The sequence below is a fragment of the Rosa rugosa genome, chromosome 3 (assembly GCF_958449725.1).
Source record: "Rosa rugosa chromosome 3, drRosRugo1.1, whole genome shotgun sequence".
Lineage (NCBI taxonomy): Eukaryota > Viridiplantae > Streptophyta > Magnoliopsida > Rosales > Rosaceae > Rosa > Rosa rugosa.
Window position 1 is genome coordinate 39793216 of NC_084822.1, and position 71108 is coordinate 39864323.

Genomic DNA, 71108 nt, shown 5'->3' on the forward strand with positions numbered 1-71108 from the left:
CCGGATTTTGAATGATAAATTCAAATCCGAAACCTGAATAATTACAATTACAAAAAAACCAAATCTCGAAACTTCGAGTTCATTATTACAATTCACTCTCACAATATATTATAAAGCTCAAATGAGCATAACACACCTCACAACTTACAATTGTTGTAAAACTCTAACAATTGCTCTAACCGCACGATCACCGTCCTGGTTCTCCTGTCCTGTAGGATTACCCGCTACACAATTTGAATAGTGTACCGGGAGTTGCAACAACACAAAACCCGGTAAGCTTTTTACAGCCAGTATGAGTAAACAAGAAAGAACTGTTGATTTATTAGATTTCAAGACTACCACAAACCCACGTTACTTTCTCACTCTCATATATATATATAGACACTTATGAGTTACTCTCAATTTAGCTCATAAGATCACTCACTCTCATATATATATGTAGACACTTATGAGTTACTCTCAATTTAGCTCATAAGATCACTCACTCTCATATATACATATAGACACTTATGAGTTACTCTCAAATTCGCTCATAAGATTTCCCAACATTTGGTAGACAGACTCATATATATATATAGACCCTTATGAGTTACTCTCAATTTCCCTCATAAGGTTACCATATATATATTGACACTTATGAGTTACTCTCAATTTCACTCATAAGGTCACTCCACATTTGGCAGACAGACTAGAGCTCTAACTGAACGTAACCACTCGTCCGGCCACAGACGTGATTACGATTTAATACTATTAATAACCACCAGCCCGGTACGAGAGCGTGATTCACTAATAGATGCCATGGTCACCTCGTGACCTAGTGATCTCCACAGATCACAACAATTTATTGTTCCTCAACAATAAAACTCAACACCTCTCACAATATATTGTTTCTCAACAATAAACTCAATACCTCTCACAATATATTGTTTCTCAACAATAAACTCAACACAACTCCAACAATACATATTATTTCACGTAATAATATATATACAGACATTCACACAGGAATGTCTAATACACCAACAATAGTTCATATGATTGCAAAATAAAGCAATTAAATATATTGGGTTCGTAATATGAACCACGTGAGGTTTACTCACCTCTAATCCAGCTGCGTCTTCTTAACAGCTCCATTAACAATCTCACGAATCGTCCGCCAAATAAATCCATCGATCACCTAATCCAATAATGATCTTAACTTAGCCAACAACTCAAAAGCACACATATACGGAAATCCAACGGTCGGATTCTAATTTAATGATGATCCAACGGTCAGATCGAATTTATACGATGATCCAACGGTCGGATCCTCACGGATCGCCCTTAGGATCATCCTCCAAAATTATCATTAAAGACTCAGATCTTCTTGAATCACTCTAACAAACATCTCCATAAAATTATATGAAAATCCGACGGTCAGATTCTCACGAATCGCCTTCCGAATCACTATTTCTCAATTATACGAAGATCCAACGGTCGGATCTTCGCCCGTGACCTCACAAAGTCACCGGGACAGTCATACGATCAACATATCCAAAATTGAAGCAAAACCGATGGTCAGATCTTCACAGATCGTAAACCGAAGATAAACGTAAAAACGTTAAATAGTAACGTCAAAACGAAAATCCACTATTTATCAACTTTTTTTAACATGACCATGTTATATATCAAAACGCTCGTATGGATGCATAGATCATCGCCTAGATAATGAAAACTCGAAATATGGTCTGATGCGCCGCCACAAGCGGTGGTCAGTGGGCGGTCAACGCGGCGGTCAACGCCGGTCAACCACCTCAGATGGCAAAGTGACCAACTACAAACTGGTTCAAAATGAAAGGGTGGTCGACTTTCATACCTGGAGCTAAGCCTGGTTCGGCCTAGATCGTCCTAAATCAAGCGTTGAAGTTGGATTAATCTCGTGCGTCTGATCAGATTCCAGATTGAATCAGGGACGTCGAAATCTTCAACTCGTGATCTTTCACTCCACACTCCAAATCGTCAAGCAAGGCCTATATGGGGATGATCAGGGGGAGGAGGAGATCACGAAAATGGGGAGGATCGGCCCGTGCAACGCCGGCACGGCCAAGATCCGGTCGGGTCGAATGCTAGGCTCTGGGGGGCTTCGATCCACGTCTGGGGGCAGCGGCGGTGCAAGGGGAGGCCACCAGGCGGCTGGGCGTGGCACGGCGAGTCCGGAGAGGGCCGGGTCGTGGCCGGAGGACGCCGGAGGAGGGAGATGGGTCCGGGTCGGGTCAGTCGGGTCGGCTGCGTAGGGAGGAGAGAGAACGGAGGAAACCGGGGGCCAAAATGCAAAATTTGCATTTTTTCGTCCTTAATGAATAAATCTGATATTTTTCCTATTTATAGAAAATTCCCAATTTTCAAATATTCATAACTTAATCATACGAACTCCGAATATTGCGTTCCACATGTCCACGAACTCGTATCGACGAGCTCTACAACTTTCATGAAGGGAGTTTTCCCAAATTTTGAACGTATAAAAAGTCAACTTTGTTGACCCCCTAAAAACGTTCGTTTTCGAAAATAAAATCGTTCGAACTAATTCCACAACTTCTCCAAGCTTCGTACTCGCTCCTACTATCGTGAAATCATTTCTAAAAATCCACGGAATTTAATTTGGATTTTCCGGGGTATTACAGTCTACCCTCCTTAAAGAAATTTCGTCCCGAAATTTGAGCGTAAGTCAATTCCTCTCGATTAAGGTTGACCTAACCATCGAATATCCATCTTTCCCAAAGCTGTAGTAATCTACAAAGCCTCAACCCTTGTATAAAAATACATTCCTATGGCCACTAAATCCTTTCATCACAAACGTAAACGCACAACACAATTGTTCAACATCAATCCACATCAATTACACAAAATCATCACATGGATCATCTCATAGATCCTCACATAGATCTTCACATAGATCATCACATAGATCTTCACATAGATCATCACTCTGTACTGGCATACAAGCACAGTAAACACTCTCACAAAGTGTTTCGCTACTCAATTAGCATCACGGTAAATCTCCATAGTAAAACTTAAGATGCATCACTCAAAACAAATCATCCCCAAAAGCACGCCAATAAATTATGTCATCCAATGATGATGACTTGGGCTTGCTCAATCCTTGGGTTAAGCACTAGGGCTGGCCAATTGGGCCGAAGAAACCGAACCATCCAAATTTCGAACCGGCCCAAACCACTTTGGGTTTAACATTTGGGCCTACTATTCGGGCCGAACAATTGGGCTTACTATTTGGGCCTACCAATCGGCCCACCAACTTCCAGCTCGGCTATGGTATGAAATTGTACATACCGTATATACGTATACATACCGTACAGATCGTGTATACGTATGCATACCGTACAACTGTATATACGTATGCATACTGTACAGACCGTATATACGTATGTATACCGTACATACCGTATATACGTCCGTATATCAAGCATATACGAGACCCAAAAATATTTGTAAGAGGTAGGGTTCGAACTCCCGACCTCAAACACGAAGGTTTTGCTCCCAACCACTGAAGCAAGAGCTGCCTTCATTAATATATGCTCACGTGTTATATTTATTATGTCATAAGCGACATAAATAAAATAACGGGGGAGGCAAGGTTCGAAACCTCAACCTGCCGCACGAAACCTTTGTCCCCCAACCACTGGAGCACAAGCTGTGCTTAATATAATGTGTACAAATTTTATACTTATTATGTCATAAACGAACATAATAAAAATAAACAAGAGGCGAGGTTCGAACCTCAGACCTCTTGTACACGAACTGTACACTCAACCACTCGAGCACGGCTGCTCACGTTATTATCCATACCAATCCTTTTATTTAAACCAACTGTTTCAACTGTTTCAACAATTCGGCCCAAAACATCCAAGACTGTTGCAGAAACCCAGCCCAACGTATCCAAAACTGTTACAGAAATCCGGCCCAACTCATCCAAAACTGTTTCAGAAACTCGGCCCATCATGTCCAAAACTGTTTCTGAAACTCGGCCCATCAGGCCTCCACCCACAGCTACAGTGATGCCTTGATCCGAGACAGGCCCAAGTACGGCCCACTTGTGTCACGGCTTATCCCTTCCGTGATTTACGGCAGTCAAATCTGCTTTCGGCTAAAGCTGTCTGCCACAGCATCTCGAGGTTCGGCCTGTCCCCTTACACGCTCTCCACGCGCCAACAACTTTTCCGGGTTTTCGGATGACTTTAATCCAACGCGTGGATTCAAATTCTGAGATCGTTCATCCAACGGTGGAGATCTGCTCACCTTGTTCTATAAATAGGTGCATTCTGGGGAAAAACTGTTCACTCCAAAAGAAAAGAAATTTTCTTCCGAGCTCAAGCCTTTCTCTCTCAACTCTTCAGCCTTTCTCTTCTCAAATCCTTTCTTCATCAATTTCAATCCTTCTCTTCTGATCTTCTCTCCCATCTAGTTGATTCAATCCCATCTTTCCTCTGAACTTTCAGATCTTCAATCTTTTCCTCCAAATCTTCAATCCTTCTTTCTCAGATCTTTTCTTCCATTTGAAGATTCGATCTCATCTTTCCTCTGAGAATCTCAGATCTCCAATCACCAGTTCAACAACTCCAATCCTTCTAACAAAATCTCCCTCAAACACTAAACCATGTATTCCTCGATTTCCACATCCTCTCACCCCATGACCCAAGAGCCACGAACTCTGCAACTAATGGAGCTCCAAACCCCGCAACAAATGGAACCACAACAACAGCAACCAACAGAGGAGGGAGGAAACACCCAAGCAGCTGGAAGTAGTGCCAACATGGATTTCTGGCGAAGCCGTACCAGGTGGATTCCTACTCCAGAACAAATAAGAATCCTCAAGGATCTTTACTACGTCAAGGGATTTAAGTGCCCAACTACAGAGCAGATTCACGAGATCTGTCTCCAGCTGAACCAGTATGGGTATGTTGAGGGTAAGAACATTTACTTTTGGTTCCAGAACGTCAGGGCTCGAGAGAAGCAGATGAATAGGTGTAATCAGGCTGCTCCAGTGCCCATGAGAACTAGTTCTCTTGGTACTGGTAGATCCATTGATCTCAATTTTGGGTCCACTGGTTCTACTGGTGCTGGTGGATCCATCGACATCAATTTTGGGCCAGCTGGTGGATCCATTGACATCAATTTTGGGTCCACTAGTTCTACTGATGATGGTAGATCCATTGATCTCAACTTTGGTTCCACCTATTCTACTGGTAATGAAGGATTTCTTGATTTAAATTCTGTTTCATATTCTTCCTCACACTTCAACACTAATACTAGTACAACTCTTTTGGCACAACAGGAGGACAAACATCCCTGCAACAACGAGGAGGAGATCACCAGGAGGTTCAAACTCTTCCTCTGTTCCCCGTGCACGGCGAGGACGTCTTTGGTAACCTGAAGGCTACTTCCGAGGAAGGTAGCGCTTTTGGTTACTATTCTGGTGGCTCAGGCGGTTACCACAGTGGCTCAAACGTTTCTCTTGAGCTCAGCCTCAACCCATCCGGAGCTGCTGACTAGGCTTAGTATAGCATAGTCCTCGTTTCCCTTTTTGTAATATAAAATCAATAAGATTGTGTGCATGTTTTCTTTTTCTTTTTTTGTTTAACCACAACAACACCAAGGATCGAACCTTGGTCACTTAATACTCTTTTCAAAACCATCGAGACTCTGCTGCACACATCTTTCAAAATGATTTATCACAAACAATCATTCAAAACCTAGCAATCAATTAAGTCACACAGAGGTCAAGCTAGTATCCTCTGAGTCAAACCAAACACAATAATTTCGTCGCTAGAATTAGGGATTAATAAAGCTAAACACTTCCTGAGTTAGCTAGGAAAAACCCACATCTTTAGAGTCACACTTACAACTCTAAAAAAAATCTCGATCACTCCATCTATCAATTGCTTCAACAAGCAATATGTACCATCTTAGCATCCACTAATCGATACTGGTACCACACTCAGTATCTCACCCACGAATCACCTCACTGCTCATTTGGTGGTAAGTCAACATCTAGTGGGTCAAAATTCTGTGATTATAGCACTTCACACTAACCACGTCATAATCCATAATCTGTCCTCACAACAGTATCTGGCCTCATAAATTAGTTATACAACCCTAGCACTCCTAGAGTTGAAAACAACGTTATTACCTAAGCTCATACATCAACACAATGTCTCTTCACAGTCAATCCTATCACGAGGTCATATCAATCTTTCCATAAGTCAACCATACACAAAATCCATCATAGTAACAACGAATTATGCATTACTACTCAACAATAGTCAGTGAACCAGCACTCCACAATAATTTCCAATACCATCCGCAGATCTCAAACCACACCCCGACATTTAGCTAATATATAGTAGCTATCCTAAACACCAAACAACTGTGCATGAATGAATGCTCCATTATAACACAATTCCATCACTAAGCAACCAATAACTGCTAAGTATTCTTCAACTCAAAACATCTGCATATCCAACTAATGGAAAGTATCACAACTACTAGTCAAATACTCGTAACGACTTTAGATACAAGCATTGGTCAAACACCATGACCCCAACAACCAACGACTACAATGCACATAAGGATACTGTTTTTCGTGAAAACCATCCTCAATAACTCCACCAGAGTTTAATCCAAAGGTTCCCATTCCTCAAAGGTGATAACTCAAAGAAGCTACACAAGCTCCACCACTTCACTTACAAAGTCAACCTATGCCATGATCACTTGACATACTACCCTTATTAAAGGTAACATAAGTATCTCCCAAATTACATCACTACACTCGAACACCAATATAGTCTTGAGAATTCTGTCTCATAATCTCTCACACTCCTATCATCTTGAGTTGGTGAGATCAATTCTCTTTTCAACTATTCCTAGGGTCTCAATCTCTTTCACCATTTCAACCCAAGAATAACATCCATCACATCAACTACAGGTAGACTAGGCAACTCAACCTCTAATGCCTCCACCTCATCCTCAACTGTCTCCATAGAAAGGTCCTGTCCCTACATCAGACTCGACCTCTACCTCACCGACTCATCAGAGTTAAATCCAGAGGTTCCTATTCCTCGAAGATCACAACTCGCGGAAACTAAACTTATTCTAATACGAACTTAGTAGACAACTCTACCGTCCTACGGACTTACACGTTGTCTAGACCCCATACTAAGACATACCCAATGATTTTACCAGTACCGAAGAGTATATGATGGGGATCCGCTGCAGACGGGCCATCACTCGGGAGGTACTGATTATCACCAAATATGTACCTTACGCTCTGATACCAAACTGTCACGCCCCGGATTTTGAATGATAAATTCAAATCCGAAACCTGAATAATTACAATTACAAAAAAACCAAATCTCGAAACTTCGAGTTCATTATTACAATTCACTCTCACAATATATTATAAAGCTCAAATGAGCATAACACACCTCACAACTTACAATTGTTGTAAAACTCTAACAATTGCTCTAACCGCACGATCACCGTCCTGGTTCTCCTGTCCTGTAGGATTACCCGCTACACAATTTGAATAGTGTACCGGGAGTTGCAACAACACAAAACCCGGTAAGCTTTTTACAGCCAGTATGAGTAAACAAGAAAGAACTGTTGATTTATTAGATTTCAAGACTACCACAAACCCACGTTACTTTCTCACTCTCATATATATATATAGACACTTATGAGTTACTCTCAATTTAGCTCATAAGATCACTCACTCTCATATATATATGTAGACACTTATGAGTTACTCTCAATTTAGCTCATAAGATCACTCACTCTCATATATACATATAGACACTTATGAGTTACTCTCAAATTCGCTCATAAGATTTCCCAACATTTGGTAGACAGACTCATATATATATATAGACCCTTATGAGTTACTCTCAATTTCCCTCATAAGGTTACCATATATATATTGACACTTATGAGTTACTCTCAATTTCACTCATAAGGTCACTCCACATTTGGCAGACAGACTAGAGCTCTAACTGAACGTAACCACTCGTCCGGCCACAGACGTGATTACGATTTAATACTATTAATAACCACCAGCCCGGTACGAGAGCGTGATTCACTAATAGATGCCATGGTCACCTCGTGACCTAGTGATCTCCACAGATCACAACAATTTATTGTTCCTCAACAATAAAACTCAACACCTCTCACAATATATTGTTTCTCAACAATAAACTCAATACCTCTCACAATATATTGTTTCTCAACAATAAACTCAACACAACTCCAACAATACATATTATTTCACGTAATAATATATATACAGACATTCACACAGGAATGTCTAATACACCAACAATAGTTCATATGATTGCAAAATAAAGCAATTAAATATATTGGGTTCGTAATATGAACCACGTGAGGTTTACTCACCTCTAATCCAGCTGCGTCTTCTTAACAGCTCCATTAACAATCTCACGAATCGTCCGCCAAATAAATCCATCGATCACCTAATCCAATAATGATCTTAACTTAGCCAACAACTCAAAAGCACACATATACGGAAATCCAACGGTCGGATTCTAATTTAATGATGATCCAACGGTCAGATCGAATTTATACGATGATCCAACGGTCGGATCCTCACGGATCGCCCTTAGGATCATCCTCCAAAATTATCATTAAAGACTCAGATCTTCTTGAATCACTCTAACAAACATCTCCATAAAATTATATGAAAATCCGACGGTCAGATTCTCACGAATCGCCTTCCGAATCACTATTTCTCAATTATACGAAGATCCAACGGTCGGATCTTCGCCCGTGACCTCACAAAGTCACCGGGACAGTCATACGATCAACATATCCAAAATTGAAGCAAAACCGATGGTCAGATCTTCACAGATCGTAAACCGAAGATAAACGTAAAAACGTTAAATAGTAACGTCAAAACGAAAATCCACTATTTATCAACTTTTTTTAACATGACCATGTTATATATCAAAACGCTCGTATGGATGCATAGATCATCGCCTAGATAATGAAAACTCGAAATATGGTCTGATGCGCCGCCACAAGCGGTGGTCAGTGGGCGGTCAACGCGGCGGTCAACGCCGGTCAACCACCTCAGATGGCAAAGTGACCAACTACAAACTGGTTCAAAATGAAAGGGTGGTCGACTTTCATACCTGGAGCTAAGCCTGGTTCGGCCTAGATCGTCCTAAATCAAGCGTTGAAGTTGGATTAATCTCGTGCGTCTGATCAGATTCCAGATTGAATCAGGGACGTCGAAATCTTCAACTCGTGATCTTTCACTCCACACTCCAAATCGTCAAGCAAGGCCTATATGGGGATGATCAGGGGGAGGAGGAGATCACGAAAATGGGGAGGATCGGCCCGTGCAACGCCGGCACGGCCAAGATCCGGTCGGGTCGAATGCTAGGCTCTGGGGGGCTTCGATCCACGTCTGGGGGCAGCGGCGGTGCAAGGGGAGGCCACCAGGCGGCTGGGCGTGGCACGGCGAGTCCGGAGAGGGCCGGGTCGTGGCCGGAGGACGCCGGAGGAGGGAGATGGGTCCGGGTCGGGTCAGTCGGGTCGGCTGCGTAGGGAGGAGAGAGAACGGAGGAAACCGGGGGCCAAAATGCAAAATTTGCATTTTTTCGTCCTTAATGAATAAATCTGATATTTTTCCTATTTATAGAAAATTCCCAATTTTCAAATATTCATAACTTAATCATACGAACTCCGAATATTGCGTTCCACATGTCCACGAACTCGTATCGACGAGCTCTACAACTTTCATGAAGGGAGTTTTCCCAAATTTTGAACGTATAAAAAGTCAACTTTGTTGACCCCCTAAAAACGTTCGTTTTCGAAAATAAAATCGTTCGAACTAATTCCACAACTTCTCCAAGCTTCGTACTCGCTCCTACTATCGTGAAATCATTTCTAAAAATCCACGGAATTTAATTTGGATTTTCCGGGGTATTACAACATTTCTCAAACCTCATTAGATTGAAGTCAACCACAAATATCCTTGACGCCCCAGAAACTTTTGCACCTTCAGCAGCCTAGAAAAACACACATAATAATACAAACAGAAAAGGAAACAAAAATAATTGTCCAAAAAACAGCAACTGAATTGGTTTTGCTACTTCCAGACTATAAGAAATGATGTAGACAGATGCTTTGTACGTGGCTGAATTAGTAAATAAACTGAAAGGTTAAAAGTATCTAAGTCAGCCCAGTGTCTGAAGAAGGCAAAACATAAGGAAAGAAAAATAACCACAATTAATATAAAAGTGAGAGCTTTATTTGACAACCATTTCATTTGCTAAAGAGTAGATTTGCTCCTATGTAAGGAACCATAGTATGTATTCACCAACCACAGCCCACAGGCATGTAATATTGCAATAATAAAACTACACATGAAATTATATTAAAATCTAGCAGACCTTGAAACCAATTAATATATTGTCAGTTAAAGATAGAAAAAGTGATCGAATGCATTGCTGCACTCCTAATTGTCCTAAACCTTAGCTAGGTTTCAGGCAGCCGCCTCTGCCTCCCTGATTTGTTTCTGTGGAGGTATTAGGCTTTTTTGGAGGAAGAGCAAGTGCAGCTTGAAGTGGTGTTTCTTCATGAGCAAGCTGTAACTCATGTGAAGAAAATCTTTTCCTCGAGCTAATGTGAAGCACTTTTGTCTAAATCTGATTTTGATCATTGCCCTCTCCTTTCCTGAAGCCTATTCCATACCTTTTAGGTTGGAGCAAGGTGGATGCAACATAATGGCTTTGAGGGTGTAAAGGGTGAGTCAGAGCCTTTCTCTCCTGCTAGAACATGTCTTGCTATTTTCTAGTGTAAATTTGTAACGTCGATATTTATAGCCTTTAATTCAGGTGACCACAACAATCTTACAAAAAGATCAGAAAACATAACAGACAAAAGATGGAGAACTAAAGTTAAGCAGAGAACCTCAGCTAACTATATAGGTCAAGTATGATAAGCATATCAAACTATCAAAACCATAAATCCTTTTAGGATGAATAACAATTCCTACAGGAAACGCTTAGAACCAGTGCCTTGAAAATCCCATGAAAGACCCTTCATTAAAAAACAATTTGAGATATGGGAAATCCAAAGGATAAGCCTGTTTATTTCTAAGATTGAAGCACCACATTAAAGTTAGAAAAAAGAACAAAGATTTTAGACGTCTAGCATATTCATTATATATGCGCGCGCGGGGTCGTGTATATTAATTAATCATCATTGTCTGATTATTTGCAACTTTATGTAACAAGAATGTTGTGAAAGTTTTCAGTTTTCACAATGAATATACATCCATATAATATACATATGTAGATATACTGATTTTCAGAATGTAGGACTTCAACATCAGCAATACCCGGGCACAGAGATGATCTCTATACACTTGAACAGATTTTATACATTACGTAAGCATTCATGGCATACCAATCAGTGAGGAATGCCCATCGATCACCATGCCCGCGAGGTTTGGTCTAAAACTAGGGAAGGAGAGTAGAAGTTTCCTGAAATCTTCATTACATAACACTTATGTGAGTAATTGTACCTGAATCTGGTACTTGTTGCATCAGTGTACTGCAAGGCTGGCATCATTATAAGTGATCAAGCATGCAACTTTTTCCTGTAAGAAACAAAAGCCTTTTCACGTTCTAAAGAATCCATATACATCCAAAGAAAAGTCACTTAACCAGGCAATAATGACCATTATGAACCTGCTTTTGAAGCATTGCTCGAGTAAGTTCCATTTCCAAAATAAGAATTCAACAGTAAAAGCTCTACTGTACAAGAATGGAGGAAGTTATTTGGTTGTCTCGCTAGGAAGAAAGTCACCTAATGTAAAACAGAAAAATAATAGGTTAAACATATCTGCCCCATTAAATGTTGAAGTTTTTCACAAAAGGTCACTAGCATCTATCCAACGAAGAAAATGATTGCAAACTAACTTGGATTAAAACCATGGAAAGTTAGTATGAGGTTGACGATATGGCAATATTTGGTTAAGAATATTGATTGGTGTTGAGGGAATATTTGATTAAGAAATATGTTCATATGAGAAGATAAAACACCTCAAAATTACAAAAGAGATATAGATGAGGCATTCATCAATTTGATACATTAAATGACAGAATAAGATGCAAATGCATTACTTGGAATTTAAAGTACATGGCACCAACAAGCAAATGATTTAGCAGGCTAATCTGACCATCTTCAATGAAAACCAGAGGCCTTTGGGATCCTTGAGTTACAAGAGATTTGGTTCAGAAGGAAGATGCTACATGGAAAATAATCAAAACATGAAAGTATATAAGAAAATATTTTAAGTCCACAGAGAGGGAAAAGAATGAAATGAGCCAATTAGGAGGACGAATTAAGGACAAAAAGTTATTGAAAACTTAGAAGAATATGATGTTACTTTCAGAGTCCTTCCATTAATCGGCTTGGTCAGGAAGATTGCTTTCTTGTTCAACCCTCCTACAAGGCACAGCACCCCATCCCTGTGATAGAAGTAGGTTCAGCAGTGTAGATAGAACACTAATGTCAAACAATATAGTCAGAGACAAATACTGATTTCGCTTAACAAGATTAGGTTCATAACAATGCAACATAATCAAATATCGGTGTGTAATGAATTCTTAATTTCAAGTCTTGAACAACAGAAGTCTTTATCCTAACCTAAAACAAACCTTGTCAAACAGACCTAATTGTAGCTCCAGTATTAAAATTGAAAAATCGCATGTTGTAATTTGTAAACCAGAAAAATACATCAGGGACACAACCAAAAGCATAGATCATCACACTAACACTCTGTATATGCTTCTGGCTACTGCACCTATTGTCTTCTCAGCAATAACCTGTTGAGTTCAACCACTGATTTAGGAGGTTCAATATAAAAGTGAGCTGTATATGAAGATTTAGGTAGGAAACTTGAAAGAGGAAAATAGAACATCTTTTGACCTCCTACACTGGACTGTCATGGTCTCTTGGACTCACAAATTCCTTCAGTCCCACCTTCTTCTCCAAAACCAGGACAAAAAGGTCGCTTCCTCAAACCTCAGTATTTTCGAGTTAACCCCAAAAATCCTTGATGCCAAAGCAACACTTGCACCTTCGGCAGCCTAGAAAAACCCATTTAATAACAAACAGGAAAGGAAATAAAAACAAAGTCTAAGGATTACTGGTATCAACAAAGTTTTCTCAAGACATAAGGCCCAAGTCCAAAAACAGCAATTGGTTATCCTTCCTCTGGTTTTGCTACATTCAGAATGGCACCCATCCCTACATTACACAAACTATTAGACATGTAATATCAGCTTGGGATACGTACATAAATCATATCTCTTTGAATGTAACAAATAACCTGTTGACATGACACAAATGAGAATGCAGACTATCCAAAGGCACCGACGGATTGATCTTGGTAAGGCAGCCTGAATGTAAGTTGGTACCTCCTCAAACCTAGGACAGGGTAAAATGGTAAATAACTTCAAAGCAACGACTTATACTGCTCTTTGTGGCCAAAGAGGCGCGGGAAATAGTTGTCTGTCCCTGAAGTCCTACAACACAGAGATATATGAAACTAGTAAATAAGCTGAAAGCTTAAAAGGGTGGAAGTTAACCTCATGTCTAAGGAGGAAAAACATAAGAAAACTGACCATAAGAGCAAAAGCATTATTCAAAGACTATTTCATTTTGTAAAGTGAAGATGTGCTACAGAACTTTGTATCTAAACAAAGTCACAAAAAATGCATTATTCAGTCTTTGTAAAGGACCATGTTTGTGAATTCACAAACTATAGGCATTCTATTCCAACACTACAAATGAACTGACATTAAAATCTAGCAGGCCTTGAATACAGTTAATTGTCAGTTAAAGATACAAAAGAGAGTCTAGTGTATGCGCAACACGCCATGCCCCTAACTTTCCTAAACTCTAGGTTTCACGCAGCCACCTTCCTGATTTTATTTTTTCTGGAGGTATTTTGGCTTCTTTGGAGGAAGAGTGAGTGCAGCTTTAGGTGGTGTTTCTTCATGAGAAAGGTGTTATTGATCAAACAACAGTGTTTATATTAGGCTTGATATATAGGCGTATTTATAAGGCCAATAAAGAAATTATTTTCCTCAAGCTAATGTGAAGCAGTACTTTTGCCAAACTGCTTTTGATCATAGCCCACTCCTTCACTGATGCTTTATAACCCAGACCATTTAGGTTTGAGGCAATGTGGATGCAACAAGATAGCTTTGGGGGGTGTGATTCGAAGTATCTAATTTTCGAGTGTTCCCTTCTGTTTAGCTCAAAGCTTTGTAACTTGTAAAAGGGGTGACCTCCTGAGTCTCTCTCTCTTACTAGAGGTTATTTTGACCAAGGCTGTTATACTGTTAGTCTTCTATGCGCATATAAATGCAAACTGTGCAGTATACCTATGGCTGTAGGACTTCTCAGAATTTGAACAACTTTAAACTGAATTTTATTTTCATGGGAAGCTATGATGGATCAGTCAAGGTCCATTTGGTTAAAATAAGCAAGCAAACAGGATTACAGACACCATTTGATCCCTTATCAATCAATCCCGGAGCATCAATAATTTGTTTTAAAGAGAGAAGACATACAGCCCTTGGCAAATTCGATCACTATTATGAGCAATTCTCCGAGCAGGTCGATTTAGCAAGCAAAGCACCACCTTTCATGCCTCTAGCTCTTCTCGAACCAACGCCACTCAAGCTCTCTCTCTCCCTCTGTGTATTGATAGGGACTAAGAAGGGTTTTGGTTTAATGTCTTTCTCCTCTCTCACTGTGCTTTAATAAAATTTTGCTCATCTTGTGAGCTTCTACTTAAATACAAAGTTATAATAACAATAATAAATAGATAAAAATTGTTGATTAAACTTCAACTGTTTCTCCAAGTCAGAAGTTTTTCTTCTCTTTGGTATTTAGACCACACAGGTTATATTAGGTCATCAGAAGTTAGCCAGGCACCTATTGCAAAACTTCGCTGATAAATAGAAAAATGTCTTGCTCTTTGGATGCTGAATACCATTGTGAAACTTTTTGAAAGAAAATAATGGATTGTTCAATGTGAAAACAAAGGATTTCTAAGGAAGCAAATTATGTCATCTATCCACTTTAAGAGACCAAATTTATGCAATTATGCCATATATATGGAGAACCATATGCCTCCAAACACTATAATAGCTTATTATCGAAACGATAAGTGGTGCTGTACACCACAATGAAACCAACTTTACTGGCTCAAAAGTGTAAGATTTCTAAATCAACAGGTGGATGTCAATCACTCAATCATCAATTGGCACCTCTGAAGATGTATCCTCGTCGGCAGGACCTGGTTCATTCTCAGTTATTGTGGGGGTTGGCTCAGACGATGAAGGTTGACTGACAGCAGGAGTGTCAACAGTGGTGGTGGTTGTTGGAGTTATTGGCGAAACACCATTGGTGACGGTGACTGGTGTTACACTTTCTGTAGTAGATTTTGAAACAATTCCTCGTGCCTCTGCAGCCTCACGTGCTGCTTTCTCTTTAGCTTTCTTGGCTCTGTCCAGTACGTCTGCCTGTGTATAATCAGAAATGAATGAATAGGCTTCTTTAATATTCTGAGGTAAATGCACAAATGATGTATAGCAACTAATTTCCGCTATGATCAATATCACTGCCAAACAAAATCTATGACAACCAGTAAGGGAATTGTTTAACTGACAATCCACTATATGGTATATATGCGTGATGATATGGTCATCTGTTGCAGTGTAGAACTGTAGATCAAAGTGACTGCGAAAGTGAGTGAAATCAAGTATAGAAGCAAAGGGATTTTAACTTGGTTTGCATTTAAGCTTCAGCCCCTCAAAATTGGAACATGGAAAGGTAGTTTTTGTTTTGAAGAAGCAAAACAACAAATTCATAAAGCAGAATGGTGTACAAAGAAAGAGCAAGAGTTACTGTATGGAAAGGAAAAAGAGTAGCGATTATGAAGAGAGATTGAGAAATTAAGTAGTGCATCAAGGATAGGAACAAAGGATCTAAACTTGATTTCAGGTTTAGCATCAACCCCTCAAATTGGGATCATGATAGACGTTTCTGTTTCAAGACAAACAACAATTTAGTAATGAAAAGAAAGAGCAACACTAAATGTATGAATGTATGGAAAGGAACAAGACCAGTACTGATGTAAATTTAGGAAACAAGCTTGAAAGAAACTATCCAAAATTTATTGAAACCAACAGATGAGAGAGAGGAGTTCATGAACAATTTCAAACACAAGCAACTTTTATTTGCTCACCTGAAAGTCCTCTACTTGCTTTTGTTGCTCAGCTTGCAGCCTACCAATTGTACTCAAAAACTCACCGACACTGGACTCAATTCGCTCATTTAGCGCTTCGGCTAGAGCTCTCCCCAAGAAAAAGGCATCCAGAACACTCTTGCTATCACCCTCACCTGCAACACCACACATATACTTCCTCAATTCTCTTGCTATCTCCAATCAAAAATGACAATTCTGACAAAGAATGAAGAAAATTATCTTCCTTTTTCCAATCCATACATGAAATAGACAGTATTTACAAGCCACAACCCAACTCACTTCACTATGAAACCTACAGTTATAGCGATCCAAGACTCTAAATTTTCATTTTCTCACCTCAACAAAAAAAATACCAAAGCAACAAAATTTCCAACTTTCAATTCCAAACCAACCAATCTCAGCCATAAATTTCCATGAACACCAAATCACAGAACAAGATTTGAACCAACTTGTTCTTGATTTTCCCCAAGTTTAACAAAGAACCCAGTTCAGATAAGCCAATTTCAAGTCAAGAAAAAGTTTTGAGAACAGAGTTAGCCATACCAGGTCCGGTAGTGCAGTGGACTCTGCTGCCTCTCCTTGACCCCTTTACTCCATAAAGTCCAAAGCTTTCAAGCTTCAGATCCAAGAAGCTTAGCTTGGCAACACTGACAGAGGTGGAAGCATAGCTGTAACAGCTGGTTTTGGGTTTAGATACGAGAGATGATGAAGAAGAAGAAGAAAAAGTTTGTGGGGAAGCTGAAGCTAAAGCCCCACTAATCATTTTGAGTTGAGTTCAGGGTGTGGTCTCCGTCTCTTTCTTTTCTCTCTGTTTTCTCGCTTTTTTGCTTTGTCAAAATCTGAGACCGAATAATAATAAGAATCCATGGGGGTTCGGACAGGGGAATAGTACGAAAACGTGGGTCGGGTCGAGACCTATATAGTAACTAGATGGGTCTGACATGCCCGACATTGGGGCCCACTGAAGAGGTGTATCAGTTGTTTAAAACAAAACAACTCGTTTTCCAGGAGTTGAATTTTTCCGCAAATAGGCAAACATAAAAGGAAAGGAACAACACGTACCCCTTTAAAAGGTGGATATCATTCCATTCACGTTTAGGCAAGGTTTTAAATTTCTCCGAAATTGCCGAAATTTCCGTAATTTTGAAGTACTGAAACGAAATTCATATGCTATATCATTTCCGTCAGAAGTTTCCCGAAATTTTCAGAAATTTTCCGTACATTTCCACGAAATTCTTAATTTCTGAAATATCTACACACACAATATATATTTAAAAATTCACACCGAAATTTTGTCCGAAATTTCAGTTAAATTTTTTTGTCACCTACAATGAATTTTTACTTCACACTTTTATAGAGAAAATATGAATTTTTTTTTTTTTTTTTTTTTTTGCAATCAAGTTGAATACAACAAAAAACCTTTTTGTTTTTATCTGCTGCAAAGTTGAATGCTCCAACCATAACATGATTTCCTTTTTGCTTCGTCTCAAATATTGTATGCCTTCATACACTGTAACATCATATTAGGTAATTCCACAATATCCGATATATGGATTGAATGTGGAAAGGGAACAACACGTACACATACAATAACCATGTGATGAAGTACGAAAATCATTTCCAAAATTCATGTACTTGGGAGCAATATTGTATGATACTAAATGAAAGCAGTTCAACCAGCTAGATCGAACCACATCGTAGTAGCTTTTATATTCCTTTTGTTGTACTCATTCATTTTCATTCACGAGGTTTTGGTTTTACGTGTCCCGCCCCACCCCCTTGTAATTTTCTAATTATTAAAAAAAGTAAATCATATTTACATTATCAATATACAACACATTATCAATACACATAGATAAAAACACTAGTTTAGCAATCTCGTCCATATAAAATATCATAATTCTATTATAAATGTATAATTTTAGAGATGTTACATTGTAAATAGGTTTATTATAGGTTAGTTTAGTCTATGTAAAAGTTTCATTCAAAAATATCATTTTATAAATGCAATTAATTTGATTTCTTTATTTTTAACCGAAATTTCCACCGAAATCAAAACTTTCTCCAAAATTTCCTTAAATTTGAAGTACTGAAATCGAAACCGAAACCGAAATTTGAAACCTTGCGTTTAGGGCACCAAAGTCGTTATCACAATGAGTTCGATGATCTTACCCAAAGTAAATTGTGATCTAATTATTTAGAAAATAAAAAATATGATAACGATAATAATATTTTGTGAGTCGGATTTAGAGGATCCATCAAAATGAGAAAAAAAAAAAATTACATTCATGTAATTAAGCTCTATGTAAAGTAGATTGTCCCTTATGCTAGGTCATAGAAGGTTGATGGCGAATTTGAGACTTTAATAGAAATTGGTTATGTATGAGAATGTGCAATTCCGTGAGATTATTCGTATTAGGGTTCTTCACGAAGTCTTAACTCGGATGTGGAAGAACAGATCCTCCGCTTTCTTGCATATTTCGAAGTGGAGGTATTTTTTGTCTATCGTCGTTGACTGGTGCTCCAAGTGTGAGTTGTTGGAACATACTTCTGGTAGTTGCCCATGAACTGCTAGATTAGTTCATGCCTTGTAGTTCTTGATTTTGACTGCTAGAGTTTTAGGTATGTCAAACGCTACATCCTCTCTTATTGTTTCAGTTGCACTTTCAAAAACTACCTCATAACTATTTTCTAGCTAGGCCTTGTACTTGATTTCGTGAAAGTCTGGTATTCAAGTGGTTGTGGTAGAGAAATGAGCATTCACAAGTAGATTTTAGGCTTGTATTCCGCGTTTTAGGATGTATTCCGCCTTTGGCTACTTTCGTCTCTAGTTCTCTTAAGAATTAGGTCGAAACATTATTTTTGGATCTCCAACCTCTATTGCAAATGTAGGTCACCGCTAGTATGCATCCGCCAAGGAGTCGGGTTTGAGTACTAGGTTGACCCAAAACATTGAATTTGGTGAGAGTACATGTTTCACCGTAAGCCTTAGCTCGATTTATGATGCTTCAGGACAATGAATGCAAAGTAATGATGGAATTGAGACTAAACTTGAATGAGCTTGAGAATAAATGAGAGAGAGAAAAAATGGGAGAGATAAGGAGAATAAAAATCACTACCAACCCCTTCCCATGGAATGAAAAAAGAGAAATCATTCTAAATTTTGGTGTGGATCCCATACAAATTTGATTCATCCCCCCTAGTTTCATTCCCATCACTTATTAGTAAGCGCCCCTGAAACCATTGCCCTATTATCCCTAAGATGATTTATTGATATGGTTTTTTTTGAATAAAAGGCTGGTGCGGCTGCTCTCAAGCCTTTACTAATGAAACTGTTGAATACAAGGGGGGGACATTGAGCCTAAACCCCTGATTACAATAAGCACCTAGAGAACATCCTGAAACAATATCATGACTCTCTACTAAACAATTGTATTCAATTACGCACCAACTAGCAAAGAGCGCTCTACAGGCGACTCTATTTGCTTTACAGCGGTGACACAACGGAAAGATAACTCGATCTGCAACTCGATTACAGCATAGCATAATGTCCATACTCACAGCTTTCCCATCATGTTGCCACTGGAAAATACATCTAGTGACACTAAGTTTCACCCTACCACGAGGAGGCAGCGACCATTTGACCAAGCAAGGAACTCGCAACCTACCTAGAGCAGACAAGGCACTTTGAGTGCACACACGGGTACACAACCCGACTAGCCCCGCACAACAAGTGCTGGGTCTTATTACTCGCGATAATCGCAAACAAACTAAGCAACAGAAGCAAATAAAAACTATAAATAAAATAAAACTTGACGCAGAGCCCACTAAGTGAACCCAGCCCCAAACTGCAGCCCATAGGCAGAGTCCCAGCCCAGGAATCCAAACCAGCAGATGGTCGTTACCCACCAACCCGGCCCAACTGTGTTGCTGCATCGCACCGCCCCCAATCCTTCCTCCCCTCCACTGGCGCTGGGCCACCTTTACCCCACCTTCGTCGTCCGGCCATCGGAGGGCCGCTCCAACCATTGCAAACCCCACCTGTCCCCAACCGGAGAATGGAAGGCCCGCATCTGGTGTCGAAACCACACCGGCAGACAGACCACAAAGCCACCGATCCCGACCAGCCAACCTTCGATCTACATCAGCCAGCCACCGAGCCCAGCTTGCCGGCCACCTACAACCACCAAACCCCGCTCCGGCCCGCTTCCACTCCGATCCCAATGGGATCTCGGCCCACCGCCACGACACAGCCACGCCAATCGACCGAGGAAGAAAGAGAAAACCACCATCTCCCGATCCCAGATCTCGAGCTTGAGCCACTCCCACGAAACAGATCACCCGTCTGGCCACATCCGTCGTGCGCCAGCTAGGCCAGAAGCCATCACCAGCGCAGTGGCGCAGCCGGACAGGAACAAAGGCTGACGACGGCATCTCTCTATTCCATTCAAAAAGATGACAATTTTGTGATTTATTGATATGGTTTAAGAAGAGAAGATGTGAATTGGTTATGAAAAACCCTTGCCCCAAGTCCTAAAGTTTCCAATTTAGCATTTGCTAAAGGCTTTCTTGATTATTCATTGATGTCTCGTACCATCATTACATGCTTTGGAGATAATTTTTTTTTTTTAATCACTTTAATGATGTTGTTGCTCTTGTTTAAGGTGTCATTTAAGTTTTTCGTTTTGCTTTTCAAATAAGCGAGCTTACAAAATTGTAATGTGTCATTTGCTAAGGACCAACTCAGGGTTTTGGCATGGTTTTTTTATCTCCAAAATGCCTAAGCCTTGATGTATGTAAAACTTTATCATTGATTGCATTTGGTAATTTTTTTTTTTATTAAATAAAACAACTCATATATTTTTTGAGTAAAATGATGTCAGCCCTTTATTGAAAATGAAAGATTACAACGATACGATGCAAAAATGCATCAACCATGAAAGAAAACAACACAAAAAGAAAAGATGCAAAAATTGCATCAGAAATACAAGGAAAAAAGGAAAAACGCAAGAGTAGCAACGTCGAAACGCCAGCTAATTTTACACTACGGATTGCAGCCGTGTAGTGAATTGAGTAGTCGGTGGTTTGACTACCCATCGAACTCCAACACACAAATTGACAAAAATCAACTTGGCGTTGGAATGAAGGCACTCTCCCACCTAAAGATCGAAGCCGGCCAAGGGTGTCAGAACATGGCCATGTTGGCAGACGATCTTTCACGAACAAATACCATAGAATTGGGTCTTGGATCCAATACCAATAAAGCACAGGAGCCCCAATCCATTATTGCAAACAAACAGCCCACAAAAAAACATGGGTCGCAGTCCTAGTCCAACGTCCACCCGGATCCCAGATCCGAATCCATTTGCAAAAACCACCCAGATCCCAGATCTGGATCCGAAACTGTGGAAGCCCAAATCCGCTTGTCCACCTATATATAATAATTAGTCTATTGTGAGTCGAACTCACCACCTCCTACTTATAAATAGAAGACTTATGATACTGGACGCATTTGGTAATTGTTGTTATATTATTTCTTTTCTAAAATAACCTTATACATTTCTTATCTTAAAATAAAAATAAAAATAAACCATGGTGCTTTGAGTTTATTTTACTTATTATCATCATCATCTATGTATTTCATTGGTTTAGGTTGCCTCTAAATTTTGCTTGAAGCTAAAGACATACGGTGGTAAAAGATGTAGTGCATTCTATTATTTTCATTCATAGTAGCCTCAAGTTGAAGTGATTGCCAACTCTGACCCCGAATTCGCCCAAGTGACTGCCATGCACAACGCCCCAATTAACATTCATCTAACTGCAGGAAACAATAAAAGCCTCTCACTATACCCCCCAACCATTTGGAGCAGCATTAGATTCATTGACAATGATCTATGCTATTTTAATTTTATGTCAATAGTTGCAATTGGTCGATTACTCACGCAACATTAGATTAGCCAGTCAATTTCTAACATGTTTTAAATAAACGAACAATACTAGTTTTTGTTTAGTATAAAAGTTTAAATAAGATAGAGGGGACAAATTATTTCTTAGGTGCGTCTTGGTTGGATAAATTTTGAATCTTGAGGATCATGCTGGGAAACCACTCTGGCGCCAGTTAGCTCTTAACATATTATATTTGTACCTTTCAAACAAACAAAGCTAGACCATGATAATTGTTGAGCCACACATCCTGCGTTTCCTAAGTTTAGGCATGATTATCTACTTATCCCATATAGTTCGTAATAAAAAAAAAATTTATATTTTTCAGTAACACTTGCATCATATTTTATGTGGCAGTTGATATAACACAGTCATGTCATTTAATAAAATTGTCGAATATAAACTTTGTGCTACAACAACTGCTACATATAAAAGGAAATGCAAAAAGGTATATCCTCACAATGACACAATATATAATTTACAAGACAATAGATAAGATTGCAAATAACACAAAGAGAAAGAGAATCAAATTACGATTATGATTTCAGAGAAATGTTGCAGTACTAGTCTCTCAATGAAGGAACTATCTTAGAGCTATTCTGGAGTTGTAAGATAAAATATATATATATCTATATATATATATATATATATATATATATATATATATATATATATTGTAAATAGTTTATTATATTTTACATTCAATTTTTGTAATTTGTCCTATTTACATAGGTGTTGGTGAATTGTGACATACTAGTTTGTTGACCTAATTAACATTGTGAAAATCAAAGTTTTGAATCTCACTTAAAAAAGGCAAAGTCCCTTTTAAGCTAAGACCCTTGAATTTGCGACTGACCCGAAGAAAAAAAATAAAAAATCACACATTCCATTAGCAAAGACATCTCGGATACGAGTTCAGTGGGAATAAGCTTTCTCAATTAGGAATCTAAGTTCCAACATTGCACACTTAAAAAACACAACTATGTGACAACTACAAAAAACTCATACTATCACTTTACAACTATAAAATAAAAATTATCATCATTGAATAAGAAAGTCTTTAGTGAGGCTGTCGTGCCATATAGCTTGTCAAATCTACCTAAATCAAACTAGCACACATTTAATCAATAATGAAATAGACGTGTTATATTATTAGCAGTAGAATCTACCGATAATATAACATCCAAAACCTTCTCGACGGAAGGAAGGAAGATCGGAACATCAGTAGTGTTTCCAAAAACACTTATCCTTTGGGTAAATAATTTTCAACGCGGCCGAACAAAAATAAATTTTCAACGCTTTTACACCAACCAAAAACTCGGGCGGCGCTTTGAATCAGTTTTCCTGTCTCCCCACTTTCTAGAGGCCTCTTTCTCCTCTACTCTCTTCTCTCTGCGCGTCTCCTTGACTTTTGTTTTGAACAATTTCAAAAATTCAAATTGAGACCACAAACCCAAAGCCTGCGTGGCATTTCCGTTATTTCCACGAAGCTCGAGGGCACCTTTAACACCCCAAAACAAAGACCATCTTCGCTACCTAGCTTCCCATCTAGGCAAAAAAATAAAAAAAAAGACCTAAACCCAACAACACCCCCATTTCCTCTTTCTCTCTCTCTCTCTTATTCTCTCACAATCACCAAGCCCCTCCTCCTCCTCCTCCGCCCCTCTCTGAAACTCGAAAGCTCTACCGTCTCTTATCTTCTCTCTCTCCTAGGGTTAGGGCTTTCGCGGCAATCGGAATCCGATGGGGCAGCAGTCGTTGATCTACAGCTTCGTGGCGCGTGGGACGGTGGTTCTCGCCGAGTTCACCGAATTCACCGGCAACTTCACCAGCATAGCTGCTCAGTGCCTCCAGAAGCTTCCCGCCACTAACAACAAGTTCACCTACAACTGCGACGGCCACACCTTCAACTACCTCGTCGATAATGGCTTCAGTAATTCCCTCTCTCTCTCTCTCTCTCTCTCTCCCTCTCCGATCTCCTATTCGTACCTTTCGCTACTGCTTTGCTCCGATCCACGACTCGATCGTGTTCTTTGATTTGGTCTTTTGCTTGATTTGAATTGTCAAAGTCGTTTCTCTGCTGAGTCTCTGCTATTTTTTGATGAAGTCGTTGTGTTTTTTTTTCGATTGGTTTCGTGTGCGATTTTGTGGTGGTGTAGCTGGAAAAACGTTTGATTATTCTTTCTCATTTAAGAAACTTTGTGTTTGGTGGATTTTATTGATTAAATGTGTAAGTATTGTAAGTTTACTAAATTTAGCTGAAGTTTTCACAATTGAAATAAGTGAAATAAAGATAAACTTCATAATCGGTTAGCTGTATTTATTTTTAGTTTTTCGTTTGATCCGAGCCATTGACTTGAATCCTCGTAAGAGAAGAAAATGAATGATTTATTGAATTTAGGTAAAACATTAGATTTCATGATGATTAGCTGGAGTGCGTTTTGATTTTCTTATTGCAGTTTGTCAAACCTATGCTATCCAATTTTAGGTTCCTTCTAGATTGCTTGAAAATTTTCCTGCAGCCAAATGAGCATAGTTTCTATTATGTTTGTCACAGCTAGTGATACTTGTGCATTTCAGTGGCTTGAGAATCTTGTGCTGTTTGTTTTCTGTTCAATTATAAGGTACTTAAAGTTCCTACAATATTATGTTTTTTATTCATTGCTTCCATATTAAGGTTTAAGAATTGTGCAAGGGTAAACTAATGTTTTTCATGGTCTTAGACACTAAATTAATGGAACTGAGGTTTATTTACGAGCATTTATATGATCATTGCAGCTGGTTGTGAAATTAACGTTTCACAATTTCATATGCAAACCAGAGATACTTTTTCCTTTTTTGATTTAGTCTTATGTAACTCGCATCTATAGTGTTGTCGCTAGTTGCTTTCTTGTCACCAAATTGGTCAAAAGCTTGCCACCACTAATTATTCATTTTAAAGCAGTCGATAAAAGGTTGTGTCATTTTAAGGAGCCTGTGAAATTGAGATGTAATGATAGAGTACTGAGAATAGCGGTTATTGACTAAACATCTTTCTGAAGTAGTTGTCTGATGCATGGCCTTGAACCTTACTTTTATGAAGTGCAAATTTTAAAGAAAAGGAGTACCTAAAGCTACTAGTTATAGATAGTTTCAGCTTATTGGCCACAAAAACAAGAAGACAATTTCCTGTTGGGTAAAAGATATGTGGTATTTATGATATAAGAAATTGATCACTGTAAATGCATGATTAGTTAATAAGATCTCTTTATCGTTTTGCTCACCTCTTTGATCTTTACTACATTTACTGTATATGAGTTGAACTAACTTCAGCCTTTGAATGCCACAGCGTACTGTGTAGTTGCAGTTGAGGCTCTTGGTCGACAAATTCCTATTGCCTTCCTTGAGCGAATCAAGGAGGATTTTACCAATAGATATGGTGGAGGAAAAGCTGCAACGGCAGTTGCAAATAGTCTGAACAAGGAATTTGGGTAGGAGTTGTTTTATCTTTTCATTCTTCAAATGGAATGTGCCTCTCCTTTGCTATTAAGTTTTCTAATGCACAATGTTGGTGGCAATTATATAGGCCCAAGCTGAAGGAGCATATGCAATATTGTGTGGATCACCCCGAGGAGATCAGCAAACTTGCTAAAGTGAAAGCTCAGGTCTCGGAAGTCAAAGGAGTTATGATGGAAAATATTGAGAAGGTAAGGCTTTGATATCTCTTTCCATAGATGGGTATCAACCTATAAGTTGTGATCAAGTTGGTGTAATGTCTGTCGACATGTGATTGATGGTGTTCCCTTGCAGGTTCTTGATCGTGGGGAAAAGATAGAACTTCTGGTAGACAAAACAGAGAACCTTCGCTCACAGGTCAGGAATTGATATTGTTACTTATTTTGGGTGAAAGTTGAGTTATTTTATTGTACAGTGTAATGGTATTAATAGAGCAATGCTCTGAATCTAAATTGGAATAGAGTAGTACACATTTAGACTTCTCAAATGTGTATAATTTACAGTTAGTGTAATATGTCAGATGTCAATAGCCAATTCAATTACGTATAATCAGCTGAACCTTTTCTAAGGTATTTGTAATCCTAACTATTCTATCATTGCTGTATTGCTGATTGCGATGGTGTGATGCAGGCACAAGATTTCAGGCAGCAGGGAACCCAGATGAGGAGGAAGATGTGGTTGCAGAACATGAAGATCAAGCTGATAGTTTTGGGAATCTTAATCGCCTTGATTCTCATCATTGTTCTATCTGTTTGCAAAGGTTTCAACTGTGGTGGATGAATCCGTAGACTCTTTTGAGGAATTTGGTGGAGTTTCTACTGCTGTTATCTACAGTGCCGGTCTACGTCTTATTATTTTTGGTTACACACTCCACCGTCTGGCATAATTCCTATATTGAAAGACAGCTTGTATAGTTTGTATCCGTGAATTCTTTTCTATATTAGTCTCTTGGATGTGTGAATGGTTTTTGATTCCCTTTGTTCCATTGAACTTGCGCTGTAGCAGACAGAGAGAAATGGCAAATCATTGTGATTGGTTTCAGATTTGTTATTCAACCATAGCAGGTGGATCATAGGAAGTTTCAGTTGCATCTTTTGTGCTTTCTAAAACCCCAAAAACAGGTGTAAGTCACGAAACAGGGGTTTCTCAACTCCTAAACAAAATTTCCTGTATGCATTTATGCCAAAACCAAAAGGTACATCAATGAAAAGTCATGAAAATATTACGACTTATATGAACATATATTCGTCAACGATCAAAATAGGTCACTTGTCCATTCCGGGTAAAAATTCTAAAGTAGAATCATGGAAGTTGTTCCATTCTCACCATTCATCGCTTGGATTGGATGAACAAGTCTCTTATTTCTTCTTGTCTAATATGTCATCGTCTCGTATAATCTTGATTGAAAAACATGTGAGAGAAATTTCTCCAAGTGAACAAGCTAAAAACTCCTTGATCTTGACAAGGTAACTATGGAAAACTCGATGTGCACCATTGTATGAATTTTCCTTCAGTTGCTAGCTCCAGCTCCAGCACCAGCTCTAATACTTTTCACTTCAGTCTATTCACTCGTAGCATGCTAATGTAGAGTCAGTCTACATTGCTTACCATGACCTGCAATCCGGCACCAAAAGCATTTGTATGTCTTCCGATTTAGTTGTGAATCCAGTAGTCAACACATCAGGTGTAAATGTTGTGGCTTAAAACTGTAGGAACGATGTGCTTCATAACAGCTAGAGGGACCTGGTGATCGAAGCAATGAATTATGTGGTTGGAAGCAAAAGTTCTAGGGGTTTAGGTGTTGAGTTTTTAGAAGAGGTTCACTCTAATGTGTGCCAGGAGCAAGCATTATGCTGCTCAAGAATTAGGTGTCAACAAAAGGCTTTTAACATCTTTTTTTTGGAAGAGGGCTTTTAACATCTTATTACAACTTGTACGATCCAATTACCTAGTCGGAAAAGGCCTATATACCAACCAGAAACAAAGCTTTACCAATTGGACTAACCGATTCAATTACTTCATTTATATATATGGATTTTTGTCCATTTACCCTAATTTCAAGTTTTTTAATTTTAATTTTATAATATTTATTTATATAACTAAAAATATATAAAGACCATCGTTGCCCCTGTGAATATGTAGATGGAATTATGTAAACTGATGCATCACTGTCAATATGTAAATTGTGTGCATCATTGTGAATATGTAAACTATGTAAACGAGCTACTGTCCTAACTTTCTAACATAACGAATAAACATGAAACATGTTACTTTCTTCCATCCCTTCATTGCTTATTAACAATACATGTATATTCAACGAAGGCTCGGTGGCTTTAAACTAATACGATATTCAACGATCGTATTGAATATCGTACTAGAATCCCAGAATTAGAAGCAGTTTACCAAATTCACAATCCAACCTAGTGAGGATGGGAAAAAGTTATGATCAAACTTTTGTTGAATGTTTCCTTCTTCTTTCTAATTTAAGTACGGTGCAATTAGTTTTTGCTACTGGATTTGATTGTTGACATTATTTGTTTACATTCTGGAATCAATGGTGAAACAGGGAAATTGCACTAAATGATGTGTTTTGGCTAGAATAAAGGCTCTGAAAAAATCAAGAAAAACGAAATAGTGCTTGAGGAAAAGAGTTGTTCGTTTCGAAACTAAAGGATCCGGATCTCTCCCTGGCACTAGGTCGTCATTGTTTATCCTTGACTTCTAATCTTAGCCGTTCAAATGAAATCTAATAGCTAGTAATTTGGCAGCTCAACTAAAACCATTACATTCTTATTAAATATTATCTTTTAGAGAAACGCCACTACTACAATAATATTAATAGACATCACGTCGATTAAATAGCTTGAGATTTCACGCAATGCAAAAAAATGTTCTAAAATTGGTTTGTGAAATTCCGATTTTGATTTGTATAATTAACATCGTCTTTTTGAAGCTGGATTTGATTGTTGAAATTATTTGTCTACATTCTGGAATCAATGGTAAAACAGGGAAACTGCACTGAATGATGTGCTGGATAGAATAAAAGCTCTGAAAAAATCAAGAAAGAAAACGAAGGAGTGTTTGAGGAAAAGAATTGTTCGTTCTGAAACTAAAGGATCCGAATCCTTTCCCTGGCACTAGGTCGTCCTTGTTTATCCTTGGCTTCTAATCTTAACCGTTCAAAGTTCAAACAAAATCTAATGGTTAATAATTTAATAGCTAAGCTAAATTAAACCACTACATTCTCATTAAATATTATATTTTAGAGAAACGTGCCCCATAAAATATTAAGTCTCTCTCTCTCTCAAAAAAAAAAAAGAACTTGTTGAGAGTGAGAGAAGACGAGTGATCCTGTAAAGATTCAATGCAATGTTCTCTAAAAAATTAATATTTAATGAAAATACAATGTCTTGCTGAGCTGTCAAATTATTAGGCATTAGATTTTGTTTGAATGACCTAGATCAATAATCAAGGATAAACAAGGTCATCTTCGTGCCAAGGAGTGGATCCGGATCCGCTCAAGTTTTGTTTGTCACTAGAAATGAGGTTTTGTTTTTGGTTTTTCCAAGTTTTATCTAGCATATTTCATTTAGGAAAAAATATAGTTTTAATCACTCAACTTTCGCTTGATTAACACTTTGGTCACTCATGTTTATGAAATCTCACTTTAGTCACTCAACTTTAACTCCGACTATCACTTTAGTCCGCCGGTGAATTTTCCCGATAAAAAAAGTCACATGATGCCTCACATGCCATTTTTTAAGGGTTATTTTCGTCCTATAATTTCAGAAATTTCAACCTATATTCAAACTAAAGGTCTCACATCTCTTCAATATCTTAAAATAACTCTTGAAAAATGGCATGAGAGGTGTTATGTGACTTTTTTTATTGGAAAAATTCACCGGTGGACTAAAGTGATAGTCGAAGTTAAAGTTGAGTGACTAAAGTGAGATTTTATAAACATGAGTGATCAAAAAGTGTCAATCAAGTTAAAATTGAGTGACTAAAATTGTATTTTTTCCTTTCATTTATAACTAAAAAGAATCACAACTCAAGGAGCATAATAAGGCCCCATGAAAACCACCACAACTGGATAAGGTACTCCCTCAATTTCATTCAACTCAAATCAACTGCAAAGACGGACGGAGCCAATACGGCTCATACTCGAACAATTATGTAGAAAAAGGCAAAGACAATGTAATCATTGCCACACAATGGGCGGCTTTATTGCACATTACATACTCAATGATTAATTATCTCACAGGCTTCGTCTAGAAAAGCTCCTTCATCTCTTAGATCCACTGATTGACGGGGTATCAAACCCCGGAATAACGTTCTGGACATCACCTTTTCCACCCTTGAAAAACCAACCTGCCAACAAAAATGTAACCATGTACTTCACATGCTTTAGGGCTTTAGGACTTAAACACTCCATTAATGGAAGGCTGCCAAAAAATTCCTAGCGCTGATTGTTAGATCGTACTACAGATCAACTGTATCACTAATGCCCTTGTGAACATCCAAACTAACTACCATCAAATTTCATCGTTACACTTCCCACAGCTGGACTAACCCATTTTGCGTAAGTTGATATAGAAAATTGTTTATAAAGTTCGTACTTAGCTGATGATATAGAAAAGTCTTTATCAAGTTAGAGCTATTTAGCAACAGATTTTGAAACGCATCTAGTTAGCTGTTCAGGGAAAAGAATGATCCTTGTTTTCTTTAGTTCAAAATGAAATGATCGCTGGATCAGAAAGACAATTTTTCCCCAGTGGTGCCAGGAGTTTCCTTGCCAAGATGATATCAAATTGCTGGCTGTAGTTCACCTCTGCTGACCATAAAATGTCTCTTGTTTAAGATTAAAAAAAGCCAAGAGTGGATTAATATTGAAGGTGTTGTACATGATAGCAAAATGTAGTTTGCCCTCTTTCTATAATACATGACACATGGAAGATCACTGTGATTGATTTAAATTTTGTTATTCAAACATCCACGAAAAAGTTTGTTGTTTGGCTGCTGTTGGTTCTGTTTCTTTGGTTCCTTTTGTTTGTTTGATGTTTTATTGTCAAAAAAAAAAAAATCCTAAAAAAGTTGTAGTAGGACAACAATGCTCAAGAAGAAACTTATGTTTTAACTACTCCAAGAACCCTGAAATACAATTACCCAAAAACAATAAATTACCTGAAAATGAAATAGAGATTGATAAAATGTTGCAAGTGAACGTACGAGCTCTGTACTGTAATTTACAACGTAAGAAACTGTTCCCTTGAAAATATAGTGAAAAAAATGGCTTGGCCAGAGAGAATCTAAAAATAAAAAATAAAAACTCCAACATGAGGAACTATTCCCTAGAAGTGTAGGACACCGGATTCATATGTTGATCTCCATGTTATCTATCAATCTGACCTTTCCAAACCAAGCAGCAACACAGAACACAACAGGACTTCTTATTTCTTCAACTGGCTCCAGACTTTCTTGGTCTACAATCTGCCAAGAAAATACACACAAGCGATAAGATTCAACTTACGAAATATGATGAGAAGTCTAAATAAAGAAATATTTCAAGTAAACATCAAAAGCAGTGAAACAAGGAAGTTGTTTCCGTGCTCACCTCTGCATAATCAACCCTTCCGCCAGCTTCATTGATCGCTTGGATGACTGAATTTGTTAATTCTTTACATCTAATTAGACCCTTTTCTGCAGAAAACCTAGCTCTTGACAGTGACTTGTTTATAGACAATGCCTGTAGATAAAAAGAACAAATTTCTAAATGTACAGAAGAAATTGTAGCAGTACAAAGAAGCAAAATATCTTTGAAGTGTAAAAGACCCTGTATGAGCAAAATTTGTAACTAGCGAGTCCCAACAATCAAGCATTCACACTGAACAAGATAGGGTAAATGCAGAACTTAAAAGTTCAGAAACCAGGTGGAAGAGATAACAAGTGAAATCTGTTGCAATGTAGTTTTACAAATAGCAGCAGTGAGTTGTGAGTAGGGGTTGTTTCCGTGAATTGGATTATACCTTGCAGTGGTTTCTTAATCTTGGTTATTTGGTATGACTGTCTCAAAGACATGAAGAATTTCAGAATCAAAATTAGACAGCAGAGTGGGACCCTATATGCAATAAAAGATGAGATTGTTATTCCCCTTCTTCTGGTTGGGGAGTTCAGTGTTTTCGTGGTATGTATACAGACATTTACTTCTAGTCAGAGAAAGGAAAAGAAAGAGAGGATAGAGGGAGGAAGGGAGTCTGATTGGGTTGGAACATAGACATACATGGAAGTATTTATATTGGCAAGGGATCTAGTACTGTAAATTCTAGTTGTTGTTCCTTTTTTAAAATTTATGTTTACTATGCGGCTTGATTATATTTCACTTTTCTGTGATTGATCAAGAGTGTTCTCGGACCTGTACATAGGTTGTGGTTAAATGAGGATGCCATTGAGATCACAATGAAAAACAAGTTACCAAAGTTGTTGTGCCTGCAACTGATGTCATGTTTCAAGCCTTAAGGTTTTCACATTGAGAGTTCTTTTCTGCAAAGCTAGGTATCAATTCATTAACTTGTTTTTCAAAACTGGTACATATTATTAACCTGCTGTAAAAGTGAACTTGGAGAATAAGCAAGTTTAACGAGCATGTATATATAGTACCTTTTCCCGTTCTTCAGGTGAGAGGCGCACATTTCGCGAACTCATTGCCAGGCCATCGTTTTCACGCACTACCTCAGAACCAATGACTCTAATGGAAAAATCAAGATCCCGAACCTGTACAAATTCAACGAGACAATTGAGATACAACTCGCAACATTTCATTTCATCACCAATTCAAAGTGATCAATTGAGATACAACCTGAACCTGTATAAACAGAACTAAAACTCACATCATTTCATTTCACCAACATTTGCAAATATACTAGAGCAAATTAGGCACAATCAGTCAATACTAAAGTGAGAAATAAACCATAGACTAGTTTTGTAACTGTTCCAAACTCTGAACCATAACCCCAATTCATTTACCAGCAAGAAACACTTCAATTCTATTACAGCAAGTACCAGCTTATTAAATCATACCCTCCCACTATAACTATGGGAAAGACAAAAATTGTGTTCCATATGTCCAACTTTACTAAACACAACAATAACAATCATTTTTCCTCTAAAAACATTCATAATCTTATCAGATGAACACTAAAAACACTTACCAGTCGCTGAATAATCCGCCATTGCTGATAATCCTTCTTCCCAAACAGAGCAACATCAGGGTCGACTATGTTAAACAACTTGGTGACAACAGTCGCAACCCCTCTGAAAAACACAGGCCTACTCTTGCCACACATACCCTTCTCCAATGTCTCAACTCTAACCCATGTCTCATGCCCCAACCCCTTCTCCTCCACACAAGAAACCGATTTTGCCCCTTCACCATTACTCACCGACGACCTCCTGTTGGTTCCATAGTCGTAGAGATTGTGAGGATTGAAAACAACATCAACGCCACCAGGAACAGCCCTCAGCTTTTGGATATCGCCGTGGAAATCAGATGGGTATGTGGAGAGGTCTTCGGTGGGAGAGAACTGACCTGGGTTTACGTAGATGGAGACGACGATGACGTCGGAGTGGTCGTGGGCTTCTCTGATGAGGGAAAGGTGGCCGTCGTGGAGGTAGCCCATGGTGGGTACTAGGCCTATGGTTTTGCCTTGGGATCTCATGGCCCTCGACCAGTTCCTCATCTGGTCCTTGTCTCTGATGATCTCTGGTTCTTTGGCTGCCATCGGAAACTGGGTCGTTCAAAGTTGCAGACTTGGAGTGAAACTGTGGAACAGGATTGAGGTTGGTGATGAAATGGTGGAATCGAATTTGGTTTGGTTTGGTTTGGTTTTATATGAACAAGGAAAGCGAGGCAACTAGATATGTGCGCGGCGGGTTAGTTGGGTCGCGCCTCCCGAGGTTGACTACTAAATATATATATACACGCATTTTCCTTATTTCCCAGATTTGAATATATTAACAGCAAAATTGCTTCTTGGAAAATGCGGTTGAATGCAATAGAAGAAAAAGAACTGGTTATGCATCTCATATCGTGGGTGATGATTTTTCAATGAAAGAGTGCTACACCAGCCTAGAACACAGTTGATGATTAGTTGCGAGTGTCCTTTAACTAGAATATGATGCTGGTCTTTGAATCAAGCTTTGATGAAGCTATACGTAATGTTGTAGCTTCAAGCAAGCGGAATTTTTTTTTTCTTGTGTTAGAGACAACAGGAAGACCAAGATTATCTTTGATGATGAGGCCAGTAGCAGCAGCTCCACAATTTTGAGTCATTCAGCCATCAATATTAATCTTGAAGACGTTGTGAGGAGATGAATGTCATTTGATGTGAGAGCTAGGAGAGAAGTTCCTATTTGCAGTCAGATTATGATTAGAAATGCCTTGATCAAGACCTTATTTTTCTTTCACTTTTGACTGTTGAAGTTTTCGTTTTCACGAATCACGAGTACACATGTCTGGATATGAAATGAAATGTTTTTAGTGAATAATTTATATTATCAATGAAAGAATTAATTTCAAAAATTCATATTATCGGGTGAATAAGTTTCATAGTTAAACAAAAATAACGTTAACGCGCTCGAGTCTTTTTTTTTTATTTCACGTTATTGGATGCACAATTTTTGAGACGACTATCTAGGATTTGACTACAATATAATTCAAAATGTTTTGTTTAACTTCTTCACGGTTGCACCAACATAAATAGATGGCTAGATAATATCAAGTTGATTTTTTTATTATTAAAAAAATGTTAATTAAAGATATCAAGAGCTGAGATCATTCAATAGATGCTAAGTCATTTGAACTGTCAATGCATAGAATAATTTTCACTCGGGAGTGTATTCGATGCACCGTCAGTGTATGAACACTACCAGCGTGCTAGTCACGTGCTGTTAAATAAGTGACCTCTGTTAGTCCATATGATTAGTCAAGGTGTATCATTTCAAAATTTTAAATTATTGCATGGTAACCACGTGGCTCGAACCTGAACATGTAAAGTTGCTTTATTTTTTTATTATTATTATTATTTTTTGGATCAAATCATCATCCCTACTTCATTCCAGGAAGGAAAATTACAAGCAGGGATGCAATGTAGTACAAAAGCCAAGAGACCTACTTCTAACTCAAGTCCGATCATCTGATCTCGACATACCTTCCTAATTCTAAAAACAAAAAATGGAGCAAAACTCTCCAGAACACCAGTAAGGCTAACAAATGACCAAAATCCGGCAACCGGGCCACAGCGTGGTTGGAGCCAACGCCGGCATACCAACTGAGTTGTAGCTCAGACCCAAGTAGGAGGAATGCGCACCAGTCATCTCTGCCTCGTCGGCTAGTGAATACACGTGATAGGATCTGTTTAGAGGATCAACATCACAATAGGCGTTGGTGTTTGAATGCATTGAAGCCCAACAAGACCCAACAGCGGGTCGACCACAACCAAACAACAGAAATCTAAAAACAAAAAACTGGAAAAAAACTGAAAAAAACACAGTGCACCTGCCAGGCTTGGACCAAAGCCGGATCCGAACAAAACCAAATCCAGAAACAGAAACCAAGACATGCCCCGATCTGAAGAAACAGGTTACACCCGACCCCAACTCTGGCTCAGACCCACCACATCCTCAGCTTCACTCCGACTCTCACATCCCTTTCCTACTACCTTTGCCGGTGATCCAATCGGCCCCCTCAAGAACCGACCACCGACGATGGATCACAACAGATCCGCGGCCCCTCCGCATCCTCAAGAAGCAAAACACCAACCCTTGGGACAAAACGCCAACCCAGATTGAGATCCAAGCCATACAGGGATGGATCACAACAGATCTGCTCGACGGCTGCCCAAACTACCCGATCCAACAACCGGATCGGGATTGACAACCCCCAAACCAGCCCTCTCCCCCTCTGCCGTCACTGGATCTGGAACCCATCGACCCCATCGCTTGAACCGCCGACTCCGATCAGCTCACACCAGCAACTTCCTACACGAACCCAAACCAGGGAGAGAAGCATCGGTTGGAAACAAAAATGGCAGGAGCACAACACAAAGGACTCTCCTCTCCCGGATCGGAGCGCTGCGGTGGGGGCACCGGCGGCGTCCGATCGGGAGAGAGCACAGATCTCACGCTTGGGGTTTTTTTCTCTAGGCGCGTTCTAAGGCGTATATTGAATTTCTAAAGCAACTTTACAAAAAAAAAAAAAATGTAAAGTTGCTTTAGAAATTCAATATACTCTCTGAATCAATTTCTTGAACTTCGTCGCATAAATAAAACCCTTTTTTTTTTTTTTGTTACAGAAATAAAACCCTCTTTTGATCATTCTCTTTTCTGGATTTCTCCTGCACACGCTTGAACTCTTTCACGGCAATTCTAGGCTTCTTCTCACTTTATTGTGAATTTGGTATGCGGATGAAGGTGTCCCCGAATAGCTTGGCTTTCATATTGATGAAGTTTTTCTTCCCTTTAACATAAAATTTTCTGGGGATCGAAGAATATATATACTACTGCATGCACCGCTAGCTCCACCACTGAGACAACCAACATCAATAATAGGTTTTTCATTTTTTTGAAATATAACCACTGCACCAACCACCCAACCCAATGATTTCTCATCTCTTTCTATTTCTTCGTCCGAATCCATCATCGTTCAAGAAGCAACACCCCTTAGCAACCGCAGGCGAATTTTTCTTAATTTTTTTAATCAATTACATATATGGCATAGCACATCTTCTTTATAATTGTGATATGGAAATTATGATATTGCTGTGAACTTTGATTTGTGTATTGTTTTGGTGAAATTCGTCTTCAAAAATTGAGACCCACAAAAGTTTTGTTTAATTTGAAACTATTCCCATTAACAAGTTTGATCGCCAATCCGATACAAGCTGGAAATTTGATAATTTTGCATCTCTATCCTATGTCTTATTCAGTTATTCTTCAACCCACTGATACTTCACCATAATCGAGAGCATTGATCAAAGCCACACTCCGGCAGCTGAGTCGTCGATCTTCACACCTATAAGCAACACGTTTACCTGCATCCGCACCACCGACCTGCTTTCGTCATTCCTATATGCAAAAGAGAAAAAATTTACCTCACAATTAGGAGAAACAGAGCAAGACCAAGCCTCTCCCTCCTCGATTTCGACATCTCATGCCAGACTATTCTTCTTCCAGATCTTACGATGAGAGATTCTTACGTAGAGCAAACGTACCACGTGGTTGATAAGACTGCCCAATCAGTGAACATGCAAGGGAGTGTTTTGAGTATTTCATTTTAATAAGTAAAGATAAATTTAGAACACACTTAAAAGTTTATTAGTTTTGATTGGGTTGCCCCACCGCCATGTGTACGTTTGCCCTACGTAAGAACCTCTCTCTTACAATTACCCATCTCATGCATTTCTACCGCATGTAACAATTTTTTTATTTGGTCAAACTTAGCATTCACGTTGACCGTTAATATGAAGTTAGCATGAATAGACAGCTAAATAATATGATAGGCTGAGAATGCAATTCAGTATTAAAATAATAGGCGCGTGTTTCTCAATCGTGTCAGTGTAAAAACACTGTCGGTGCATAGAATCCGTTTCCTTAAGGATGAGGGTTACGATCCACAACCTATAACCATAACCATGTACTTGATTTAACTAAAGCTTTTCCATTAGCAGAGACCCACACAAATTCATCGTACATACCTATCATTAAAAGCTAAGGGGCTAGCAATAATTTTTTGAACAATAGCATAATGATAATCACATTGTTGAACTCATCTAGATTTCAAAAATTGTTAACAACAAAAATGCTAGTAATAAGGTTTCAATTCCATTGATCCTCATAAATAAGGTTCTACAATGGAAATGGGAGAACCCAATTAAAAATTGATCAATTGATTATATATTTCCTACTGTTCATCTCATATCCATGACGGATCTAAATAAAGGGCTAACCCAAACGGCCAAAAATTTTGGAATAGTTTACATAACAGAAGTGTGCTAACTTATCATGAATTCGTCTTTGGTCCAATTGGCAAAGTAATGAGTCGATCCCGTTCCAATGGTCAGCTGCTGACCATGGAATTTTTGCTCACTCACCGTCCGATTTCAATCGGACGGTTCACAGCTAAGTGATGAGAGAGGAGAAGAGAGTTGTAAACCGTCCGATTGAAATCGGACGGTGATTGAGCAAATGATCCCTGGTCAGTTGCTGACCAGGTGATCAGGACTGAGTAATGAGTTATTTTGCTCTTTCTCAAGCTCTTTTCTGTTTCCCATTTCCTTTTTTTTTTTCCTTTTCTTTTGTTTTTGTTTTTGTTTTTCATTTTTTGTCTTCTTCCCATTTTCTATTAGTATTTCTTAAAAATTTCTTCTCTTAAAGGTAAATACTGTCATTTTTTTCGCTTTTTTTTTTTCCCTTTCATTACAACATTCTCCATTAGTATTCTTCTAATATTTAATTCCAAAATTCTTGGAATCATTATCGACAAAAAAAAAAAAAAGCAGTAGATTAGCCTAGCCCACCCCAAATTTTCACCAAGGATCCGCCACTGCTCATATCGTCAAAGAAAATATCTTTTGAGTTCATGATAATTCTTTTTTATTGTGAGCCCCACAAAATTTATCGAGCTTAGTTGAGACCGTTCGGAATTATTTATTTACGATCTCGGTAATCACCAAAGTGCTCGAGAATATTTTTCAGGAATTTTCACAAGGTGGAATTCGCGATTTAAAGTTGAAAAATAAAGTACACGACACGACGAGTTCATGAGAATTTTTGGGACACCTGAACTATTTATTATGAATTTCCGAAGTTTGGGAATTATGAAAATTCATTTTTTTTTTTTTGAGAAAATGAAAATTCATTTTAGATAATAGAAAATGTATTGGTGCAATCTGGACTGTTGAATCATTCACCTTTTCATCTGAGCCGTCTAAAATCATTTAAGGGAGGGTATTTAAGGAGTGGACATCTGATGGGCGTACTAGATCGTCCCAGAAACGATCAGAACCTTCGACCCGAGAGCTCGACGACCCGCGACGGTTCTCCACCGTCCGGGGACGACCCCTCGTTTGAATCCTCTTTCCAGCTTCGAGCTTCCGGCGGTTCCGACGCATTTTCCGGCCATCAACGGGGCTGCATGAGGTATGGAAATCGATCCTCTCAGTGAGCTCTACGTACTGGTATACTTGGTTCTCAGTTTTGGATGGGTTTTGATGGATTGATGTTTTGGTGGGTTTCAGGGTACCGGCGGAGCCGCTGTCCTCTTTGGTCGTTCTATGCTTCTGGTTTCATATCCGACGTCTTGGAGCATCGTCTGAGGTCCGGGGAAGCTCAGCTAGCTCTTTGGGTTGGCTGAAATGATCGAGAAGTTTGGCTATGCTCTGCGTCCGTCGTAGTCGTACCACCACTTGAGGTGGCGGTTTGAATTTCCTTTTGGTTTAATTTTGATGATAGTGTGCATCTGATATTGGCTATCAATGCAAAATTTCTTAAAGTGCAGCAATTGGAAGTTGATTGAAGTCCAGGAATATTTGAAGGGACCTAGTTCATTGTTTACGTAATGTAATTGCTGTGGAAATTCCAATCAAGTTTCGAATTTAAGCCTCGGCTTAATCTTGTGTAAGGTGCTCGGGATTTCTCTTCAAATTAATCTGTGATGGATAATATTCGGAAGTTGGTTGCCGTATATGCATTTCTACTATAGTTTGGTTCATATTGTTAAGAGTGAGGTTACTTGAGTTTGGGTGCCTTGGTTGGATGTGTGATTTTGAGACTAGTCTGGTCAAATGCTTTTATTTGTTCCACTCTTGGTTAATTGGTTACCAAACGTGGAATTAGGTAACTGAGTGGCTATTATGGTGAGCAGTAATATTAGTTTTTTTTTTTTTTTTGATTTTGTCAAGATGAATCCAAAGGCTTCCTAGGCTCAAGATAAACCCCTTCGGTGCATGTGAAATGCTCCAACTGTGCATTGCAGCACAGTGTCTGGCCACTTTGACAGCTTCGGAGTTCGAACCTAGATTGGGGAGCATACCCAACTAGGTAAGAACCACTAAGCCACTTGCAGTGGTTAGTAATATTAGTTGTGAAAAGGAAAATAGGGTGGTGCCCTTAGGGGTGCACGGATTGTGTTGAAAGAAAAGATGGTAGTCTTGGTTGGTCAAATTCTGGTCAAACTAGGGAACTTGGTCGGACGACTAAATTGACGAGATTTGCGACTTCATTTCTCTAACCTTCCATTATTTATGTTGGAATTTAAGACTTCAGTTATACGAGGAACGGAAGGTTTGTGACTCTCACAGTACGTGACGAAAAGCATTGGAATCTAGGTAGGGGATTCGGGACTCTCCTCAATTAATGGTTTTATTATATTATGTTTTTTTTATAAAATGATGCATGTTAAGTCTGTGGTTTGGTTATGTTAAAATGTATTGCGTACTAACCAAACCGTGAGAGATGTAATGGCTTGAGAGCGAAAGGTGACACTGACTTCCTTGGGTTCGATTCCCTTAACCTCCGGGGGATTAGCTACACCGGTCGGAAGGTGCGCGATCGCAATGACGACCCGATCCGTGCGTGTAGCTAGGTAGCGGACACTCTCGCTACGCTTACCTGGTTGTAAATTAATTTGAGGTAAGGTCGTGTAGTGGGTCTATGGGACCGGCCATCAGGTAATATTTGGTGCACGTGTATTTATTTTAGTGACATGCATCGATTTTCAAGTGGGAAAATATTTTAAAGTTTATCGTCCTCGCTGCTCATTGGGAAACAACTCGATTAGGTTTGAAAACAATAAAGTATTGCTTTGTGGCCAAAGTATAAAAACATACACAAAACCATGTCGTACTGTGCACTGGTGACGGGATTGATGAATGGAGCAGGGTGTGCAGGAATAGCTTTGAGGACTAGTTGTAATGGAAATCAGGTTCTGTGTCTAGTCTTGAATTCTATCTTTTGAAAGTTATTAATCCAGAACTTGATAGTCCTTGTTTCGTTTTGTATTGAAAATGTGCTAAGTCTTGTTTACTTTACTGGTGAATCAGAAACACTCTAGACGGACTAGTTCAGTAAATATTTTTAAAAGTTTCACCTTAAAGGGTATTTTCAGCGTTTCCGCTACACATTTTACGAAAAGCTATTTAACAAAAATGCCTTGCAGGTTTTTAGGACGTAAACTGAACATTCAGTTGATGTCTTAGAGACACGCGGCACTGTGACGTGCTCAAGCTGATGAGGTGCAATTTGGGGCGTTACATTTATGTTATAGAGTGAGGTTTTATTTTTTTTATTTTTTTTTTCTTTTGGTCAATACGCTCATGAGAGAGTTATGGAGCTTACAGTGATGAGAATAGTAAAGACTCAAGGGAGTGCAATACCAAACGGAACCAATAATTGTTGGTATCCACACTTTTTTATACCAACTTGTTCTTCCCTACACAATCATTAATTATGTACAAGGGGGGGATCTTATTTTAATTTTCCCAGACATCCTCGCAAAGTGCGTCTTACTCGTCTAGGCCTATAACGCATCACACCCATTTTACCACACCTACAAAGGGAAAATTCTTTGAAAATAACTAAAGTAGCAACCAATATTAACATGCCACTTGATCTCTAAATTGAGAGATTTCTTCGAAGATGGGAAGCCTCTTGGATCTAAAAGGACCCCATTCATTCATCAACTGCTCAAGCCCCTTGACAAAATCATCATCTAGCCCCAATAAGTCCACGGACTCAGGCGGATCATGTATGGACCTCAATTCCATTAGCAATTCATGAGCCCTTCTTCTCGACTTTGTCTCATCGGCACCCGGAAGTCGACTTTGCAATACATCCTCAAGAACCAACTGAGCATCTTCATAGCGGCCCTGTTTGATTAGGGAGAGTCCCAAGTTGCATGCCTTATTGGAGTCAGGATCGATCATCTGAGCTTTTCGATACACTACCTCTGCCATCATATAGTTTCCTTTCTGCATGTATGCCCATCCCAAATTTCCCTGAAAATTGAGTCAACAAAATTTTTTCATATACATTAATGTGATGTGGATTACTTCCTCTTACAAGGGTATGGAGTTGCTAGAGCGGTGATCAGTTAGGGTTGCACTTAAGTTAAACCCTAAGTGGTAATGAGATACAAATGAGTCAAACATTAGCTATGCATCAAGCAACAATTCGTCGGAATGAAAATTACAGAATATTTCTTCTCACAAGACACATTTTCTAAGTGTTTAGGATAAGACTGGTACGTACCAATAATCTGGAGGTTTCTTGCTTAACAGAGACCTGGAACTTCTTTCCATGAGAGCGTGCAGTCTTAGTCTGTCTGCCATTGAAGGCTGCTCCTTGGTATATCAACCTCAGCTTCCTCTTGAGCAAGTCAATCTGCTCCTCGATCTTCCCACACTTCTTGTACAAGTCGATGAGAACATTATCCAGCGAGTCTTGTGCTTGTTTAGAGCAAAGGCCTCTGAAGGACTTGATAGCTTCAATGGCTTCTTCAGTTCTGTCTAGTTGCTTCATCACAACGGCCATGTCCTTTAGGGCACTGTCTACTCTATCTCCTGCATTTATTGCCTTCCAAAACAACACTATTGCAGCCTCTGGATCCTTCTCAACAAGCTGAAATATTGTTGTACAAGAACTGGGTTAGATTGTTAGGTGAGGGGAAAAAAATAGCGCAAGTAGATATCACGACCAATGGTGCGTCAAGATTCAGAAAGCATGTGATCTGTGGTCCTGCTGCTAAGGCAATCTAATTTTTATCTTTTTAAAAAAAGTGGGTTTTGATGTATAGTAAGCTAATCATAGGTTTTTTAGTAAAGTATATATATACCCTAAATAAAATGCAAGTTACAACTATTAACTTAATTTGAATGAATATCGAATCATGACTGCAACAAGTACATTTTGTATGCATGTATTCCACATATTTAAAGATTCTGAAAGGACTACAAGAATATATCTACATAAAACAAATTATTAGGATATGCTTCTAAATTTTTATTCATTATTGAAGTTGCACAAAAGGCAGACAAATAATAATATATGCTTTTTTATTCGGGTCAGATTATGTACGTTACACATAATCACATCTATAGTAGCAAATGTGATGAAATTTTTTGTCTCAACGAGTGACTTCAAAGTTCAAGCACAATAGAAGATTAATTTTGCATGCTTTTCTTGGATGTTGTTAATTACTTAGAACAACTAATAAGCTTTCATGAAAATGAACCCAAATTAAGTTAAGAAAATAATTACGTTAATTACCTGTTTTGGCTAATTTTGTATATAATTATATATCTAAACCGATGGCATAAGTGAAGAGACATATATTGCAATCGTTTATCACCTATTATGAGATCTCATTTACACAGTAATATATACGACTTGATTAAAAGAATGGAGACCTAATTACAGATCAAAATAACCCCTAAGTCAACTTAGTGGCGGATCTAGGATTCGAAAATGGAGAGGGCTACGTATTCATGTGTTTATTTGGGCAAAGCCTAAATTTTTTTTTTTAGTACAATTATGCACAGGTGTGAGAATGCAAGAGTAGGGACATGAGAACCTGAGAGTTCAACTGTTCAAATATTAAATTTAGTCCGGAATTCAGGCCTTTTTGGAAAGAAGAAGAAGACGAAGAATGAGAATTTGTGATTGACGGAGAGAATAAGAGAGCCAGAGAGAAGTTTGACTTCGATAATTCAGAAATTCGGGTGGGCTTCGTTAAAGAAACATACATATAAACAAAAAAATATACAACATATATATAGATTTTTTTTTTCAATCCAAAAGTTTGGGGAGGGCTCGAGTCCTCCCCACCCCATACCTAGATCCGCCCTGCGTCAACTCCTAATATTCATCGATCAAATAATATGATCGTGCTTCACAAATCTTCCATATATACAGTAATTGACTAAACAATAATATTTCCTTGATATATGAATCCTTCCAATTTTGAGTTATGAATTGAGAGAGATAACACGGAATTAAAGTATATATCTAGTGAAAATGACTAAATTTGTTAATTAAACATTCTCCATATTACAATTGGTGCACTTTATTCTGGCAAATAGCTGATAAGAAATGCCAAAAAGACGCGCAAAACAAAGATGAAAGAGATGTAATGAATTAATGAGAGTTAACAAAAAAAAAATGGACCATGTATAATGAATACTACAACAGAAATTAAATGTCTCTTAGCATCTACAAGTTTTTTTATTTGAATCGCACTCTCAAAAATCATAACTCCAAAGAGATTTCCTTCATCATTCATCACCACTTACGCTAATCAGAAGACTTCTGTTAGCGCAGAAGTCGTCGTTAACAGGTAGGTGGCCCCTAATATAACATGTCAAAGAGTACTCAAAAAGGGTAGTCAATGATGCAATAGTTCTAGGAATAGTATTACCTGAGCATGCTTGGCTCTAACATAAGGAGTATCACCAGAAGGCACCTTGTGAATAACATGATAAAGCTCATCCTTCTTCCCCTTCGTCGTCGCAGCAGCAGTGCTGTTGTTGCTAATCTTGAAACTCATCATTCCCTCCATTTTCCCCTCTCCTTTCTATTCCTCTCTCCTTTCTATCTATATGTCTCACATAAAGAAAACACAACCACTGAACCACGCTTTTGGGAGCTGTGTTTTTCTGGGATTGCTGTAATAATCAACAAGAATATAGGAGGAAGAGGAGGGAGCTGGAACTGGGTCGACTCGATCCCTAAGAGAAGGTGAAATAGAGAGAGAGAGAGAGAGAGAGAGAGAAAATGAGTCCAATTTATACAAGCAAGCAGAAACAAAGCCAATAAGTATTTGCGAAGAGCATGAACAAAGTGCGGAATGAAGACTCCATTCATTCTTGTACGTTTGTGCTCACTCAACAGCCAATCACTGTGTCGGCTAGGACACGTGTCGTGCTGCAGTTGAACCCTTCTGGGATTCATGGCCATTTTTTTTCTTTTTTTTTTTCTCCCTTTCTCCTAGTATGATTGGTATGTCCTCCGTTCTTTTTTTTTTTTTTTTTTGGGACAATATCATCTGTCATCGTCTAAATTTCTATTCTCATGACCTTTACGTTTCTGAGCATATCATAAAACATTTAAGTATGACTAATCTATACTATTATTAAGAGAAGAGAGTTTGCTCTCTAAAACTAATTTTTTTTTACCAATATGACCTTTATATATTAAAATATTATGAAATATAATTAATCAATATGGATAATATAGTAAATTGTAAAATAAAAAAAATAAAAGAATAAAAATATTTAAAAAAAGCAGAAAAATGTGGTAGTTGTACAAAAAGTTTTCTCACTATCTTTAACTTCTCTCCACACATATAGTGGGTGGGTCCTGCTAGTGTTAATTACTATACGTCACGGAGGGCAATAGCTAGCCAGGGGTTGTTGCTATTAGTCAAATTTGATAAATGTGTTTTTCTCATGTGAACACGCTTGACATAACATAATTGGTATTTTTCATTTCCCATCTCATATATAGTACCTTTGTAATATTAGAGACAGTAAGAAGAAAGAATCATATATTTGACCTTGTGGAGTTTTCATAGAAGGTGAATAGTAAAACGATTCAAACCCATTACAGAAAAAATCTATTAATTGGTGCTTTCTCTAGGATATTGCCTTTTTTAAATGTGACATAAAGTCAGGCTACTCTATTTTCATTTTTCAAATGATAAATCTAATTAGATAAAAGTTGTACTAAATTACTACATTATTGGTCGTCATCAATTATTGTCGATAAGATAGATTTTTATGTATCATTATTGATCAAGATAAATTTCCCCTCCATACTCCTCCACCCATTTTGCTAACTCTAAGGGTGGTGTACATCAAAGATGAATGGAGACTAATCTCGATCATGTGAACTAGCATCCCAACTCGTACAACGCATTAATCAGGACTCATAATTGTTGCAAGTGAAATTCTAACTTAAATATCCAATTTGGAATTATAAATCATACCATAAGAGATGGGGCAAATCAATGAAACATTCTAAAGGGGGAGATAGAGTTTCGTTTGACTGAGTTTCAAGGTAACCTTACATGTCTATCACCACATTCAATGTAACAATCGATTCAATTAACGTCAGCTTGATATATATCCAATATCTATCTCTTGTTAGGATAAATTTCATGTGATGAGAGCCAGCAGGAACTTTTGTTCGGATGAACTCGACCTTTAAAGCAGTCCGATACATTGGGCTGGGTTCAAATTTTCGAATGAAGATGAAGAAAGCGTACCGATACAATTATCATGATGATTAAAAATTTGAGTAATTTCTGTTACATTTAGAAAAGAGAAATAAAAGAAAACTTCTTGTAAAGTTGTTGAATAATTGCGTCAGAAATGTTTGGCAACATATATGCGCTATTACAAAAGATGAACCTGGACCATTTTGAATTTTTGATAGATACCATCCTCTCCCGAATAAGTTAAATTATATAATTGATGATGATATATCATAGAACTAGTTCAGATGATGATTGATTTCTACTGTGAGTCCATGTCCTTATCAAATTATCTAATCTTTTTAAGAAAATAGTTAATTACCATTACAGTTTGCAATCTAATTATTTGAACCGTTCATTATTGTGTAAAAAAAAAAAAAAATTAAAGAGGTACGATGTTCTCCTTATTATTACCGCATTGCTAGATGGTCGGGCTTCCTCTATATATCTTCTAAACATTATTATACACTCCTCTTTAGACAAACTATTATCTATACTATTATTAAGAGAAAAGGGTTTGTTAGTCAAAATCTAGAATTCTGACACAAATGACTCTAGAAGATTAATAAACTTTGAGAATTAATTAAATCAGAAAGATAATTAAGACATTTACAAAATATATTTTTATTAAAAAAATAAACAAAAAAAGTATATACAATCCACTTTTCTCTCCCCATTATCTTTTCTCTGCAATAACTAACTTTTTTCTTTTGGGAGCTTCTATTTATACCTCCAAAATTAGCAATTGGACCTTTTTTTTTTTTTCAAGTTATAGTTGACTTTATCAATCCATGTCAAATTACCAATAAGGACACAAAATAGGGAAAAAAATATTTCTCTTACCTCCATGAAACAGTACAGAGTCTTCAACTTAAAAGAAAACTTTCTCCTGCAACGTAAACCCTAAAATATACATCAAAATTGATGATGCCCTAATTGTGCAAAGCATCCTTTTGGAGTCTTCACACAAGGTATGAGTTTAGATGTTTTAATTATGTTCTTTTTTTCACTATCTCGATTACATGGTATGGCTCAAGAAACTTCAATTAACCATTCTCAATGAACATCGTTACCTATACATGTGATTAATAGGGATTTTTTGGGTGCATAAGTGGAACGATGGATGAAGATTTTAACTACTCTTGTTTTTCAATAGGAACGGGTCAATGCGCAAATTTTTGTTTAACTTGAGTAATCGTTAATTTGTTGAATGGCTGTTCAAATATGTATGTATAGGTAATTATTAGGTTCCTGCACATGCTTTGTCATGGTTTTAAGGTTGGTAGAGTGCAATTTCATTAATTGTGATCGATCAAATTGTTATAGTATTGTAGTACAATGGAATGGTTTAATCTCTATGGTTTACGCCTCCAAGACAATATATCTTGGTCTTCAGAGAGTTTATTCCTAGTGTAATAATATAATAGTAATTATATAACATGGTTTATTGCTAGTGTAATACTATAATAGTAAAGCTAAAGTATATATAGCCCTGGCAAGCAAGTACTTTACTCGCTTTGTTTCTGATTTCTGATTACTTCATGCCTTAGCATTGATACATTGTTACCTTCTAGGAATTGATCAAATTAGTTTATTTAACTTCAGGAACAGCAACAAGAAGACAATGAATCTAGTCAAAGTGGAGTTGGATTGGAGACCACAGAAAACTATACCAACCAATTTACAACTAATCAGGTGAGTGATGAATACTATTACGAGTTGTATATTGAAAGCTGTAAATTATATATATATATAAACACAGACACAAACGGAGACACACACACCATTGTACATGATAAAACATGTTGAAGTAGTATATACTTTATAGATCCCACTAATCATAAGCTGGATAACATTGAATGGATTGAAAGGTTTCAATGCCCAGCACTATGCATGTTATCTCATTATTTGTTACTGTAACTGAAGGAAGTCCTACGTCCTAACTATGCATCAAGTGAAAAAAGTGTTGTTGAATAAGGAAAGTGATGCTACCATGTCTTTGGAAGATGATTTTCTTGTTTTCTTGTTTGTTTTCTTATTTATTTAATAATGGTTATTGACGATTGAGTAGCATTTTATGTAATTTTGAATGATTATATAATTTGTAGACGTTGACTTTTTGATGTGATCCTTCAAAGAACTGGTAGACATTTAAATTTTTGGTTTTTCAGTTTCTTATTCTGCCAGTTTTCTTTTGAGTTTTGAAGTTTGATGCTTGGCTTTATTGGGATTTCGTTTAGAGACCTTTTGTTTATAGTTTGCTTCTCAATTATATATTTTGTTCATGTAATTAGAGACCATTTTTGATAGTTCCAGAAATCAGCTATGTACATTGTTCAAAAGGACTAATACAATGATACAATCAGCCACGTACTGACTTGCACTCAAATGCAAGGTTAATATCAATTAATTAACTAACTAATATAATATATGTTGTACATACATCGTTGATTCAGCTTTGCAAATTAAGAGGTAAAATGTTGTAATGTAAATATACGCTGCATGTGTGTGTGTCTATTTCAATTCCCTTTCAATTTTCAATTTTTGAACAAAAAGAATGAACAGTATGCGAGAATTTTGGAGGTATGAATAGAAGCTCTCTTTCTTTTTTATTTTCTAAAAAAATTATATATATATACTATTATTAAGAGAAGAGAGTTTGTTCTCCAAAACTGAAATTTTTTACCAATTTAACCTTTATGTATCACGTGCACCAGAGCTAGATGAGTCCAACATAGACCAACAAACATCAATCTTGCAACCACCCTTGATGGTAACAACAACTCACCCTCAACAGATGAGCTCCGAGCCTAAACGTGAAACCAGCAGCTAAGATTATCCCATTAGAGAAGTTAGGAGCACCTTCTGGATTTCATTTCTCACCAAATTAAGATCAAAACTGCCATCGGCAACTTCAAACTGTTTGCCAAGGTCGGATCCAAGCACACCAGTATCAGGTTTGCACATAAACATCCGCTTCAAATAGACCTAGCCTTGTGATCCGACTCTAAGTCAGACCAATAAAGCTTCACATGAAAACACAACTAGACCTCAAGCCTTCCTGATCCAATCTTCCGTATCAAGATGACTCGCCCACATCGATAACAAAGTCGACAAGGTCCCCAAAATCCTCAGCCACCAATAACAGGTAGCCAGAAATTCCAAACCAACATGATGACAATCCATGCCAAATGCTACCATACCCAATATGAGGTCAAATTAACACTTGGCCATTCAAAAAGGAGCGACCCGGAAATCCTAATTGTCACACTAAAAAAGAGATAGACTACTAACTTGTAAATGCCTAGTTTTAACTCAGATCAATCCTAAACTCATGTTAATTCTCTGAAATGAAAATTTTATTATAATTTTTTTTTTTTTGTCAGTTTCCACCAGAACGACAAGTCGATAGAAAAACAAAATTAGAGAAAGTCTCGCAATTCAATTGAACAACCAAATATGGCCACTGTCGGTGAGCCAGTCTGTTGGTTAGCTAGCCTAACTAACATCGTGGAGGTCACAGGTTCAAATCTCACTGACATCATGATTGTGATGGGGTGGAGAGTTACATTGTAATACAGAATAAAAAAAAAAGGATTAAATACTGCTTACTCTCTATACTTATAGGGTTTCATCGTTTCAGTCCATGACCTTTGAATTTCACCTAAAAAGTCCCTGAACTCTCAATTTCCTCCAAATTCATCCCTGCCGTCAAGCCTCCGTCCAAGACTCCGTTATCTCGCTGACGTGGCGGTCATTTCCATGCTAAAAGTCTATTATACCCCCACTTACTCTCTTTTTTTTAATTAATTTTTTTCTCTCTCTCTTTTTTGTTTGTTTTTTTTTTTACCTCTTCTTCTTCCACATCTCTCCTCTCCTCTCCTCTCCTCTGTTTATCTCAGTCTATTATCCGGAAGCTCTCATCCTCCGGCATCTTTCTTGCTGGACCGAGAATGTGCATACCCATGACCAGAATCATCCGAAAATTACCATAACAACAAACAAACCACTGATCAACTCCAATCAACACCATTGGGATCAGAGATAATATCATAAATCCAACCTAATCACATATTCACTACTCAGTTCAATTATTGATTAAACCAAAACATATCATAATCTCAACAAATCAAGAATTAGTTAAACTTGATAATTCAACAATTCATATACAATTCCACATTCACGCACAACAAAATTCACAACCAGAACCCTTTTTTTGGCAAATCCAGTTACAAAAAAAAAAAAAAAAAAACCGAGATCTAACCCAATCAGATGGGGAACTGAGCAACACCAAGCCTCAATTACTACCAGACCCATCTTCTTCAAAGAAGATTTAAACATCGATTGCATTTATTTCATACAAAACACATCAACCCCTCTCAAGCAGATTTGAACTTCTAAAACATGAACATAGAATAGAGAAATCCAAGTAAAAGAGATATCATCATAGGTAGTGCCACACTGCAAGCAAACTTTGCCCCCCTCCTTAACATCATCATCGAAACAAGCCCTGCAGAAATTTAAAGGGACCCAAGTGAGCGATCTCTCCGAATTTAGAGACCCAGAAACACCAAAATGGCCCAAGTGAGCAAAATCTGTAGCAAATGGAGCTCAAAGCATCAATCTTTTACCCAATGTCTCCAAACCAGTGGTTGATCCGTACCAGACCAGTCGCCGAGCTACAGACCCGATGCTCAAAGACCACCACGATGTCTTCTCATGTCGTTGTTCCTCTATGCAGACCACCGACGCTCTGACCATCGATGTTCGACCCAAATTCCCACCGTACCAGATCGGACCCGGCTTTTCCTGCGCCTGTGCTGACCCGCCAGATCGAATCTTCTGACGTCGACAACTGCTGACATCGTTTCACATCGGAAAACCAAGAGCCAGCGAAAGTTGAAGAAGAAGACAGCGAGGGATTCATTTTAAAGTTGCCGATTGAATCTCATCGACGGCCTTGTCGTCGTCTTCGAGAAGCTGAAGCTGAGACTCCAAAGCCTTCTTCTTGAACTCGATGTCGCCGATTTGCAGCCGAGTGAAAAGGTCCCAGATAAAGAGGCTGAGATTCTCTTTATCTGACCCGGAACCCAGATGCGACAAAACGATGGAGGGACGCGGCGGATCTAAGCAGCCGTTGACCTTGGAAGGATTGGTGTTGTCTTTGACCTTGAAGAGGACGATGTGCTCGACGACGGGGAATGACGACATGGTGATGGTGGCGAATGTGGGGATGCGGGTTTTGGGGAAAGAGAGGTGGTGGTGGTGGTGTTTGGGAGGTGAGAGAGAGCGAGAGAATGGAAGAGGGAGTGGCCTTGAGACACAGAGTCGCCGTCATGTCTAGAGAGAGAAATGAAATCGGGGGTTTTGAGTAGGTGAGGAAGAAGAGAAATGAAATCTGGGTGATGGAGGGCAGCTCCGATACTAGATTGGGGCTCTGTTAGAAGAGGATGTAAAGAGAAAAAAAAAAAAAAAAAAAAAAAAAAGATTTTTTTTAAGTGAGGGTAAAATAGACATTTTGGCATAAAATGGGTGCCACGTCAGTAAATTAACGGATAATTTGGACAGAGCTTGACGGCAGGGACGAATTGGGAGGAAATTGAGAGTTCAGGAACTTTTTAGGTGAAATTCGAAGGTCAGGAACTGAAACGATGAAACCCTATAAGTATAGGGAGTAAACAGTAATTAACTCAAAAAAAAAAACAACAACAACAACTATGGCCAGTGATGTTGCCTAACATCTCAAATGAAGTAAGCATATGGAAAACTGAAATTTGAACAAGGGTTACTATTGTAATGTCCAACGGTCGTACCTACTTGTTATAAGTTGGACAAAATTGGAATTGGGTTTTTGGCATGTCCTGTCAATTTAAAGCAATATGTATAATCTAAAAATGAGGCATAAGTATCATGTCAGCACACGCGTGATAAAAATGAGGCATAAGTATCATGTAGCACACGCGTGAAAATTTCTTTACGTTGTTTTACTTGTTTCATATCTATATTTATGAAAACATGATTGATCTAAACAAGTAAAACAACGTAAAGAAATTTTCTTTAGAACTCTCTGACTTAACTGCTCTGTTAGGGCTTCTCGTGAAATTCTTGTTGTCGATAAAACTTCCCAAATTTCGATAGCCACGACCATTGCTAGCCTTGTGGCTAGTTGTCTCTTCATGTTCGTTGCTTCTGATCTGTCACCGGCGCTTTTTGTGGTGCTACCATGGGTCGAGATTCTTTTGAGATTCGGTGGCGGCTCACTGACCTTGTTTTTGAGCCCTGTGCGATGTTCTGTTGCCCAAGAGGGCTGGTGGCTAGCGGTTGCACTGGTACGATGCTCTGACGGGTGTCAGTCGGGGCTTCTTGGCTTGGATTTTGCTGCGTCTGATGGGTGTGGTACTCAAGGAGGACGAGGCTGAGATCTAATGGTGCAGCATCGGTTGGTTGGTGTTGATGCGCTGGAACATTCAAAAGACAAACCATCCATGCCCTAGTTGCCTCTTCTTGTCTATTGGCAAGACGAGAAGCTAGTATTTATAAGGGCTAAATACTTATTACTACCCTGTAGTTTGGGTCTAAAATCAATTCAGTCCCTGAACTTCTAATTTCATCAAGAACACCCCTGCACTTTCAATTTTGATCTAATAGGTCCAATTTATTAGTCTTCCGACAATTGAGTCATTTAACTTGTTGACGTGACTCATATATGACCTATGTTTTATGATGTGGTGTTGAGGTGGCCTACATAGTCAATTTAGGAGTGAGATCCACTATTAGAAATCTATCAAATAAATAGTGTTTCAACAAATAATCTAACTATAACTTGAACCCATAACAGAATATTAACGAATTGGACCTATTAGATCAAAATTTAAAGTGCAGGGGTGTTTTTGATGAAATTAGAAGTCCAGGGACTGAATTAATTCTGGACCTAAATCACAGGGTAGTAACCAGTATTTAGCCCTATTTATAATAAACCATTTAATTTACTTCGGAGTACTAGGTTTTTTATTAGAATAAAATTGCGTGGACTTTCAAGAAAGGTTAGTATCCTAGGTGTATGTTGTAGGGCTGGCTGCGGCACGGTTGCCGACATTTTTGGTGTCAGCCAAATACCGATCGAAAGTCTTCGGTTTTGCCAGAATTGAAACCGGTACAGTGCCGGAAGTTTCGGTTACCGAAACCTCGGTTTACCGATTTAAACTGTCGGTATCGGTTGGTATTTTGACACACCGATCGCCGGAATTCGAAGGCGATGAATGAAATCTCGCGATGATCCAGTGACAATCCAGTAACAAAATATACAGTTTTTTTTTCATCTAAAGGTTAATAAGCCTCATATCTATAAATCTTGAGGTTCATAACCCTTAGATCTATAAGCCAAGTGAAGAAATTGAGAGGAAGAAGAAAGAAAAAAAGATGAAGAAGAAGAGATGAACCAGAAGAAGTGAAGAACAGTCGAAGAAGAAGAGATTTATTTGTAGATTTGATTTTTGATTCAAATCTAAGAAGGAAGAAATGGAAGAATGAATAAGGAAAACGATGAGAAAATGGAGGAAGAAGCAATAGAACGGAAGAAGAATAGAAGTCAGAAATGAAGAGAGAGAAAGAGTCGTTTCTGGAAGAAGAAGAAGAAGTAAGAGCGAATAAGAGAGAGAGAGAGTCGTTTCTGGACGGAATAGAAGGGAACTTTTTTTATTTCAATTAAATAACATATATATTTAACGTTTGTGCTCACTAATCACATGTGAGCTTGTGGCCTAGTGGTAAGAGACTTGAGTTCGCAACGAACTTCGCCAGGGTTTGATGCTTGGCGCACGCAAAAGGGTAGGAGTTTTTTGGAATTAAACCACAAAACTTTTATCTCGGTCGGTTCGGTAATACCGAACCTATGCAACATGCTATACCACTGCCGAGCCGAGTATCTCACTTCGGTACGGCACTACCGTACCGATCCACTGGCAACCGTATTTGTCGGCGCCGACACCACCAGTTCAGCCGATTTCCGGTCGGTTGCGGTAGGTTCGGCAATTTGAGCCACCCCTAGTATGTTGGGTGCTAGGGTTTAGGGTTTATTTTGGGTGCTTATGCTAAGGTTTTTTAATTGTATGTTGGTGTCCAAGGTGTATGTTGGGTGCTTATGCTAAGGTTTTTCAATTGTACTCTGAAAATAGGCTCTTTTTGACAACCCCTAGGAGTGTGTCGATTTGTACTACTTGCTCAGATTATTAATACATATTGACATTTTCATTCAAAAAAATACAAGTAAAACAAGGGGAGTTTTTCAATATTAGACGAATGTTTTTTTTTTTAAATTAAATTATCCCAATAAAGGTGGTTCTATTCATACCTCTCAATCTGCTATTTAAACCTCATCTTTCATTTTTTTAATCAAACTTCCTATTTTGCCCTTCTTTTATTTTATGCTCACCTCCCATTCTATCTATCCATCACGTACCATAATCACCTGGAAGGGACATGACAGATATGTGCAATCTGAACAATCATGTACTCGGACCCTAGAGCAAGTAGCTATCTCATTAATCTATCAAAGAGGGTATAATTGGAATTAAATTTTTACAAAAATCAATGGAGGTCTAAATAGCAAATTTGGAGGTTTGAATAGAACCACCCTCCCAATAAACTGTAATTAAAAACTACACCAATGTTCACCTAGTCAGTAATTAAACAAGAAAAATTATACTCAACTACTTACAGTGAAAAATAAAACACTCAACTTAAAAATAATTATTGAATTTATATCCAAATGTGCTTGAACATTTTTTCCTTGATTAGTTACCGACCAGGTAAAAACCACTCGAAATTAGAGATCCTAACACATCAAATGGTTCCAACGACAGAGCACAATTGGACAACATTGACTAAAACAACAACAAAGCTTCACAATACACTATCGAGTGCGTTGTCCCATGACAACGTTCGAACACCTTACATCCTCCATCTGGACCAACGTAGAGCACAAATGCACAATGAGCACCCACATGGGGCACATTTCGTAGTTAGTATTTGTAAAAGCACTTGTTTGACAATTTACTTTCTTGTATCTTACATCTCATATTTACAGTTCACATTACAAAATGCAAAACTTAAAATATCAAAAAAAAATAAAACATTGTGTGAATTGAGAAGTGTAAATTTCACTCCCCTTTATTAAGTCCCTTCAAAACTATTTGCAGGGACCGTTGATGGTACCAATAGTTAAGTGTTGACCGTTGATGGTACCAATGCACAGTTTCTACAATTAGAACATTGTTAGATGCATTTGGCTTTCCATAATAAATCTTCAAGCACATCAAGATAGCAGATACCAATGTGCTCTTACCCAATTTCCAAACAAAAGCCATGAAAGAACTGGGGCTACCAACCCTAAGCTTCTATGGATTGGTCTGTCCTGCTTAATCTTCTCCCATTCATCTCACTTATTCCTAGGCTAAACACCTACTTGATGATACAACACTTTCTTCCTTTTTTTCTTGTTGATATAGGGCATGAATAGTAGGAGGCAGCATGGGTTTTAAAGAAATCAACATATATATTGTAAGGAAGCTCTAAATACAATATTGCCAACAATAAATTGTGAAATGAATTACAGCAATACCAAAACCGACCATTTTTCACTTGGCTAAATGCAACCAAAACAAGCCTGCCCATGTCCACATGCACTTTATCAACATAATGCAGGAGCAGCAAAACATCAAAATAGAAACTGTTCTAACAACGCCAAATATTGTAAGCCACATTTCACGCTATTCAAACAGCATTCTGATAAAAACTCACCCTCATGGGCAAAAGGCATGCACATAGCGAAAGCAAAAAATATCACCTACTGTGAGTTATGCCTGGTTCGCACCACCCCTAGAGCGTCCACCCATCCGTCCCCTCCCACGACCATATCCTCTGCCCCCTTGACCTCTGCCTCTTTCATAACCACCAGTACCCCTGTCATAACCACCAGTACCTCTGTCATACCCACCAGGACCTCTTTCATAGCCACCAGCACCTCTATCATTCCCACTGGCACCTCTTTCATAACCAGCATTTCTATCATAACCACCAGCACCTCTATCATTTCCACCAGCACCTCTTTCATATCCAGCATTTCTATCATAACCACCGGCACCTCTTTCATAGCCACCGGCACCTCTTTCATAGCCACCTGAACCTCTTTCATAGCCACCGGCACCTCTTTCATAGCCACCTGAACCTCTTTCATAGCCACCTGAACCCCTTTCATAGCCACCTGAAGGTCCTGAACCTCTTTCATAACCACCAGAACCTATAAGAATAGCAAATCCAACACATTTAGTCCATCACTAGACCAGCAACATAGGTAATATAAAATGAACATATGGGCCAAATGATTGTACACACATTGGTCTAAAACTTATTAAACGTGTATAGCCACATGGAAGTTAACCTACCACGATTGGGCCAACTTCTGCCTCGTCCACCACCTCTTCCCCGATTTGGATACCCACCATTATCTATCAGAAAAGAAGTGCAAGTCAATGGCATGTTGGCATTCATAAACCATACAGGCACTTCATGAAACTATGAGTAAATGAAAATAGAAACTTTCGGTGCCCAATGGCTTCCATAAACATTTACTATACCTTGATAGCTTCCATAACCACCTCCTTGATAGTTTCCATATCCCCCTTGATAGTTGCCATATCCACCTTGATAGTTGCCGTATCCTCCACCTCTGCCACGACCTCTGCCTCTACCACGTCCCCGTCCTCGACCATATGAATCTAAAAATCATATGAATGACACATGTTGATATTTAGAAAAGAAAAAAGATGATTCAAAACAGGTGCACACTTGATAAGTTGTCAATGGCATCACCTTCATTGACAGCATTGTATGGACCACGAGCTTGTCTTGGTTGCTGTTGTTGGTAATTGGGCTGTGGCTTTGATTGGTCTAGGGGAGATGGAGCTTGATATCTATGGAAAAGCAACATGGCCAAAAAGATCAAGTTAGTAAAAGAGGAAGGAAAGTTTCCATCAGATCGATATCTTTATGCATATATCGCAGAGACAACAATCAAGGTTATAGAACACAATCCAATTCACCATCCAAGAGCACTTCAGATCTTACCCCGCAGAGGTTGTGTTTAACTCCTTAGTTGATAGTGTAATTGAAATCATTGACACATGGCGAGTCATCTCCACACTGCAAAACATATTAATACATGCATGAATTTAACAGAGCAACATAGGCATAAACATGTGGAGATTATGCACACAAAATCTTGTTGGTCATCTAAACAAAACATATCCATTATCAAAATATTGGACAAGAAAGACTTACGGTACAAGACCCTCCTCAATAGGTTCCCATACATCAGTTATGCTTACAGAGCTGATGGCAGTATCTTGATGCAACATTGGAACCCTCTTCTGTTAAGACACGTATGACAGGTTATTTGTGAACTGGGAAGTAAGAAACAGGGGGCAGAGGAGATGTTTCAAGATAAAGACCTTTATGATTTCAGCAATAGCCACTGTCTTGCTGATTGCCTGTCCCATTGCTTTCAAGACAATTTCGTTGACTTGTTTATCCTAAAAAAAAATGTAACAAGCCGTACTATATCAGCTCATACCTTCAGATTGATAGAAAATAATCACAATCAACTGCACATACAACCCATTCAATCTTTGTATAACAAAAGGAGAGGGAAAAAGCTCCTGAGAATTCCATAGAAAGCAACTCATGGTCTATAGCAGTATATGTATCACATATTTAATTTAATCATTGTTCTTAACATGACAATCCTGTTGCAAAAAAAGATATAGTGATCAAAGAACAAAAAAAGAAAGACTAACTACCAAATAAGTCTAGCCCAAGAATCAGGTAAGGATGTGGAACCCAGTGAGAGGCTGTATTTCAATGTAACAGTTACCTTAATATGGAACTTAATAAGAGTAAGGCCTTACTTTCACAAAAACAATTGCTGGCTTCTTTATTAGATAAATCTTGTTTAATAGAAAAAAGCAAGCAGACCTTTCCCCGGTTGAAATAGATAAAAAGGAAAAAAAAAAAAAAAAAGGACATTCGTCCCGGAAGAAATGGAAAATAATACCCTTACCAAAGGGGCCTGGTGGCATGTGATAAATAAAATAGAAAGTCAGTATCACAATTGAGTCCCTACTAACCATACGCCTAAGGATCCTAAAAACTGACTGAGGATTCTGCCTTTTGCAGTCATATCTCAAATACACATGTGCTTTACACAATTGCTTTGTTGGTAAATTGAGTTATTGCCACAAACATGCAGACCAAGACTTAACCACTCGCCATTGAAATTAACAGAACTATTTTGATCTAAACAGATGATTTCTGGCCCGGTGAATAGGGTTAACACTCATGAATAAACCTTTCTCATGATTACAAGGCCATGAACACAAAACTAACAACAAACTTTCCATATGGCTCAGCCGCAATATTAAACAGGAAACCAATAGCGCACTTTTTCACTATACACAACCGGACCGGAGGAATCAAAAACCTAATCAATTTCAGCCGCAATATTACACAGGAAACCAATAGCGCACCTTTTCACTATACACAACCGGACCGGAGGAATCAAAAACCTAATCAATTTCAGCCGCAATATTAAACAAGAAACCAATAGCGCACCTTTTCACTATACACAACCGGACCGGAGGAATCAAAAACCTAATCAAAGCGAAAAGCCGAAATTCGAAAACAATCCATGCAAAAAAGAAGAGCGCGAGAAGAGAAGAGAAGAGGAACCTGGAGCTGAGTGGTGGCATAGCTGATGTAGTTTCTGATGGCGCCCTGGGTGGTGATTCGGATCTCGTTCTCGCTGATTGGGAGCTCCGGCTTCGGCTTCTCGACTCTCCGGTAGCTTTCCATTCCGGAATTTTAGGATTGCGGAGGCTGGGAGTAGGAATGGAGAGAAAACCCTAAAACCCTAGCGGAGGAGAGAATGGGAGCGACACAGTGTGAAAGTTGAGAGGGCGAGTGAGATACTGAGAGAGACGGTTAAAAACAGAGAGAGTGAATTGCCCAACACGCACATTACCTACCCAATCAATATCAAGCCCAGGCCCCAGGCCCGCACACGATTTTGCGCCTTTTTTTACGTGTCACCGTCTCCGCCAACTCCCATCTCACAAACCAATTGGATAGGTTATAAGTTTTTAGGAATAAAGGCCACACCGCGAAACGCGTTTTTTTTTGTTTTTTATTTTTATTTTTTGATTAAAAAGGCAAATTTTTTCTTCTTATTTACACACCCCACCCCTCCGCACTTTTGATAGGACTCGAAACACATAACCTCGCTATTAAGGAAATATGTCAATGAAGGAGACATAATGAATTTTTTTTATTCTCATTATATGAATCTTGAAAAAGGTCGAAGAATAGAAGGTTAGAGACTCATTTGGCTTATACATTTGTAGGGATGTCTTCATGCTCATATTTATAAGTATTTTCATAAATAGGTTTTCATCAAGGAGACTAGTTTAATATACAAATAGACTAGTTTCATGCACTTGTACATGATATATCAAGAAGATTAGTTTAATATAACGATAGACTAGTTTCATGTATTAGACTATTAGTATATTAACTTAGTTTTATCTCAAGATAGTCTCGACTATAGAGAGTTAGGAGTTAGTCTACATTTGATACACCAATACGTTATTGTATTGTAGAATTTTTCTCATAACTAAATAAAGACCAAAAAGAAAATTCATAACTGACACTTTGGACCAAAAGATAAAGTTCATGCTCATGACCATTTGGTCTAGTGGTATAAGTATCCTATTTTTTTGAAAGGAAGTCTCCCATTTACAAATGAGAAATCGTGAGTATGACTCACAATAAACTAGTTGTTGTATATGAGTCATTTATTTGATAAAAAAAAAAATTTCATAAATGACTTTTTATAAGTTCATTTGTACGATAATACATGTTCATTATATTGGAGTAGCATTATTTGGTGAGAAAAATATTAGTTTCGTCCTTCTTTCTTTGATGCAATTTTTCTTTACATTTCAAATTAGGAGAATTTTTTTTCCCTAAAGTCGCTTACCAAAAATAAATATAGCTTCCTTCTTTAGAGTTACTACATATCAATATATCATTACTTCACTTACCTATCAAATTTAGAAACAAGGACATGTTATAGGGCCTCAAATCTATGTGCCAAAACCAAAAACAATGAAGTGATCTAGTTTGTTCACACTGGTCCATTTACCTATTGTTCTAACTAGCAATTGCCACATTCTAGTTTTTTTTTTGAGAAATAGATAACTTCATTACTTATCCATGGCCAGAAGGCACGTACATCATACGCTGTCTCACACCAAAAGTAGTTGTTGGCACAAGCCGCCAAACATATGACAGGTGACCCTCATTAACAAACAAAATACGCACATTTCATAGTGCCTAGCCAAATGAAACAAACTCCAAAACTATCTAAGTTCTTGTCATAGCAACCCTAGCCGCCTAGAGACCTCAATTGGTGTACGACTAGAGAAGCTAACCTACATAGCACCAGACTCTACCTCAAATGCTAGACACAAAAAGAGGAAAACAGGAAGCTTATAGAACACTAGAAGTAGGCCGAAGCCACTAAGACCACTTGAAAAACTAGACAAGAAAACTAACACCAGATGTCCCATCCACATGAACAACAGATCTGGCCCAAGGACATAGCCCAAATGCCAAACCCTAGCCACCAGGCCCAGCCCTAAAGCATTGGTGACGAGCAGAACACCGCACCACAACCAAAGAACGACATCGCCGCCGCCACTGACAACCACAAAGTCGCTGCCCCCACCGACATCCACGAATTCGCCATCGTTGTAGCACACTGGTTAATCACCCCACCAACACACCAAGGCCAGCGCCTCAACCGAAACCAAACGATGAGATCGCCACCAGAACGGACCTGTAAATCCGTCCTCCCGCCACCCGCCGCCTTATCCAGCCATTCTAGTTAAAAGTTCAAGCATTGCATATACGATGAAGAATTGAATTCAATTGGCCTGACTGAATATATCTATTTTAAGGCAAACTCTGAAAGGTAAAAAAAGCCGAGCACTCCGTGGCTTCTGATCATAGCACCTGGAAACTAAACAGAAACATAGTATGCACCTGCACCTGCATGAGATAGATAATTTAACAAATATAAGCATCTGCATTATACAATGAACTAGTTCCATGAGTAGTCTTTCAACCCGCCAATTTTTTCGTTATCTTACAAAACGTTTACAAATTATGAGGGTTATCTAATAAATATTACTGCATACAGTTACATCAGATAATAACACAAATTACAGTGTTAACAAATACTTGTTACATACATCTAATAAATGAAGCAGAAAAATACGAGAAGGATGTCTTTAACTGAGATGACAGCATAGATAGCATAGGCATTAGCCCTGCCATGATTCCAATTCTCCATCAGCTGCATGGAAGCTTCTTAAACTTTGTTTAAATAAAGGGCAGCTAGACGCTAGCCGATGAAGATACCACACTCCAGCATCAATGAAACTTGTTTTCCAGACCACATAGTTGAATCTTGCTTGTGTGGACTGCACTGATGTCAAACAAGTTGCAGACAACGAATTGTCAATACCATTGTTAGAACTTAGAACCACTACCCCAATTGCTATTCCATCTTAACTAATTAATACTTTGACAAGGACAAGGACCTGTGCATTGTTTGCTCATCAAGTAATATGCATATACAATTAATGGGGGATAAGGACTACATAAACATTGAGTCATGGTGATCCCTTAAAACTGAGGAGGTCATGATTCAAGGGCCTGAAATCTCCACAAAGTATAGAGTTAAATGCAAGATCAACCGACACATGTAATTTGAGCTAATAAGTATCTCCATTGGACAATCCCATTCAAGAGGAAAGGTCAAAACTTTGACTATATAGTATATAACTATATATCAAGGCTCACGGATTATGTTGATGCTCATGTAATGCTCTAAACATCCTATAGGAGTTCTGTTTCCAATATGAAATCCTAAAGTCATTAAAAGCAGAGGGAATTTTGTTTGTTACCGTAACACATAACATTGTCAATAAAAATAGCAACCCAATCTGTGAACCATATCAAGGAACATTGACAGCATACCCTGTATGCAGGGTTTTGTTCAACTTAAAAACAGCGTTAATGTCATTGATATGGCTGAAACTAATTGACACAGTGTTAATGCCAGGTGATTGAGCTTTGAAGCGCTGCACAGTTTGTGATCGAGGTAGTTGTATTAGGAACTTTATGTTTGTTGAAATGATACAGAACTCTTTTATACTGCAATCTGTTATACTATCACATTGATATTCTCTAAACTTGGAATACAATCATCCCTTAGTGATTGGATCCAAATCTATCAGATATTTCAATAAGCAAAGCTCAATTTATGAACAAGTCAACTTAACAAAACCAATAGCCAGCAAAACAATCATACAAACTACAATTGCAAAAAGTCTAAAAACCGTGCCGAATCATAAATGCACAATCAATAGATATATAAGAAGAAGAAGACTAAATCATACCAGGCAATGGAATCAGTCAACCATAGGCTGCATGGGACCAACGTCTCCCTCTTCCTCAGCCTGAAGAATGCTATTGAGCGAAACCGTGGAACAAAAGCTTATAACTTGGTGAAACTTATTCACAGGTGAAGGCAACGGAGGCACTCTCCTCCAGCTACACTGCCCAGTCTCACTGCTAATCTCGCAAACACAAGCCGGGTACTTCTTATGGTACTCTTCATTAAACACGTATACAAGATTTCCCAAGCCCACACATTTCAAGCTCGCAAACTTATCCTCCTCATCCCCCTCAAACAAGCTACACAGCAAGTCCTGAGGCATGATTGCAATCTCACTGAACTCCATGGTGGCCTCCTCGATCCTCCACAGATTAAAGGAGGATCCGAGAGGCCCGTTGCAGATTCCGGCCAGAACAAGCCTGTCCCGGCAGCCAATCAAGAAAGAGAAGACAACTCCAGGCGGCCGGAGAGTCTGGACTTGGCTCCAAGCATTGGTGTGTAGATCAAAAGATGAGATGAAGCACGAATAGATGCCGAAGACGTAGAACCTCCCTTTGAAGAGGGCGGATGACAAGGACTGGGAGGAATTGCCGGATCTGAAATCAGCAGGGAGAGGAGGACGGAGCTGCCAGGAATCGGAGTCGGGGCTGTAGATCTCGACGGCCAAGCGGTCCTCGATGTCGACCAAGTTGCCGATGAATCTGACACCGCCGACGACGATGAAGTTGGGGAGGAGAGAGCCGGAGGAGTCGAAAACGCCGAGAAGAGGGTTGATGCGGGAGAAGTGGAGAGGCGAGGTGGAGCGCCAAGAGCGCTTGAGGATTCTGGAGTAGGTGAAGTTGGGGGCGGTGATGAGGAAGAAGCCGTCGGCGCCGAGGAAGCAGGAGTGGGAGTAGTGGTGGGGAGGGAAGGTGGGGGTGGGGAGGCGGAGCCAGCGGTTGGAGAGAGGGTCGAAGGCGAAGGACTGGTTGTTCTTGGAGGAGGTGTTGTGGATGCCGTAGAGGAAGAACCAGGGGTGGGATTGGGTTTGGGTTTGGGTTTGCGTGGCGGAGAAGGTGGTGGAGGAGATGATGGATTGCCAGAGCTTGCAGACGGAGGAGGCTCGGACGAGGGTCGGGATGGGGAGGTAGGAGAGGATCAGCTCCGTCACGTCGGAGCTCAGGTTGGTGATTTCCGTCATGGGTTTGAGAGATAGAGAGAGAGAGGAGGAGGAGGCAGGTGGAGGAAGATGAAGAAAATGTGAGAAATGTGAGGAGAGGGAGGTAGTTGGAGATTGACTATGACACGAGAGTACAGAGTGTCTTTTTTATGGCGCCTTTTTTTATTTTTGCGTCAAAAGAGTAACAGACGCTCCCTCCACTTGGCTTCCGCTGCTTACTCCACTAATCTTGTTTCCTTCTTTGCTTTATTTGGGGTTATCGTTTGATAAAGGGCCTCAAGTCTTATATTGACATTGACGTGATACTTCCGTCTAAATTCCGTAACGATTCTGTTAATTTAATGACGTGACAAGCATGTGGACTCCACAAAAAAGGGCAGAATGGACTTTTTTTTATCCAAAATCAGACCTAATTGAACAAAAACTCCCTTTTTTTTTTTTTTTTTTTTTTCACTCTATCTCCCAATTTCCATCTCTATCTCTCTCTGGACCTCAATTTCTCGGATTTTCCCTAATTTCGGATTTTCAGATCCGAACTGCTACTGTTCAATTCCCGTAAGAAAAAGGTGAATTTTTTCTTTCTATTTGAGGTTCCTCTTTTCAATTTTCGCTTGCGAATTCAAACCTGATTGTTGGGGATTGTTTGGTGCATGTGTTCTGTGTTTTTGAATTTGATTTTTTGAGGTTTGCTTGTTCATATTTGTGTAGTTTTAGGAGAGCCCATGTGAGAATTGAGCGAAAGAAGATAGGTTGGACTGCAAATTACAGGGAGAATGGTCATTTTTGGACTGCAAATGCTGACTCTGATCTTGAAAACCTTCAAAGATCCTTTATTGTGTGGTTAACATTCAATTACTGGTACTGTGTTCCAGATCGCTATCCTCCTCCTCGTCGTTAAACGATTCAGTTTACATCAGGTTGAACCTATCGTCTCCGAGTCTTTGAAGGAAGAATATTGTCCAAATCGATCTTCGCAAGAGGATCGTTGAACAAATCGTTGTCGCCGTCTTCGAATTCGCTTCCACCGTCGTCGCTATCCTCCTCGTCATCTTCATCGTCTATCAGTATCTCTTTGCCCTTATCATCTCTCATAATCCCCTTCCCCTTGCGATCCACCACGGATGAGTCTAATTCACCTTCTTCTTCTTTTTCTTCTTCATCGTCGTATACTCGTATTCCTCCTCTTCGTCCTCCTCGTCTTCTGCTTCGTGATCTGCATTGCGTTGTAATTCAGCTTTGGAATTGCTCTTCAAATTTTTTGGTTCTTGAGTTTTTCCTTGAGAATTGTTGCCAGAGACTTGAAGCTTGTGGGATTTGTTGGGGTAGTCGGCTTGGTCTTCGCAGCTGGGATTGTGATTGCGCTTCGTGGGCAATGTGGCTTCTTGGTCCTTAGTTTAGGCCATGAATGAAGCTGCGTAAGGGACTTGCTCTAGTGCTTAGGGAATGGGGCGACGAGATGAATTAGGGTTTTGGGGGTTCTGTGAACACCACAAGGAGTGAGAAGGGTTGGGACGATCTGATTTCTTTTGAGAAATTGGATGAGAAATGAGGAAGAAGAAGATAGAAATAAAAATTTCCAAAAAAAAAAATAATAATAATAAAATAAAATAAAATAATTTAAAAGAAGGTTATTTTGGTCTTTTTTTTTTTTATTCCCACGTGCTTGCTATGTCATCAAATTGACGGAGCTGTCACGAAATTTGGACGGAGGTATCACGTCGATGTCAATATAAGACTTTAGGTATCACATTGGTATAGTTGAGAGTTCGGGTATCAAATTGACCTTGGCACTAGAGTTTGGGTACTGACAGTGAATTTTTCTGTTCTTTTAAAGTCATTAGATCATTTTTCTAATCTCCTTTCTTCACTCAATTCTGAAGAGTAAATAAGACGAATCCAATCACGTTTTGAGGATATGCATGTAATCTCCCTTTGTTATATATATATATTTATTCGGTTTTTATTCTTCATTATGCATTCAGTTAACTGAACACAATGCTTTGTACTTTGGACATGTGCAATACTAGTTCATGAACCACAAGTATAAAGTATTGCGTGATTTGAATTTTTTATAAACGCATTAAGGCCTCGTTTGAGATTGCTTCGCTTTTAAAAAAATCAGCTTTTGTTCAAAATTTTAGATTTTATTGTGTTTGGTAAATAAATAAAAAACAGCTTTAATTGAAAGTTATAGGTCACTGGCAGCATATTTTAGAAGCAGCCTAAAAGTTGCTTTTAGAAGCTACTGTGGATCAAAACACACTATGCAGTTGTTTTATGTACTGACAACACTTTTAAAAATATTATTTACCAAACACGAAACTGTTTTAATTCACAAATGATTATTCTCACAACACAGTAGCAACAGTTTTTTTTTTTTAAAAGTCACAGCAATCCCAAACTAACCCTAAATAAGAACACATGAATCTACAATTCTTCTCATACTGACTCTTTTTAGGTAGAACCATATGTTTTTCTTTATGAATGCTTCTCGAAAGAAGTTTCTTCAAGAAATATGATTAGCCCATTTATATTTTCCGTCTATAGTTCTTTCAATACGGTTTTAATAGGATAGAAAGTACAGAAGTTTGGCGGAATTCGCCAAAATATTAATTGGAAAAAGTTCACCTACATCTATATCAAACGATAGTCATCATAAATTACAACCTAGTTACATGTGTGCGTGATTTTTTTTAGAAAAAAAAAATGGGTCGGTATGAAACACAATCTAAAATAAGCCATGAATATGAAAGAAATTTTGGATGCTCGCATCACAAGTTACGTATGGACTTCTACTTAATACATGAAGTGGAATGGACTTCTTAGTTGGTAAACCAACGACGTTTCAGTTTTATCTAATTCCCTAGTTGACGAAATCGCATAGGCACACACTCAACCAATGTACTTTGTGTGACAAATGCATGCTTATTCCAATTTTGGGGATCTAACTCGGATAAGCTTAGTATTTTGTGGTCTCAAAAGTCAAATCCCGAGCTTAATTAATCAAATTCTTTCTTAATCTACATCATTGACTGTGTGGATTAGTGGACAAACGTACATATATCTCCCATTGGATGACCCAACTATTGCATTTCCACAATTTTTTTTTTTGGACTTGTTCTCTTTCCTTTTCATTTGTTAATCACACCTACTACAACTCGAAGGGTATTCTTCTTCTTCTTCTTCTTTTAGTTTTTTTAATTTTTAATTTTTTAATTTATTTTTGCTCGTAAGAAGCCATCTTACAATATGTAGTAAGATTTTGAAATGAGTTTCTGATCAGTTTGCCGAGTACGTATATGTTCATGGAGAAGTTGGTTTTCTCATTTTTTTTCATGTAGGAATAAGCTTGTAAAATGCATATATCACTTCCACAGGATGAGTTCAGTACTCTAAACTCTAAAAATTCTCTCTCCACCCGAAGTATGACAGGTTCATGGAAATACTCTCTCCAACCGAAGTATGACATGTTTATGAAATATATGATTTTTTTTTTTTTTTTTGGTCGAAGGGATGAATCAATTAAGAAGGCACAAGGCCGCAACAACAGTACAAAGGGACACAACCCAAAACAAACGCATGTGTTTGGCTCCAATTTTGCTGCAGCTGGTCAACAGTCTCTTTTCTTGCGCGGGCGTGCCAGCACCGTTCGGGTGCGGTCGTCGGGGGTGTCCCTTGACCAGACTTCTTTCAAGCAATTGTGGACGAGGAGAGCACCAACCTCGTCGTGGGATTCTTTCTGCCTCGTGGTGAGGACTTTGCTGAAGTTTCTTCTTGTTAACACAATCGATACTCAATATTGTAGATCGAGCAGAGCGACATCACCGGGAAATGTTGAGATCTTGCTAAAGCGTGACTTTAGCTTGGCTGGGTTGCTAGGGCGTTACCCTTGCTTGGCTGGTTCTGTAATCGTTGTGGTCGCGGCACTACCGTCGGCTCCCGAGGAGACTAGGACCGAAGCACGTTGACAGAGGGTTTGGTGGCACTGAAAGTCGGCTTCTGAGAAGACTAGGACTAGGAGTGTGATCACCGCTAAGAGAAAGAGAAAGAGAGGGAGAGGAGTTGCTCTTAGAGAGGTTTGCTCTAGAGAGAACTTAGATCATCTTAGAGATGTTGTTGTTGAATGTGAATGTGTGTGTTAGAATGAGAGGAGAATGTGTTTATATAGGGAAGAAAAAGAAGAGTGAAATGATGAGTGGAAGAAAAATAATGAAAGTAGATCTAAGTTCACTTGTAAAATATGGAAAAGATAGAGAAAAGATGAAATGAAAGCAAAGCATGAAGGTGCAGCAACATGGAAGTGGTGATGATCTATTAAAGAGATTGTAGAAGAAAAATATATCCAAGGAAAAAGAGAAAAGCATCTAGCTTTCTTCATGTGGGTAGGAAACATGAACATGTGAATATTGAGCTGGTTTTAGGTCAGTTTCTGCCCCTTTATTCCTTCAATTATTTCTCCAACAAGACTTCATTATATGCCTTCGACTTCTTCATATGAAATGTTCCACTATGAGTGTAGATCATCCTGACAAATTGTCAGATTTTTATTCCATGTGGTTGGGCCGAAAATGCTGCTGGACCTCTTACAGGTCCTGTTTTCCAGTTTTGCTTCTGTAGAAAATTGGGCTGATTGTTTGAAGGCCTTCCACTCAAAAAAAGCTCTTGCACTCTTCATAAGAAATGATCCTTGGGCTGTCTAGAATGTATCTGAAAAGTTTCAGCACATTTTGATTTCATTTGGTTAGTCTGCCACCCCTCCTTCCTTGTCTAGCTCGGTTTTTCCTAGCCGAAGTAGGAAAATATGCTAAAGTTGACTTGTCATACTTCCATAGTAGGCTTTATTTAGCCTCTAAATATATATTTCGAGCTTGTCGACAATATATAGCTTGAGCCACTGATATTGGCTCAATTTCTCCAAGACACGCCTTGTCAGGCCAAAATGCTTATTTTGGGTCCAAACAGCATGAATCACAAAGTCAAATGCCAAAACAAGCAAAGACTTGAGAAATCAAAGAAAAGAAACAAACAACTGAAAACATAAAGCTACAGTAAACCAGAAAAAGAAGGAAAAAACAACTGCAAAGCCTAGAAACGGGAAGCACCGAAATCCAACAAACATGAAGCAGCAACAGAAGATTCCGGTTAGCTGATGCCACCAACAAAAGAAATCATGAAGATGGAGGGCAGGGCAATCCATCTCTTGATAGAATACCAACAAGGGAGGATGGCGGACGATTAATCCAGACGTCCGGGCACATTCTCCGCACCGCAAGCGAGGCGAGGTGATCAATCGCCGAATTCGCTTTTCTTGAGACCCATGACCAAGCAATACGCTGTCGGAAGGAGGGAGAGTTCTTGATCTTTGCAACTGCAGGGTAGATGCTCCAGATTTTGCAAGTTGAGGGAGAGTTGATGGCATCGATCAAACACTTTGAGTCTGATTCGATGATGATTGGAACAGGGGAGAGCTTTTCGGCAAGATTGCAAGCCAGGATGGCTGCACGTGCTTCTGCTTCGAGTGCCGAAAAAGCTTGACCAATCGAATGAACACCATCAATCATCTTACTCCGGCAATCTCTTGCAATTACGCCCAACCCAACGAGGTGAGTATCAATTGCCCAATTTGCATCCAAATTTATCTTTATGTGTCCGTGAGGTGGTGGTTTCCAAAGGTAAGAAGTATGAAGGTGAGGCACACTGTGGGTGGGACGGTTGGGGTTGTGATGATGGACATGACTTTGGGAGATTTGGGGAGGACGCATAGGGATGGGATCTGGATGGATCTGGCTTGGAGGGAGAGTTGTGATGGAATTTAGGTGATGAGGTGAGTGAGTTGGATGAAGTAGGTTGGTAGAAATGGGGTTCTGGAGGTGTGGATTAATACGAGGGTGATGGGGTTGATTATAGAGAGAAAGGGAAGAGAGAGAAAGGGGAATGAGGGAAGAAGATGGAGGGGGATAGGGACATACCTGAGTGGATTGCAGGGGTTCACATGGATGCATAACATGAATTTTGTTTCTTGAGTAGAGGATAAACTCAGTTGCAGCCTTGGTAGCAGATGAAGCAATTGACAAAGGATTGATGGGAGTGCCTTGATAGATAAAGGAACAACGAGCTTTCCAAATTTCCCAACAGAGATAGGAGACCATGGTAAGATAATCTGCTTGAAGCTGTTTGTTTTTACCAGCAATAGAAATGATAACTCCAAACCATTTGTCAAAAGTGTCAATTGTTTGTAGATCAACTTTATAGTTCAGGTCAGAGGCAAACCATGTACAAACAACACCATGACATTGTAAAAAGATATGCTCAATTGACTCAGGGTAAAGTTCACAAACTGGACATAATGGGTTTTGGATGATTTTTCTGTTGAAAAGATTTAGGTAGGATGGTAGAGCATTAACCATGATCCTCCACATAAAGTTTTTGACTTTAGGAGTGACATTGAGTGCCCATATGGAGTTCCACACACTGTTGTCCACTCTATGGGAGGAATGTGCATGAATGGTGGATAGCTTAAGATTCTGAGAATGAAAGAAATGGTAACCAGATTTTACCGAATAGTTCCCGTTCTTTGTAGGTGGCCAAATAAGTCTATCTGGCATGGTTTCGTCCCCAAACAATAGTAACTCAATCTGAACCCTCTCCTCCTCAGAAAGTAAATCACTGATTTCATCCAAACACCAATTGTTAGTGTCCCAATTGATAATATCTTCCACCTTCTGAGGTCTAGAACTTGAAACAGGGAGCAGTGGTCTCAAATAACCTGGGTTAGCATTCAAAATCCATCTATCAGACCAAATATCAACCTGACAACCATTGCCAATTTGCCACCTAGAGCCTTCCACAATTAAATCTTTCCCTTCCAAAAGGCTGCTCCATGCCCAAGAAGATCTAGATCCCTTCCCAGCACTGAGGATAGAGGAATTAGGATAATAGATTCATTTAATAATCTTCGCACAAAAGGAGTCTGGGTTTGAGAACAAACGCCAAACCTGCTTAGCAAGTAAAGCGATATTAAAGTCATTGAGGTTCCGGAACCCCAAACCACCACAATCCTTCGGTTGGCCCATAAACTCCCAACTCTTCCAATGGATCTTAGATTCAAAATCTTTTTGACCCCACCAAAAGTTAGAAATTACAGAATCAATCTCTTTGCAGAGGGTAGATGGGAATTTGAAGCAATGCATTGGGAAAGTAGGAACAGCCAAAGCCACTGATTTGATGAGAATCTCCCTGCCAGCCATAGAGAGAGTGCCTAATTTCCAGC

At 38.7% G+C, this 71108-nt stretch overlaps 6 protein-coding genes and 2 long non-coding RNA genes across 10 annotated transcripts; 2 read left to right on the plus strand and 6 right to left on the minus strand.

Annotated features, from left to right (window-relative positions):
• Positions 1–10411: 10411 nt before the first annotated feature.
• On the minus strand, positions 10412–14186 carry LOC133741510 (uncharacterized). 2 transcript variants are annotated; one of them, XR_009861978.1, is made up of 5 exons: positions 13412–14186; positions 12467–13329; positions 12201–12325; positions 11766–11883; positions 10412–11674 (listed from the first exon to the last, which is right to left on the minus strand). It is a non-coding gene; the product is annotated as an uncharacterized LOC133741510 (long non-coding RNA). The 2 variants fall into 2 exon arrangements; XR_009861977.1 differs by having other exon boundaries at positions 12201–13329.
• Positions 14187–15140: 954 nt separating this feature from the next.
• LOC133736989 (uncharacterized protein At4g13200, chloroplastic) lies at positions 15141–17207 on the minus strand. Its single transcript, XM_062164620.1, has 3 exons — positions 16907–17207; positions 16343–16497; positions 15141–15617 (listed from the first exon to the last, which is right to left on the minus strand). Exons 1-3 carry the CDS (start codon positions 17124–17126, stop codon positions 15345–15347), a joined length of 648 nt encoding a protein of 215 aa, XP_062020604.1. The 5' UTR covers positions 17127–17207; the 3' UTR covers positions 15141–15344.
• Positions 17208–23863: 6656 nt separating this feature from the next.
• On the plus strand, positions 23864–26842 carry LOC133738418 (vesicle-associated membrane protein 722). The gene is made up of 5 exons (XM_062165955.1): positions 23864–24239; positions 25635–25776; positions 25872–25992; positions 26096–26158; positions 26432–26842. Exons 1-5 carry the CDS (start codon positions 24050–24052, stop codon positions 26579–26581), a joined length of 666 nt encoding a protein of 221 aa, XP_062021939.1. The 5' UTR covers positions 23864–24049; the 3' UTR covers positions 26582–26842.
• Positions 26843–30986: 4144 nt separating this feature from the next.
• Positions 30987–33746, minus strand: LOC133738778 (pantoate--beta-alanine ligase). Its single transcript, XM_062166391.1, has 4 exons — positions 33010–33746; positions 32459–32572; positions 31416–31547; positions 30987–31291 (listed from the first exon to the last, which is right to left on the minus strand). Exons 1-4 carry the CDS (start codon positions 33577–33579, stop codon positions 31175–31177), a joined length of 933 nt encoding a protein of 310 aa, XP_062022375.1. The 5' UTR covers positions 33580–33746; the 3' UTR covers positions 30987–31174.
• A 5105-nt stretch (positions 33747–38851) lies between these two features.
• LOC133741063 (uncharacterized) lies at positions 38852–39591 on the plus strand. The gene is made up of 2 exons (XR_009861594.1): positions 38852–38995; positions 39094–39591. It is a non-coding gene; the product is annotated as an uncharacterized LOC133741063 (long non-coding RNA).
• A 1602-nt stretch (positions 39592–41193) lies between these two features.
• On the minus strand, positions 41194–44628 carry LOC133741345 (protein SULFUR DEFICIENCY-INDUCED 1). Its single transcript, XM_062169268.1, has 3 exons — positions 44268–44628; positions 42104–42472; positions 41194–41850 (listed from the first exon to the last, which is right to left on the minus strand). The coding sequence occupies exons 1-3, from the start codon at positions 44406–44408 to the stop codon at positions 41449–41451; spliced, it is 912 nt and encodes a 303-aa protein (XP_062025252.1). The 5' UTR covers positions 44409–44628; the 3' UTR covers positions 41194–41448.
• Positions 44629–55657: 11029 nt separating this feature from the next.
• On the minus strand, positions 55658–59141 carry LOC133739496 (uncharacterized). The gene is made up of 8 exons (XM_062167276.1): positions 58887–59141; positions 57611–57691; positions 57441–57529; positions 57228–57302; positions 56973–57073; positions 56738–56878; positions 56546–56608; positions 55658–56400 (listed from the first exon to the last, which is right to left on the minus strand). The coding sequence occupies exons 1-8, from the start codon at positions 59007–59009 to the stop codon at positions 55958–55960; spliced, it is 1116 nt and encodes a 371-aa protein (XP_062023260.1). The 5' UTR covers positions 59010–59141; the 3' UTR covers positions 55658–55957.
• A 2142-nt stretch (positions 59142–61283) lies between these two features.
• LOC133739197 (F-box/kelch-repeat protein At3g24760) lies at positions 61284–64027 on the minus strand. 2 transcript variants are annotated; one of them, XM_062166934.1, is made up of 2 exons: positions 62681–64027; positions 61284–61699 (listed from the first exon to the last, which is right to left on the minus strand). In XM_062166934.1, the coding sequence occupies exon 1, from the start codon at positions 63857–63859 to the stop codon at positions 62693–62695; it is 1167 nt and encodes a 388-aa protein (XP_062022918.1). In that variant the 5' UTR covers positions 63860–64027; the 3' UTR covers positions 61284–61699; positions 62681–62692. The 2 variants fall into 2 exon arrangements, with proteins under 2 accessions (XP_062022918.1, XP_062022917.1); XM_062166933.1 differs by having other exon boundaries at positions 61284–61704; positions 62681–64023.
• Positions 64028–71108: the final 7081 nt, after the last annotated feature.

Bases quoted from the DNA above. Each gene is read 5' to 3' on its own strand.
- LOC133738418 (XM_062165955.1), top strand. From the start codon at position 24,050: ATGGGGCAGCAGTCGTTGATCTACAGCTTCGTGGCGCGTGGGACGGTG. The intron at 24,240-25,634 runs GTAATTCCCTCT...TGAATGCCACAG, and splicing joins CCTCGTCGATAATGGCTTCA to CGTACTGTGTAGTTGCAGTT. The intron at 25,993-26,095 runs GTAAGGCTTTGA...GTTCCCTTGCAG, and splicing joins TGATGGAAAATATTGAGAAG to GTTCTTGATCGTGGGGAAAA.
- LOC133736989 (XM_062164620.1), bottom strand. From the start codon at position 17,126: ATGATTAGTGGGGCTTTAGCTTCAGCTTCCCCACAAACTTTTTCTTCT. The intron at 16,498-16,906 runs GTATGGCTAACT...GTGGTGTTGCAG, and splicing joins CCACTGCACTACCGGACCTG to GTGAGGGTGATAGCAAGAGT. The intron at 15,618-16,342 runs GTGAGCAAATAA...GATTATACACAG, and splicing joins AGCAAGTAGAGGACTTTCAG to GCAGACGTACTGGACAGAGC.
- LOC133738778 (XM_062166391.1), bottom strand. From the start codon at position 33,579: ATGGCAGCCAAAGAACCAGAGATCATCAGAGACAAGGACCAGATGAGG. The intron at 31,548-32,458 runs GTACTATATATA...TTTTATCTACAG, and splicing joins CACCTGAAGAACGGGAAAAG to GCATTGTCTATAAACAAGTC. The intron at 31,292-31,415 runs GTGAGCACGGAA...TTTTCTTGGCAG, and splicing joins GAAGGGTTGATTATGCAGAG to ATTGTAGACCAAGAAAGTCT.
- LOC133741345 (XM_062169268.1), bottom strand. From the start codon at position 44,408: ATGGAGGGAATGATGAGTTTCAAGATTAGCAACAACAGCACTGCTGCT. The intron at 42,473-44,267 runs GTAATACTATTC...ACAATATTTCAG, and splicing joins TTAGAGCCAAGCATGCTCAG to CTTGTTGAGAAGGATCCAGA. The intron at 41,851-42,103 runs GTACGTACCAGT...CTCAATTTTCAG, and splicing joins AAGAAACCTCCAGATTATTG to GGAAATTTGGGATGGGCATA.
- LOC133739496 (XM_062167276.1), bottom strand. From the start codon at position 59,009: ATGGAAAGCTACCGGAGAGTCGAGAAGCCGAAGCCGGAGCTCCCAATC. The intron at 56,879-56,972 runs GTGATGCCATTG...TATGATTTTTAG, and splicing joins ATACAATGCTGTCAATGAAG to ATTCATATGGTCGAGGACGG. The intron at 56,609-56,737 runs GTATAGTAAATG...CTTTTCTGATAG, and splicing joins TGGTTATGGAAGCTATCAAG to ATAATGGTGGGTATCCAAAT.
- LOC133739197 (XM_062166934.1), bottom strand. From the start codon at position 63,859: ATGACGGAAATCACCAACCTGAGCTCCGACGTGACGGAGCTGATCCTC.